Raw genomic sequence first — 71,508 nt, 5'->3', positions numbered from 1 at the left:
GACATAAAGATGGTAAACCATTTGCCCTTCACCACCCAGCTGGTAAGCAGGAGAGCACGCTCTTTGGTTCTCAGAACTGGCCCTTTGAACTCCTAAACTAGACCGAATACCAGCTGGTCTTGGATGCTGTGCTTGGGGGGAGGGGGACCGGTGTGTGAGTTGGGTCTACTTGGCTTAAGGAACCTAAAGGAGAAAAAATTCGGACCTGTGACACTGTGTTTTAAGGAGGTGGCCACCCTGGAGATGATGTCGCCTTTTTGGATGAGACTGTGTCACATGGCCACCTCTTGCTGCAAGGGGGACTAGTAAACCCTGTGTCTTGCCTGTCTCTATAGAGTAAAGTCAGTGATGGAGGAGGGAACTGCAGATGTCTGTGGAATGACCAAGCGACACTGTCTGCTATATCTCCCACCAAAATTCTGTCCCTCTAACAAACCAATCCACTTAGTGTTCCCCCAAAATGCATACAATTTCAGCTTCTATCTCACTGCGCACACTGGCTCCCTCTGCCTGGAGCGCCTTCCCTCCCTGCTCCATCTGGGAAACCCCCACTTACCGTCCAAGATTCAGCTCCGTGGCGCCTTCCTTTATCTGGGTTAGACGCAACTCCCTTCTGTTAACTAAAAGATTCTCTGATCTATTTCTATAGCCTAGAGTCTAGCAATTTACCTAACATGAAACAGCTGCCCACTAACTGCTCCTCGGGTACATAAATGAAGGATACTAGTATCACCTCATAGTCATCCTGAGGTTAAAAATGAGGTAACTTATGAAAAACAGTATACATTTTTATTAATAACTGACACATATTAGCAATTTCTGCTAGCATTCTTTGAGTACTTATTATTTTAAACATTGCACATGCCTAACTCATCCATTCCTAACAAAAACCCTATCAGTGGGTCAATTAGTTAGCATAAGCTAGGTTTTGCTGAAGTAACAAACAAGCACAGATCTCAATGATTAAACACCAAAGATTTATTTCTCACTCAGGCTAAACATCCTTCGTGAATTGAGGGAAATATTTATTCATTTTAATCACTCAGGAACCCAGCAGACATCTAAGGTTCCATCCTGTAGGGGCAACATTCAGGGCACACAGCCTCCTTGGCTCACGTGGCAGAGGGAGAGAGTGTGGAAAACCCACAGCTCTAAGGCTTCTGTCAGGAGCAATGCACACCACTTCCACCTCCACTTCCACTTCGTTGCTCAAGGCAAGTCCCTCGGCATGCCCAGGTTTAAGAGAGCGTGTGTAACCGAAGGAGCTGGTGAGTGCTGGTAACACACACCACATAGATCCTATTAGCACCTTTAATTAACAGATGAAGAAACTAAAGCAGAGGATGGAGGTAATTTGCCTGAGATCGCACGGCTGGTAAGTGGTTGATCTGGGATTCAAACCTGGTTTTGTGCATTAGAGCCGAGGTCAGCGGACTTTCTGTGAAGGGTCATCCAGGGACTATGCGAGTCTTTGCAGGCCATACAGTCTCTGTTGCAACCACTCACCCTACTGTGGTAATACAAAAGCAGCCATTGACAATGTGTAAACGAGAGGGCACAGAGCTACTCCAATGAAACTTTATTTGTAAAAACACTGGGAGGATCAGATTTGGCTGGTGGGCCATGGCTTGGTGGGCCCTAAGTGAGAATCCTTGCTCATGATCTCAGGGTTACCCTGAGCTCTGAAGACTGTGAAATGAACAAATGTAAGCCATCACGACCCTTTTCTAGCAAATGTCTGCTACATTACCTCCTTAGCCGGCCAGCATCAAGTGACTCCCTAGACTTACTGGGTCACTGAGCTGTCATCCAGCCAAGGTTGAGGGTCACCAGTTTCTCTTCGGGGCTGGCTAATTATTACTACACATGTTTAAAGGGAATGACAAGCAGGTGATTTTCTTACTGAAAATGAGAACAGGACCCATACCATGGACCCAGCCAACCCCCATGAGCAGTGTGAGGTCACCTCTAATGGCACGTTCACCGATGACAATTGTTCTGCTGGCCTGTGCTAACCAGCAGTTGAAATCAATGGGAGGCTCTGGGCACCGAAGCAGGATTTTTCTGGGCCACCTACCCCGACCTTGTTTTTCCAGCTGACACTCTGCCTGTGTCAGCTAATTCCTGCTTTGGAAAACGCATTCCAGGGCTAATAAAGACTTGAAAGTCACACTCTTTTCTCACCCTGTTATTAAAACCCAAATGGCTTTGCTTGGTCCTAATGTGGCCAGGAGACTTCCCGGCTAGCTTAGAAATGGCCCGGATGTCACGGAATCTGGGCATCCAACTGGAAAGGCAAGGCCTCAGGTTGATTTGTGGATTTGTTGTTTCTAAATGACTCAGGTGCTGCAATGCTAGGCAGAGTCAGGCACAGTAACAGAATACGGAAACCGATTCTGCTGAAAGGCACGTGTGTCTGAAGCTCTGCAAGGCGGCAGTCGTCACCGCTGGGAACCCGGGCCACCCACGTCACCTCACTGAGCCTCAGTGTCCACGTTTGTGAAATGACAACTGTGAGACCGATTGCACACTGTTGCTGTGAGAATGGAAGCACAGCGTGAGTGGCCAGGACGCCCTCCCCAGTGGCAGCGAGCATGGGAAGCAGGAAGGCCCTGCGTCTGGCCGAGCCAGAAATAGCTGAGAACTGGCTCTGGAAAACTGGCAGATTCAAACCCAAACTGGGCACCCTGGTGCTAATTGGAAACTAATCGGGAGAAGCAAGAACCAGTCAGAAAAATGCGGAGAATGAGCTCGTGGAAGCTCCCCACCCCGAGCTTTGTTCAGTCTGGGGTGGCAGCTAGTGCTCCCAGGCCGTGCTCAGCTGCCCTGAGGGAGGACGGCTGCGGGGGGCAGGGGGCGAGCACCGAGGGCGGGGTGCCTCATCGCAGCGTCTGTCTTTACCTCCACCATCAGTTCTCACAATGCTGCCCTTAGGTTCCCAGAGAGGGAGGGCAGCCCGGGCCATCCATCGGAGGCCTGGGGAGACTTGCAGATGCCCCCAACAGGACAGGACACTGAGGTACAGGGAATGGCCGGTCGTCACCCTGGACCCCAGCTCTTCTGAGATGGAGCTGCAGGCAGGGGGCCAGACTAGAAGATTTGGAAGCACGGGATGGAGCTCACCTAGACTCCGCACACCCCTTCCAGACAAGAAAACTGAGGTCCAGAGAGAGTCGATGACTTGCAAAGGGTCGTAGCCAGGCTGGGAACTGAACTCAGATCTCTTCCTATTGACCGTCCACCTCGAAACCCCTTTAGAAATTCGTGAGCACCACAGGCGGGTAGGAGAGGGTGGGGCTGGGTTGGAACAGAAGGGCACAGTGTAAGGGTAAGGAGGCAGATTGCTAAAATTCTGAACGGGATCAAAGGAAAAAACCTTTCCCCACCATGATGACACACACTGGAACAAGAAAGCCTCTCCCAGCCTCACCCTCAGAGTGTATTCCAATCAAGTGTCCCCATCCAGAGGGAAGGGCTAAGGGTAGATCAAGAAGACTGACCACAAACACTATTTTTGCCCTATTTGCTTTTGTGGAAGGCTTTCGAATCCTGGTCCTGTCACTTCCTCTCTGTGTGTCCCTGGGCAAGTCACTTCCCCTTTCTGCGCTCCAATTTTCCCACCTGCAAAACTGGAGTGGTCGTAGAATTGAGGCTCTTGCAAGCCACCAAACATCAGGCAAATGTAAGCTCTGACCACGAGGCTTTTGTTTCTTTGTAAAGCAGGTGGAGGCAGAGAATTCCCCATCGGTGGTGGGTGTCTGTGTTCCTTACAGAAGGCCAGAGAAAAATGCCGGGCAGCCACCTGCAGAGCCCGGACCCCCTTTCTGCTTTAGTAACCTCCCTGTTGACTGTCCGGGGGTGATGAACTCTCCACCGAAATCCGCTGTAAATTGCATTCCAGGCCGACTCACCATTCATTAGCATGTGATCTTGTTTATCCTGCCCCAGCCTGGAATTTGGACTCTTACAAAACCCCAGCTATAGAAGAACAGGTTGGACCAAAACTGCTGAGTGAGTGAAGGAAGCCAGCCTGGAGGTGGGGGTGTTTATTAAACAAACACAGGCCAGGGCCCACCCATCGGGCCTCAGCCCCAAAGGCCCGGCTGACCTTCCTGCTGGCACTGAGTTAAGAGTCTGAGGTTTGAGCTGACCCCACAAAGGACTGCTCACAAATTCAGATAATCGTTAGTCCCACCCCAAAGTCAGGTCCTCCCTACCAATGATGGCGGCATCACCTCTAATGATTTGCTGGGCACCTTCAGTGGGGCGGGGATTGCGTCACCCTCACAATAGCTCTAGGAAGGTTTTACTGTACGGAGTGGAGGTGGGGCTTCTGATCCACTGAGTCGCTTGCCAAGGTCACAGAGCCCGGAGGGTGGGGTAGCCAGGGCAGCTGCTGCTTGCATCTGCTGGCACACTTCCCGCCTCTTCCTTTCTTGGGGTAACAAGCCCAGCTGCCAGTCCACCTGGGCTGGGCACAAGACCCAGGCCAATCCAGTCATAAGACCACATCCTCCTGGCAGAGTGTGAGGGGAGCACTTGGCCAAGCTGGGCCAAGCTGATGCAGTTTTAAGCACTTTACATCTATGAACACACAGGTGTCTGAACAATCCAATGATACAGTTATAAACAATCTAGGCTCCATTTGACAGATGAACAAACTGAAACACAGCAAAGCTAAGGAACTTGTTCCAGATCACACGGCGGAAGGGTTAGGGTTCAAACGAAGCAGTCTGGCTCCAAAACGCAGACTCTCAACCCCTAGGCTAGCCTGAGCCTGAACACACCTGGCAGTGAACTTTGGCTGGCTTCTTCTCTTTTGTTGTTTGTGAGGCCTCCAGGACCTCATCCACCGGGGCTCTGGTTGTCATTCTAAACAACCTCATCGGGTCGATCTGCCTCTCAGGGCTTTTGAACCACTGTGTCTCCTGCAGGATCAAGTCCACGTACTTGGCTTACCATGGGACTCTTCTGCTTCCACTCCGTGGCTCCAAACACACACACACACACACACACACACACACACCACCACCACCACCACCACCACCCTGAAGACAGACCAAACCACCTACTGTTTCTGCAAAATGTTAACTATCTTTCTAGGGCAGCACTGGTGATACATATAATAGAAGCCACATAGGTCACTTAAAATTTTCTCGTAGCCACATTAAAAAAGTCAAAAGAAAATAGTGGAAATACTTCTAGTAGCATCTTTAACATATTTGAAACATTTAAGCACCTAATCAATATCAAATACGCTATTAATGAGTTTCCGATTTTTATTCTCATTTGCACAGTCCGGCGTGTAACTCACACGTGCGGCACGTGTCAGTTTGTACTAGACACGCATTTCTCACGGCCACCGACCTGCACGGCGCAGCTTTAAAATAAGGCTCCCCAGGCGCTGAGGACCCGGCGCTTGCAGGAGATGGGTGCTTGCGGGCACCCCGGGCAGGGCCGCGTGAGGGACCGGAGGCAACGGGCCAGGCACACAGTTCCCTCCCCCGCCGAGCCCCACGAGGCTGCGCCTGTGCCTGTCAGGAAAAGGCCCCTCGTCTAGGGACTTCGGCCCCGTTTGCCCTTGAGGCTGAAGCCGGATGCCCCTGCTCCGTGCCCAGCCTGCACCACTGTCCCCGGGGCCCGCGGAGGCTGAGGAGAGATCTCTGATCACACGCACGTCCAGCCGGGTTTCCACGCTTCGGGTCTCCTCCCACCTGCGAGAACCAGGCGCCCCTGGCCGGCCTCCTCATGCCACCATCTTCCCCGGGGGCAGTCACGGGGAAGGAGCAGCCGTCCCCTTCCACGCCTCCTCCAGGAAGCCTGCGCCATCCTCTGTCCCAGGGAGGCCACGACGGACAGGTGACAGCCAGACAACCACCGTCCCAACAACCTGCCATCAATAATGGAAGAGCCCCAGACGTTATCCTGGAGTCAGCTGCGTTTCCCAACCCTTCGACGTGCTCAGCAGAACTAAGGGGCCCCATTTAACAGTCACCACCCCCCTGGAAAGGCAGTCAGGGTTGGAAATGACAATTTTCCCCCGTTGGGTACATTCAGTGGTGATTATCACGATGTTAATTATTCACTCAGTCAGCCACGGAAGAGAGGCAAAATACAAACGGTGCGATTAAGAAACGCAACTGGTGTCAGCACGCGAGCCACCTTCCGTCCCGCACCTCCCGAGGCCCGAGGCTCGGCAGCAGTCCGCCTCCCAACCCCGCACCTGCCGTCCCAGTGTCTGCGCTCCCTCCCCTAGGCCCATCCTGGATAGTCATTAATTCCATTTCCTCTACCGAACAACTCATCAAATAAATGGAAATTAAAACAGCAAAGAAATACCAATTTTACCAATTCTGACAAAACATAAAATTACAACACTGTCCAGTATGTGAACCCTTTGACAACACTTGGTAGTTGCGAGAGCTATTAAAACAAAAAAGGTTCCTACCCTTTCACCTGGAATTTATCAGACAGAAATAATTCCTGGAAGGAGAACCTGTTGCGTGCAGGTTCATTGTGGGGATATTTCTATAGCTCCAGATCAGTAACCTCAAGACCAAATGACAGGGGACCGTGCAGGAAAACACACAGCACCTCGACGCAGTGTAATAGATGCGGTCATTAAAAATGACAGGGAGGTGATGTAGCGACACCCAAAGTGCTTGTAATTTGATGTTCGGGTGACAAAGACAGAATACCAAACTGTCTCTCTGAAACTTCTCCCAGGCCCGCATAGCCCGTGTCAACCAGATCCTGACCAGCCTGGTCAGGCCTCATGGCTGCGGAACACCGCAGTGTTAGAGCACAGCCACTCACGCCCGCACGTCCCCCTCCGGCCCTAGATGACATTTTTTGGTGGGTAGGCCCTCTGTTTGACCTCTCCCTGGCTCTTAACAACTGCTTAATAAGCTGTTTACTGAATGAAAGAATCAGGGACAATAATTCTGGCTGCTGTTTGTTGAGCACCTACTAGGTGGCAGGCATTGCGATTGGCATTTCCCATGTATTATTTCACATCATTTTTTCTGAAGTAACCTTATGAAGTTAACACTATTATGGTCCGCTTTGTACAGACGAGAACCTGGAGCTCAGAGAAGTGGTCACATACCCAAGACCATGCATTTGATAAAGAGGGGAGATGGGATTTGAATTCAGCTCTGACATCTGAGCCAGTGTTCTGTTAATTTCAAGATACAAGTGTGTGTGTGTGCGCGCGCGTGTGTGTGTCTACCTATGACAATATAGATAATAGGAAGAAATCAAGGAAAACTAAAAATGGGTGATTGTCTTGGCTGATGACCAGTGGGATGGTGGGTGACTTTTCTGTCTCTTATACAATTTCTTTCAATGTTAGGATAGGTGGGCTGAAAAGAGAGGAATCTGCCTAAGATTCCAAGCCCTCCTGGGGCTGAGCCCAGGCAGCCTGAATATGTTAAAGGGAAGCAAATCATGTTGGCCAGTTAACTTCTTTCCTGTTTACCTGTCAGGGCCCAGGGAACATTCAGTTCCGGAAAGACGTCATGTGCAAGACCTGGGCCTGTGGCTCGTGCCAGGAGCAGAGTGTCTGTTGCAATGAGGTGTGCCGCTGACCAAGCCTCCTGGCCCACCTGGGTGCAAGTGTGTGCTCACCGCTCCACACTGCTCTCACTGCCTTTGCTGAGAGCTGCAGCTGATGTTTCGGGGTGCATCTCATCGTGGGGGGCAGGTAGGGGGTGCTGGGACACATGGATGACAGAAGCATAGGCCGTGGCCACCATATCCACGCAAGTCCTAAGATTACAAAGCTGATGTTATCTCTGAGTTGAGTTGCTAGAATTCAAAGAAGATATTCATCACACTGTTTGAAGCTGTGTTTCATTACTGTGCCACCCCGCCTGTGTGTTAGGAGTTAATGTTTTAATAAATCCTGTAATTATCTTGTGAATAGCGTAATTATATTGCTTTGTAAATTTTTTTTCAGTGTTGAAAGCATGAATTTGGTAAATGCAAATGTTTAAAATGTATCTCCATTTTCCTAAATTTTGCTTCAATGTGTCTTCATTTTAAAAAACACATACTCCAAGAACTGAAAAAAAATAATGAAGTGGCCCAGGGTTCATTTATTCCCTGAGAAATCCAGACCCCTGGTGTCTGAGCTTATGCGAGACAGAGACGAACTCATAGCTCTTGGCACATTTTGGAGTGTTCATTGTGCTTTCAAATGGATGCTAGTCTTCACATCAAAATAAAATAAATAGGGAAAAGAAAATAGATGAAAAGAAGCAAAATCTAGGTTTTTTAAAAGGGCAGCATGGAACTTCCATTTTATTTTATTACTTTATTTTATTTTTTTAATCTTCACCTGGGGATATTTTTTCCATTGCTTTTCAGAGAAAGTGGGAGGGGGAGAGAGAGAGAGAGAAACATCGATGTGAGGGAGACACATCGATTGGTTGCCTCCTCCACGAGCCCCGACTGGGGCCGGGAATTGAGCCTGCAACTGAGGCGCGTGCCCCCGGCCAGGGTCAAACCTGGGACCCTTCAGCCTGCAGGCCGACGCTCTAACCGCTGAGCCAGGCCGGCCAGGGCTGGAACTCCCATTTTAAAATGGAGATCAATTTCAGTCATTTTTATGTTTCTTCCTTAAACATCTCTAATGACAAAGGAATAAAAAAGGTGTAAGTTTGCAAAGACAAAGAGCATAGGAGCTTGGACATGTCAATTTTATGAAAAAGGAGAGTGGATGAGTGAGTAATAGCCAACTTTGCCAACTAGAGAAAGCTTTAACCTAAGCCTTCAAGAGAGAAGCCAGAAGATACTAGAACATCTCGGGAAATGGAGATACCAGGTAGCTGGGAGGTGGGGCGAGGAGGAGAGCTGGAAGTAGAAGGAATGGCTGAAGAAGCAGAAGATGGCAAAGGCCACCACCACCATTACCACTGCCACTATCACCAACGCCACCATCACCACCACCATCACCACTGCCACCATCACCACCACCATCACCATCGCCACCACCACCGCCACCGCCACCACCACCGCCACCACCACCACCACCATCACCACCGCCACCGCCACCGCCACCACCACCACCATCACCAACGCCACCATCACCACCATCACCACCATCACCACCACCACCACCATCATCACCACCATCACCACCACCACCATCATCACCACCATCACCACCATCACCACCATCACCACCACCACCATCATCACCACCATCACCACCACCACCACCATCACCACCATCACCACCATCGCCATCATCACCACCATCGCCACCATCGCCATCATCGCCACCATCACCATCACCGCCACCACCACCGCCACCACCACCGCCACCATCACCACCGCCACCATCACCACCATCACCACCACCATCACCATCATCACCACCATCACCACCCCCACCATCACCACCGCCACCACCACCACCATCACCAACACCACTGCCTGCCCCCCCCATCCTGGCGAATCCAGACAAATGTCCCTCCTTTATCACAACAAAAGCTTGGATGCTTTTCTTTGGGGGAAGGTGACCTGGAAAGACACTATCACCTCTCAGGATAGGATCAAAAGACTTTCTTTCGCAGGGGTCTTACATGAAAGTCTCCACCTTGAATGCGGAGATCCACACCGGGCGCCAGGAAACAGCCCTCGGGCGGGAGGCTGGAGGCTCCTTTCTAAGGAAGCTGAGCAGCCCGACAGCAAAACCAGTTCACTACTTTTCTACACGGGCCTCACTCATGAGCTTCCAAACAGCTCTCAGCTCTTAAATATGAACACCAGCCAACACCACTCATGGCCGCAACAACCCACACAGAAAACAGGGGGCCCAGCAGTGACAGAGGTGACACTGCGGCACCAGAAAACTGCCAACGAACCAGAAGAACCACAGGACTAGCCTCAGAAAGAGAGGAGTGGCTATTCCATCCCTCAGATAAGAGCCTATAAAAGTGGAAGGCCAGAGGACAAGAGCGAGCCGCGGTGAAGAGGGAATAAAATAGAGCTGGGCCTCTGCCCACCCAAAGCCTGGGAAGGGTAAGCTCTGGCTGCAGGGCATCTTGTCCCTGTCGCTCTGTAGCCAAGATGCTTTTGAAAGCCCGTGGCTCTGGCTACAGGTTGTAGCCAAATGGCTTTGGCTGTGCACTGAGTCTCCACAGCAATCCTAGCTATGAATTATTCTCATTTATACACGGAATCTCAGAAAGGGACAGTATGAGGTCAAAGCACATGAAACATCCGGTTCTGTAGATCATTGTAATTTCCATGTCAGCCTAATATATGGTCTAAGGTCACACTGCGGCTTTTTTAGCCAAAGATATAAAATGTTAAAAGAGAAGATGTCATCCCCTGGGGTCTCCAGTGTGCTGATTTTTTTTGTGTTTTCCCCCCATGTATTATCCTTGAATCTAAAAGGGGAAAAAAAATGTATATTTTTGTAGTGGTTACTCATGCCCTCTTCCTAGGGTGGCTGTGGTCAATGTGTAGCAAAACTATAGTGTTAATGGTGCGAAAGAGAGAGAGAGAGAGTGTGTGTGTGTGGTTTGGGTAAAGAAATGAAATGACTGTATGTCCCAAGGTCACCAGGAGACAGAGTGTGCGTGTTGGTGGGAGTGTGGGCTGGAAACAGCCATTGCTCGACCTTTCCATGAGGCTGACTGTGCGGAGGTGCCGAGCATTGAGGAAGGACCTTCATTTTCGATGACTGCCCTTGTGAACTGCCGGCTGGACTCCTCCCTCCCACTGACTCGGATGAAAGCTTTGAGTGGTGAAAACTCAGCTATAATTTCCTTGGTCACTCATCTTATATAACAACAAATCCTCCCCAGACAATTACAGTCCCAGGAATAGTCTCATTTCCATAATTAAAAATTTCCAGTCTGGGTGATTGAAGAAACTCCATATTTTATTTAAAGTGAAGGTGCATCTCCTCCCCGCAGTTGGGGCCTGCTTAGGGCTGGGGGGCCACAGCTAGGCCTCCTCTGGCTCCTTCAGGCGCTTCGAGGGCGGGCTGGGGAGAGCTGGCCTCCCTGCACTTGTGGTCCCTGCCCTTGGTTTCCTCTGGGTTTGAGGTTTAAGCCTGGCTCTTTCTCTGCTGGTTACTCAGTGGGTTCTTGGAAACCCTTATCACTGGGGGTGGGGGATCCATCTGCAATTTCTGTAAGGCAGGGAATTTCTCTGCGGGCTGTCACCTCTTACAGTCTCATCACTGGGGTCATTGCCGCTGGTGGCCTTTCTGCTTAAAGTCAGCCAGCTGTCTCTTCTGCACACTCACATATCCAAGGAAAATGCCCAGCAGACGCCAGAGTGCTGGCCGCTCCCAGCTCAGCCCAGCCTCCCCTCCCCTCCTCCTCAGCCCAGCCTCTTGTCGCCTGGAGACCTGTAGCAGGTGGTCAAACACCCGTCCCGTGTGTTCCCCAAACTCCAGGGACACAGACCACAGACTTAGAATGAGAAGGAAGTCCTCCCCTCCCCTGCCTTGAGGAAGGGGGGTGGGGATGGGGAATGGCACTGGAACTTTCCCCAAGGCCATCTTTCCTCCAGCCTCTGCAGCCTCAACACTTCAAGCCCCTAGTGGGTGTGGGGCTCAGGGCTGCAAAGCTGGATTCCACCCCCCAGCTTGGTAAGTTCTGCGCTGGTAGAGGGGCTCCTCACCCTGCAGTGGGTGGAGAGCGTGGCACCTACTGTTTATCTTCAGCACGGTGAGATCTCTGCAGCGTTATTACGCAAAGGGCCCCATTGCCGTGTATTATTCGTAAGTGCGCTACATGTGCAGGAACATGCTGGGCAGGTGGTTAGAGTGGAAGAGGGGCTCGTACGTGGGTCTGTCTGCCTGTTGGGGCGTGTGAGCTGGGTGTGTGCGAATAGAGATATGCCTGGGTGAGTGGCTGTGGAAATGATCTCTGTCCCCAGGGCGCGCGCACACACATGTGTGCGTGTACAAGCGTGTACCTGTGGTCTCATCCGTCGCCGCCAAACCATCAGTTTCCCTGTGGCTCCCCGTCTGCTCCAATACAGAGCTCCCTCCACAGCCGCATGCGTCCCAGGTAAGCTGTGGGAAGCTGAGGGCACCTGCGACCGGAGCCAGGGCCCTGGCCAGCCTGGGGGTGGACACCCTTGTGCCAGGGCCTGCTGTGATCACAGGGCCTCGGTAGAGTAAGGTATTGCCCCCCTCCCTAACGAGGGCCCTAGAACAATGGTTCCATTTGCCTTCAAGCAAAAAGTCCTCTCCTGGTTTCGCCTCTTAGCTGAGTGGGGGGCGGGGAGAGTGAGAGAGATTCCTGCCCAGATTATCGCATTTGTGAATCGAGGTTATTTCCCCTCCTCTGTGCACATGACCCCATGCGCAGGCCACGTGAGTCTTAAACCGGCATGTGACCGGCTCCTTCTCAGGTCTGTGCTGTCACAGGGCAGTCAGGGCGACTGCACCGAAGTGTGTGTGTGTGGTGTGTGTGTGGTGTACGTGTGTGTGTGGTGTGTGTGTGGTGTACGTGTGTGTGTGGTGTGTGTGTGTGTGCGTGTGTGAGTGTGTGTGGTGTGTGTGTGTGTGTGGTGTGTGTGTGGTGTACATGTGTGTGTGGGGGGGTGTGTGTGTGCATGTGTGCGTGTGTGTGGTGTGTGTGTGTGGTGTGTGTGTGGTGTGCGTGTGTGGTGTGTGTGTGTGCGTGCGTGTGTGGTGTGTGTGTGTGCGTGTGGTGTGTGTGGTGTGTGTGGTGTGCGTGTGTGGTGTGCGTGTGTGGTGTGTGTGTGCGTGTGTGGTGTGTGTGTGTGCGTGTGGTGTGCGTGTGTGGTGTGTGTGTGGTGTGTGTGTGTGGTGTGTGTGGGGTGTGTGTGTGTGGGGTGTGTGTGTGGGGTGTGTGTGGGGTGTGTGTGGGGTGTGTGTGTGTGTGTGGTGTGTGTGTGGTGTGCGTGTGTGTGGTGTGTGTGTGCGTGTGGTGTGTGTGTGTGGTGTGTGTGGGGTGTGTGTGTGTGTGGTGTGTGTGTGTGCGTGTGTGTGCGTGTGTGGTGTATGTATGGTGTGTGTGTGTGCGTGTGGTGTGTGTGTGTGTGGTGTGTGTGGGGGGTGTGTGTGTGGGGGGTGTGTGTGTGTGGGGTGTGTGTGGGGTGTGTGGGGTGTGTGTGTGTGGGGGGGTGTGTGTGGGGGGTGTGTGTGTGTGGGGTGTGTGTGGGGTGTGTGTGGGGTGTGTGGGGTGTGTGGGATGTGTGTGTGTGTGTGGTGTGTGTGTGGTGTGCGTGTGCGTGTGCGTGCGTGTTCAGGCCCTCAGTGATGTGCGGTCCCTGGAACACCTTCCTGGAGCGCCGGGGGCCCATTTCCGTGACAACGTGCAGAGCAGCCAGGGAGCTGGGGCGGCGCCGCAGAGGCCACGCAGGGCAGGCGCACTGCGCACAGGCGGGGAAGCCCCAGCCCGGGTGCGGGGCGGGCGCTGCCTGTAAAGAGCTTCTGTTCATCCTGCAGCATGTTTAGGGCAAATCCAGCCTCCTGCGGACGGGCATTTGCATTTCTACTGCCCTTTTCCCAGAGGACCAGGGTCTGCCCTGGCACCCTGGGCATACAGCACTCCTCTTAGCACAGCAGGAGGGGCTGACTGGGGACAGGGTTTGAGGAGGTCACTGCAGAAATAGGGAGCGAACGCAGTAAGTCTCACTCCCCACTTGGGGATTACACAGTAAACTTGCTTAGAGCCTGGTCTTGAGGGGAGTAAGACACTGATGTTCCTTCTAGGAAAGACGCAGCACGGCCAATGTCAACCATTCACAGATCTTACAGCCCCAGGGCCCCTGCAGGTCTCCGCCCCTTACAGATGTGCACACTGAGCCCCTTCACTCACTCATTCATTCATTAGGGACATATTTACCGACGACCTTCCATGTGCTGGGGACTGGGCTCTGCAAACACAACAGTGTGTGTCAGGCAGGGTCCCTGCCCTCATAGAGCTGGCATTTCAGTGGGGTATTGGCCACGAACAAGATTAGTGAGTGAGATATAGCATGTCAGATGGTGACCGATGCTATGGATTAAAATACTGCAAGGTGCAGGGCATAGCGGGCAGTGGGGGATGGGTGGAGGGGTGTTACCCCTTATAAAGGACTCCTCGCTGATAAGATGACCTGTGAGTAGAGTCTGGAAAGTCGGAGGGAGCACACCATGGAGCTGTCAGCAGAAAGAGGGCTCACGGCCAAGGGAATGCAAGTGCAAAGGGCATGGGGCAGGGGCCTGCTAGTATGTCAAAGGGCTGCAGGAAGGCCAGAGAGGCTGGGGCAGAGTGGGCCAGTGGAGTTGCCATTTACTAAGACAGGATGTTTATTTTGGACATGTTAATTGGATCTCTTCTTTTTGTTACACATCTATGCAAAGGCATTGAGTAGGGAGGGGATGTGTGAGTCTGGACTTCAGGGGAGAGGTCCAGGGTGGAGTCATCAATGTGTTAATGCTATGAGCTGCCGCAAGGTGGTTGAGGTTCCCCCGGGAATGAGTAGATAGAAAGCAGAGGGAAGGGAGCAATCACTAGTTTAGGGCATATTAGCACTGAAACGTCAGGAAGCTGAGGGAATGAACCAGCAAAGGAGACTCGGACAGTGGGTGGTGTCCCTGGCGCCAGGCGAAGAAAGCATTTCAGGAAGGAAAGAATGATGAACTGTGACAAGTACCACTGACCATCAAAATGGGAGCAGTGGATTTAGCAATAGGGAGGCCATCCTGGGATTGGAGAGGGGGCATCGCCAAGAATGGGGCAGACCAACAATAGCTCCAAACACAGCCTCCCCGTGGACAGTAAGCGTACTCGCCAAGCATCTGCTTCATTCATTCATTCCAACAGGTGTTTACTGAACACCTATGATGCTAAAAGCAAAGATAACATTTATAAGCACATACCAGGCACTGGGTTTCCCACAAATATCTCATGTAATACTCACTTCCCCCCTAAGAGATCGGCACAGTTGGGTTTTTTCAAATGTTGGAGTTCTCCAAAACCTGGAGTATTTTTTTTAAAATTGTTATTAAAAAATACCTCACATAAAATTTACCATTGTAACCATTTTTAAGTATACAGTTAAGTGGTGTTACGTATATTGATTGTTGTGCAACAGATCCCCAGAAGTTTTCAGCTTACAAAACTGAAACTCTGTCCCCGTTAAACAATAACTCCCCAGTTCCTCCTCCCCCAAGCCCGTGGCAACCACCATTCTACTTTCTGTTTCTATGAATTTGACTACTCTAGGAACCTCTTGTAAGTGGAATCGTACAGTATTTGTCTTTTTGTGACAGGCTTATTTCACTGAGCACAAAGTCCTCAAGGTTCATCCATGTTATAGAATGGGTCAGAATTCCCTTCTTTTCGTGGCTGACTAATATTCCACTGTATGTATACACCACATTTTGTTTATCCATTCACTCGTCAATACACACTTGGATTGCTGCCACCTCTTGGCTATTGTGAGCAATGCTGCTATGAACACGACTGTGCAATATCTCTTCGAGCTCCTGCTTTCAGTTATTTCGGATATAAATAGGAAGTCTGGATTCTCTACAAGTCCCCTATTAGCACAGTGATGCCTGGGGGAGGGTGGGCCCATCTTAATGGAGACGGTCTAGCAGGGCACACAGACACTGAACATCAACTCCAGATATTCCGAGCACATAAAGACCACGGTGTTAGGGGACATGGGTGGGAGAGCCTACTGACCTGGAAGAGGAACAGAAGATGAAGATTTAGACCCTGCCCTCGAGATGCCCACGGAGGATAAAAAAGGAGGCAACCTTATTAACCGATGGGACTTACACTGAACTTATAACCTTCAGGTGGGAAGTCTCACGCTTCAAGGTACCCAGAGTGGGTTGCGTAAATCTTTTAGATCTTCAATAACAAAATGAGAATGCCGGTGGAGGCGACGATGGTGGTAAGCTCGCTGCGCGTTTACCTGCGTGAGACGCTGCACTAAGAGCTCGGCACACTCCACCTTCCCGAATCCCTGCCACCGCCTTGCAAGGCAGGTGAGAAAACCGAGGCTGAGGGAGGCAAGCTTATTTGTCCGAGGGGTGCAGCTGGTGGCAGCCCCGGGGTTCAGGCCCGTGCTCTCGGAAGCCATCGCCCACCCGCCCCTGGCCCCGTCCTCAGGTCGCCGCACCCTTCGCCCCTCTGGTGAGCCGGGGGAACCGGGCTTACGGAAAGGCCACGTGGGCCACGCCCCGTCCCCAGCAGATCGGAGCCTTGCTCCTGGGCACAGGCACCAGCAGCTTTCAACACTCCGATTGCCTCATTTTCCTTTCCCAGCACGTGACCTGCGGCCCCATAACGCAGTGAGCGGAGGCGGGGTCAGGGGCTGAGACGTGGAAGGGGACAGCAGGCCTCACCTCTGGCCGGACTGCCATGTCGCCTCCCCACTGCTCCCTCTGCGTCCCCTGGCAATCTCTGTGCCATGGAGCAGTCTGGGTGGTCTTCCACAGTGTAGGTTGGATCGTGTCACTCCCACAGCTACAATCTGTCCTTTCCCACTGCTCTTAGAATAAAAATGACATGCCCTACCCTGGCCAACAAGGTCCCGCTCACTGGGCCTCTGCCCTGTCTCCCGCGTAATCTCTGCCCACTCGCTCCACGCGGCCTGGATCCTTCTCTGCGCTATACTCTCTGATCAGATGTCCCTCCTCCAGATAGGCCTTCCCAGGCTTCTTAGGGGAGCAGCTCCAGGCCCCATCCCCCACCGACAGGAGCCACTGTGTTCTGTGCTTCAGGCTGGGGTTCCAGGAGTCCACGCAGATGCCAGTGGGAGGCCTGAATACCGTGGCCATGGAAGAGAGGTGGTCCCCAGCGGCGGTGGGTGCCAGGGCCATTAGGAACACACAGGCAGAGTGTCGGGATGAGTGATCGGGGTGTTACTTGTGTTCTGCGCTCCTGTACGCACCCTTCCTTTCTCCAGTGCAGTAGGCAGCCCCGTGCCTTAAACAGCAGAGATAGGCCACCTCCCTGGCTTGTGCATTTCAAAGGCCTGAGCCTGAGGTTACTATGCTGCAGGGAATAGAGAAACGGCCAAGTGCCTTTGAGTGCAATAGACAGGCGAGACCCCTCTCCACTGGGTAGGGGGTGGAGGCTGGCATGTCAATGGAGGTGGCTGGGTGACACATTAACTTAGGGAGGCCAGAGCCTGGCATAGCAGGACAGGATGCCTTCCCTCAGGGAACCAGGCAGGAGGGACAGGGAGAGATGAATAGTAGCCAAGGCTGGAAGGTTGGACTGAGGACCTATTTCAGGTTGTAGTTGGGGACCCATCCCACATTGTGGGCTGGGTAAAAAAGAAGAGTGGCCTCACCTCATGAATTTCCAGCCACCTCAGCAAGAATGTGGACTCAGGGTCAGGTTTCATCAGACTTCAAGGAGATCGAGTAATGTAACCTTTCTCACAGTCAGGTTTATGGAGGGGGACTCATATTGCTATTCACAGGGCATCGGAGTTACACCGAGGTTGTCATCAGGAAATTTCTGGTTGCAAGAATACGTTTTTATGCAGAAAAGTTCACACAAATGGACAGAAGTTGGTCATCAAAGGGCAGGGCATGTCACAGACGCGGCTATAGGAGGTATGCTGGGAATCAGGGAGCCGAGACAGCTCCAGGTCTCTCCGGGCTCCATGCTCGGACCTGCTTCTGAGGACAGGCTCAGCCCTCAGCCGTCCTGCAGCCTCTCTCTTCCCGCCCCGAGCTCTGGGCCAGCTCTCCACCTCCCGGGCAGGCAGGAGCACGAAACGATACTCAGGTCGCCTCCCATCTAGGGGACTTTGCTGCTACATCTGCCAGTGGAGAAACGGGACATGAATCGCAGCAGTGTGGACGAACTCTACATCACATCCGTCCCCCTGGCTCCCTGCTGAATCTATCCGATGAACCCTTATTATTGACGAGAGGCCCCAAATAGACTTAAAATAATGACAGGCTTGATGACAGATATGCTCACAGGATCTCAGTGGAGGCCATCCCAAGATTTGAAATCCATGTTCGATCCATCTCTTAAATTCCTCATCTCTTGTGCTAGTTCCAGGAGACACTTTGTTTCAGGATTAGTAGAATTCATTTGGAATTTCCCACTGGAATTTCAGTATACAGTCCACGTACTGTATTTACGTGGACAAAGTAATACAGTCTCTTCTACAAGTATCTTACCATTGCCTTCAATATATATACAATGAAAAATATTTTATTTTTTCCAATTCCTTTTTCTTGGAAAATTGGAGTGTCTCTCCACCAGTAGCACGCCATACCACGACAAACACGGTGGTGCCCTGAAACTCGGTCTCCCCATCTGTACAACGTTTAGGGGATGCCAACCAAGCCTACCCCGCAGGGTGATGTGAGAATGAAACGAAGTGCGTGGGGAACTAAGTGTCCAACCAATGTCAGTCCGTCTTCTTATAACAGTGCGGCTGGGCCGAGCCCCGTCCAGTTGATTCAGGGCCTGGACAGCTTGGTTTAAATTCTCCAAAGCGTTCATCGTGTTGCTGTGGAGAACTTCCTAGTAGGATCAGGAAATCTTCTGCAATCTGGTTCAGTCAGCTTGGCCAGGGGAGAGGGGTCACAAGGCACAAACAGGGCCGCCTAGGCCAACCATGTGGCTGGCTAGTGGGGAGGGAGCTTGCCAAGATGCTGGACAGGCAGGTTTGCAATGACGTGCGTGTCTTGAGTCAACAACGAGAGGATTCCAGAGTCCCAGAGCTGGAAGGCAATTGAGGTATCCGGCTGGGCCACTCCAAGTTCACATGGGTAGAAACAGAGGCTCTAAGATACACAGTGGCCTAGTAGAGGTCACAGTGAGTTGGAGGCAGAAGCTGTTTGTTCCCCTCTCTCTTGCCCCATCCAACGAGGCAGGAAGCCTACTCGGTTTGCAGGGGAGTCATCCTGACCTTCCCACTCCCGGAGCCTGAGAGTTCAGCGGTTGTCCCAGCCTCAACCCGTCAACAGGCTGGCGTCCCAGGCTGCAGGAAGTACTCGGCTCCGGGCCCTCTGCTGCCCAGCGCTGCCCAGCCCTGGCCGCCTGAACAACCAGATTCCACCCATTCCTCCAGCCACGCGGTCTGATCGTCTGATTGCCACTTGCTTTTTTTCTCTGCACCTTTGCTGGGTGAGCAGTTCCCTTTACCTGGAATGCCCTCTCCTCCTCCCTGCTCAGCTGAGTTCCACACACCCAGCTGCAGACCACCGCCTCCTCCGGGAGGCCTGCCTCACGCACACCCTACCTCCCAACTTCTGTCTTTTCCTCTCTCTGAACCCAGCAGACCACTGCCTGCTCCATCCGTGGGGCACATGATTATGGACTGCCTGCTAATTTATATGTTCTCCCTTGAGATTAGAAACTTTGTCTTAAACATTTTGCATCAACAGAGTGCCCAGTGCTGTGCTGGGTGCTTTGAAGGGGCTCAGTAAACATTTGTTGGAAAAGAGAGTGGATGAACTAGTGAACGACAGCAGCGACTGTGAGTTGGGACCTACTCTGCCCCTCAGAATCCCATGAGTTGGACCTTCCTGGCCCAGGGATTCCTGGGAAAGGTGGGAAGGCCTGGTTTGCACCAGTGACAGCAGCCTGTCATGGAGGATCGCTGGAGTGGGTCAGGCCAGAAGGTCCACAGTGACCACTGCCGTTAAGTCTCACAAAGCCCCTGCGATCACTCCCGTTTCACCAGAGAGGAAATGGAGGCTCAGGGGCAGAACTTATTTGCTGGGAGTCCCAAGGGCAACCTGAACCTCGCTGGGGAATCAGACTGGGGTGAGGCTGACGCCACAGCTCATGACCTCCCCATATACCTTGTACACAGGCCATGCGCAGCCTGGACTTGACCTCCAGGAGCACCTCGGGGGCCTGGTGGGCTGTGGTCAGAGGCCAGCTCCAAGGAGACCACTGAAACCCAGAGTGCCACGTGCCCACCAGGACAGAGGCTCAACAGGGGTTCGTGGGAGCATAAAGGAGAGGCCCAAACTAAAGAAGGCAAGTCACCCCTTTGCTGCAGAGCCAAGCCTCTGGTCCCTCAGACCTTCCAATGTCCCTGTAAGACAGGTAGAACGAGACTCATTAAACCTGACTTACAGGATGACAAACTGACTCAGGGAGGCAGGTGATGGGCTCAAGGACACTCAGAGCCCAGCTGGGGAACCTCCGCTCCCAGCCGCCCCTCTGACTAACCACCTCTCCTTCCACTGGCCAGCAGGGCCATCGGTCCCAGAGGGCCAGCTCTGGTTTCCAAGCACACCCTTCATTATGTGGCTGCCCAGCCTCTGCTCGGGCCGTACCCCTGCCTGAATGCCCTTTCCGCACCCTGCACTTTCCAAGGCCCTGGCTTCAGGGCCCGGCCCAGATCTCACGTCCTCTCCAAACTTCTCCAGGTCCCTCCGATCTGAACCAATCTCTCCATCCGCCCTGAAGAGCCTCTCCCTAGATCCTACTCTGACTTAATACTTCTTTAAGTAATGCAAGTGCCTGGCCCGATGCCCGGCTCACCTGAGAGGCTCAGGCCCTATTCTCTGGAATGAAATGGTGTTCGACAGATTCCGGCAGAATGAAGTGTGAAGGAGTGAGTGGCTAGGTGGTCGGGTCTCCTGCCCACCTTTCACTGTGGTTGAGAAGATTCATCTCAGTGAGGTGACCTCCAAAGGTCCCAGCACAGAGCTGGGCACAGAGCAGGCATCTGCAGCGAGCTCCCTGCATTGGTCGGAAGCAATGCTATCTCCTAAGCCAGCCGGCCCCCACAGCTCGGCTTCCTGAGCAGGACAAATGCCAGCATGAAGGGCCCAGTCGGCCCGGCGCCAGGGAGCTGCCCACTGAGCTCCAGAAAGGAGCAAAGTCTGCACCCCGCCCACATCCCTCTGGCCTGCCAGCTCAGTGCTGTCTACACCGCCCACCCACAGGCCTGCCAGGGCCTACAGTTTGGGGAAGAAAAAGAAGGACTGATGGAAAATCAGGTTCAACCAGATGGCCAAGCTGTTCTTTTAATCAGCACTTGTGGGGCCCTGGGGCTGAGGTCAGGAGGTGTGGCTGCCAAGCAGGCCAGGGTGGCTCGTGGGTAAGGGCACAGGGCCTGGTTCTGGGTTCAAATACTGGCCTGTGGATACCAGCTATTGTGACCTTGGGCAAGGCTGCTGCCTCTCAGGCTCAAATTCCTCACCTGTGAAATGCAATGACAATCAATTGCCATGTTAATCTGCAGACAGATACTGACTTGGGACAGGTTTTTCCCTTGTACTTCACAACAAAAAAAGTAATGACAGTGAAAATGTACCTCTCTCCCCCTCTCCCTCTCCCTCTCTGTATACAGTCATGGGTAGGTGGGCGCATTGATATAGATATCGCCATAACAGGCCTCCAACTGCACTCCCTTGAGAAGGACCGGCCTTTATTCTAAGATTATACCCTTCTTCTGCGTTTATTTTTGTGGCCGAAAGGGCCTTTGTACTTCCATTCCCTCTACCTAGAACCTTAACCCACCCACCCACCCAAAGACTCAGCCCCTCGCCAGCTTCAGAACTTACTGCAATGTCTGCTTCTGGATGACACCTTCCCTGACCACCTGTTTAAAGTACAACCCATCCCCATGTGCCCTGTCCCCTCCTGACCTGGTTCGCCACCATAGCACTTACACCGTTGGACCCGCTGTTTATTTCTGGTTCGGGCCCACTGCCCGAGTTTCCCGGGAGGACACGATTCTTTGTCTGTCTTGTTCACAGATGCACCCCAGAGCCTAAAATAATGCCTGACACATAGTTGGCCCTCAATGAATATTTGCCCAGTGACTAAATAATTGCGTGGATATTTCTTTTTTAATGCCTTTCCTTGGCGAAATGAACTGTGAGCAACTCACTCGCTTTTCAGCTCCCAAAACTGGGTTTTGGAAAGGAGATTTTACTGATCTATGAAATCCTTAAACCACTGAGTAAATGTATGTACATTTTGGTAAAACTCACTAAATGGTAATATGATTCCTTCTGTCTCCTGTCACCGCCCCCACCCCCGGCCTTATCTGTTCTTGCCAGCGCTGTCCCAGAGCCCCTCAGAACTCACTGGGACCCTCTGTCCTCTCCATTTGCCTGATTCACTTATTTTCTTTAAAATCCCAATTGCAGACCTGGCTTGGGAGGGCCAGCCAGGCTGCAGACAGGTGTGAGGAAGGGCAGCCCGCCTGGGAAACTAGGAGCCTGCATCCTGCATCGGCAAAGCCTGGCCAAGAGTCGCTGCTTTTATGATTCCTGGTCACAACTGGAATGAATGAAACCTTGTTCGTTTGCTTGCTTCTGGGCTCTGCGCCTGCTGTTAGGGACCCCGATGCTCAATGCTGAGGATGGCTATGGCTCTGGAAGGGGTGGCACCAAGCAGGATAGAGAAGCTGATGGCTGTGGAAACCCACTGGCCTGAGGAAGAGCGGGGTCAGCTTTAGAACCCTGGGTCGGAGCCAGAGGAAGCGTGGAGCCCGAATAGATTGACCCACTGCAGTCCAGAGAGGTTCTGGGGCTGATTCAACATCTTACTTGGAAAGAGTATTCCCTGACCAGGACAAGAGGGCCTCGCCCTGGGCCCTGAACTTCAGAGGACCCCTCTGCCTCTCCTCCTCACAACTGAGGAAGGAGTCTTGGGGGACAAGGGGATGTGCCCAGCTGGAGCCCATGCACCTGCCCTCCAGGTGCCATTCCAGGTTCTCAGGACGCCGGGATTCCCTGTTAAATGTCCAAGTCTACTTCCCAGGCCCGCGCTCACTTCTCACCAATTCCATTTTTCCTAGGGTGGCCCGAGTGGCCAGTGGTGTGGTTTGTTTGGGGGGGCTGATGTGCGGGCTGGGCGGCTGGGTATCCGCCCGAGGCCCCTTACGGAGCAGGAAACAGTGGAGAATGGAGCACAGCTGTGCATCCAGGTGTCAGACTCGGAGCTGGGCCTAATTCCAGGTCATTAGGAAGCTCTGTTTGTCTGGCTAAGAGATAAAACATATTTTATTTTAAAGTTTATTACCCTGATTTGTAAGTTTTGAAATATTTAGACTATGGTTTACGACGCCGGCCAGGGTGAGCCTGCTGCCCGGACACACCCTGCTGCACGGAGCAGCCCCCCGCAGGGTCTGGTCACGGAGAGGAGACCTGCAGGCGAGGGGAGGGGCGTGGGGAAGGGCGTGAGCATGGGGTCCTCCTAGCACAGGGGCTCTGAGGAACCTCGGGCTCACGGGGCTTTGGCAAGGCCACACACCCAGGAACTGATGACCGAAGGGTTTTCCCCTTTCCCAAATTTTGAAATAACAAAAGAAGGGGACAGGGGAGGCTGGAAGCAATAGTCCTGGGAGAGGTGGGGAGGCCACAGGGCGGGTGATAGGAATGGAGGGGAGAGGCGGCTCTGAGGACTATTGGGGGGTGGGGTGGGGAGGTGCTGAAATTGTGATCGTTAACGTAGAACTGAATGAAGGGACACACTCAGGCGAGGGGACCCAAAAAGTCGCTAACTATGCCAGCCCCCACCCCCACCACCACCTTGCAGAGTTGTGTCTAAGAGGCAAATCCCAAGATGGCCCTTGGGGGTTCCGGGTGCTGAGGTCCCGAGCCTGCCTGCCCTTCCTTTATTGGTGGAGACAGCCAATCGCGGATCCAAACACTCCCTGGGCACTGGGCACTCACCAGTGTCTTGGCAGCCAATGACAAGTCCATTCAAAACCAAAGACATGGCAGCGGAGTGCTAAGTTTGGGGGAACACAGACCAAGCAGCCGGGCCCTGGGGCCTGCTCCCTAGACCCCTGAGTTGGCACTGATCAGGGGAAAGAAATTCTCTTGGGAGGTGACAGAAGTTGCTCTAAAAAATTGGGGGCTATGGCTGTCATCTCCTCAGCAGGAAAGGGAGGGTGATTAGCTTTAGAAAAGCTCCTGACCAATGCTTTTGCCTAAAGCCGTTTCAGGAAATCAAGGAGTCCACCTTCGTGGGCCAAGCACTGTTCTGTGTTCTGGGAACAACACAGACAGAAGTTCCTTCCCTCTTAGATTTCTGGGTAGAGGAGACGCCCCGAACCTCACAATAAACAAGCAGCCTACACATAGGACGCCGGCAGTTTCCTTTGTTTTTCTGGGTACCTGTCGCCCAGGTGCTTCTCCTTCCAGCATTGGGGGAATTAAAGATGGAAGCATGGCGGCCTCAGAGGTCAAATGGCCAAAGATCAGTCGAGTGACAAACAAGACACAGGTGTCCCAGTTCACAGGCTGAGGTGGCACACCTCCATCACCTGACCACAGGACCACCTGTTCTATGCTCCAGGCCGATCTGGTCGCTCATGGGCAGACATGAGTATGTGTCGCGGTGAAGATGTCATTGAGTGTACGGGGCTTGATAGGTGACAAAGCACTTTCATGTCTGTTATCTCAGCCCAGACAGCAGGAGTTGCTAGATTTAGCAAATAAAGTTACAGGGCACCCAGTCAAATTTATATGCAATATTTGGAACATACTTTATACCAAAAAAAAAAATTAAAAAAAAGTCTTTATTGAAAATTTAAATTTAACTGAGTGTCTTAGTCCATCCGGGCTGCTATAACAAAATACCATGGGTGAGGTGGCTTAGAAACAGACATTTATTTCTCACAGTTCTGGAGGCTGGGCGTCCAAGGTCAAGGCACCAGCCAATGCTTTTCGATGGTGCTCACATGGTGGACGGGGTAAGGGAGCTCCCTGGGGCCTCTTCTATAAGGGCACTAATCCCACTCAGGAGGGCTCCATCATGGTGACCCAAGCACCCCCAAAGGCCCCACCTCCCAGTACCATCACATTGGGGGCTAGGATTTAACACAGGAGTTGGGGGGACACGAACATTCAGTCTGTAGCACTGGGCATTCTGCATTTTATCTGACAGCCCTAAGTCTACAGCCCCCAGATGCAGGCACTATCAGTGACCCCATTTGATCTTCGAGGCTCAGAAAGTAAACTGCCTGAGGTCAACAGACCAAAGGGGTGACAGGGTGACAAAACCTGGCTCAGCTCCTTTACTCGTCCCCAAGTCACCCCTGGGTGGCACCTTCAAGGCATCAAGGGTGTGCTAGGGTGGAGTGTGAGGATCTCGGGGCTGGGAGGGAGGGAGAGGGGAAAGGGAGGAGTGGAGGGACCACGCGGTCTTCACAGCTCTCAGCTGCTGCAGGTTTTAGGTTTTAGGTTTTAGGTTTAAGTTCACTGTACGGGGCCTCAGCACCCAGCCGGCAGGGCTGGGACGCAGGCAGCCATCTGGAGCTGTGTGCTGAGTCACAGGGCCTGACACAAACAAGGACATCATGAGGACAGGGCGGGGGGGGGGGGGGGGAACAGCCTCCCGGAGCCCTCGGTGGGCTCCGGAAATGGAAACTGCTCCCTCCGGAGCGTCTGCCTGAAGGTCCAAGGTCACCCCAGGACTGCCACACGGTTCCTACTAAGCGCCGCCTGACCGCACAGCTCTGGTCCCCGAGAAAGTCAGAAAGTCAGGTGGGGAAGCGGGAGTCTCTGTTTTCATGGGAATTTTAATTTTATTATTATTTTTAAATCCTGGCTCACCCTCTTACTACCCGTCACGCTTTGGGCAGTTTGCTTAAACTTTTTCACCCTGTTTCCTCTTTGGTAACATGGACCCTTATTTCATTGAGATAGTGTGTTTAAATGAAATCACTTTTTTTTCACTCCTCACTGAAGGATATGTTTTTATTGATTTTTTAAATTTTTTTTTTTGAGAGCGAGACAGAAATCAATGCGAGAGAGAAACACTGATTTGTTACCTCCCATACTCACCCTGACGGGGGATCGAACCTGTAGCCTTTCGGTGTACGGACCACACTCCAACAAACTGAGCTACCCAGCCAAGGCGGCAATCATGTTTTTTAAAAGTATCCTGCATAGTGCTAGCACCCAGTAGGTGGTCAACACATGGTAGGTCTTACCAAAAAGACAGAAAAAGATCTTTGCATCAGGTTGGTGTGGGGATTAAACGAGATACCACGTCTTCACTCTGAAGAGCACACGAGACTAGGTTCGCTGAGGTTTCAGCTAGTGCCAGAGATTGCTGTCTCCGTCCCGCCCCGGATCCCGAGATGACGGCTCTGGTCCCCCTGGGCTGGCGGGTGAGGCTAAAGACACGCGAGACGGCTGCTTACGTGGCCTGTTCGTTACTCTCCACAAAGAGCCCCTGGCAGTACTGTGCGCGTTGCTGGCTCAGCCCCCGCAGAGGTCCAGAGAAAGCAGAATGAAGATGAATACTCCTAATTTTCTGAGTTGCTTTGAGCAATCATTGTGTGTCAGGTGCCAAGCTAAGCACTTCACACGTACTGAACTCTCAGAGCAGCTCTTATAGGTCAGTACTATACTCATCCCATTTCACAGGTGGTAAAACTAAGGCTCGGAAGGATGAAGTTAGTTGTCTAAATGCACGGAGCTAGCAGGTAGTAGAGTTGAGGCCGTCATAGGTCTGATTCTTCCAAAGGTCCTGACTGTCCTACTCCCAGACTGTATACTGCGGACAAGCTCCCAGAGGGAGAAACCTCGGCTGGAGATTTCAACTTGTTCATGCACAAAGGCGTATAAACAGCACGGGGCAGCGAGATGATCGAATGCCAGAGGGGAAGCCAATGATCAGAGTTTCAGCAGGTCCGGGGGGTCCGGTGGGGCCAGCGGACTGGCCTGAGTCACGCTTTGAAGAGCAGGAGGACTATCCCGTCGGCAAAATCTGGCTGGAGATGGCTGCCATCGGTGCCACCCCTCTGTCCTGCTGAAGGGACTCCCGGCCTCGGTCCATCACCCCGAGAGGATCGCCGCCTACCGTGCGCTGGGCCTGGGCAGCAGCTCTGGGAGGTGGACCTGCTGCTGGGAAGGAAGGCGGTTTCTGCAGGTCCCACGGGCATGGCCTGTCCTGCCCAGTGGCCTCAGCCCTGGCTCTCCTGGGTAAGGAGGTGATGACATTCCCTTTGCCTTCAGAGGACTCCATTGAGAAGGCCACACGCTAAGGGTCACGAAAGCAGACTCAGAGATGGGAGAGCTTTCCTTCAAGTCAGTCCGGCGAGATCTACCAAGAGGGTTAAAATATGCCCGCCCTTTGACCCCACGGTTTCACCACTGGGAACGAACCTTAGGGAGACGGGCACGGGTGTGCGGCACTGGGGGTGTGCGGGGTGGTCGCTGCAGCATCACAGACGCAAGAATCAGAGGCACCCCAACTCTTAAATAACAGGGGCCTGGTTAGAAATGACGAGATCACACCATGGGGTACTAGGCTGCCGTGAAAAGTCACTGTGGTCACATCATATTAAGTGCAAAAATCAAGCTGCAAAACATCAGTATACTATGATCCCAGCTTGCAAGTGCATGAATCTAATTCATTCGCCTGTGACACGGTTCACGTGCTGTGTGCCAGGCAATATTCTGGACCCTGGGGGCTGGGGGGATTGTGGGGTGAATTGTCTGGGGAAGTCAGGCAAGGAACGTCTAGACTCGGGACTAACCAAGGTGATTTCCGAGAGTAGTGCAAGGCCGTGGGGATAGACAAGATGGGCCAGTCTAGAGGAGTGACGGGGAGGGACCGTCACTTGCATGTTGAAAGCGCCCAGTCATGATGATCCGGGGAAGAGCATTTCAGGCAGAGGGCCTAAGGCTTTGAGAGGTGGTGCGGCTGGTGTATTAGGAACAGAATAAGGGAAGAGCGCTGAAGCCCAGGGCAGGAGAGGGGAAGAGGCCGGCGGCCCGAGACGCAGGGCCTGCGCGCTAGGGCGAGCGTGTGAAGGCGCAGGGTCTGTTCAAGCCCCACGGCGGGTACCGGTCCAGGGCAGGCGATGACTATATTCACATGGATGGTATATTTATGTAACCAGAGGAAACACACCAACAGAGTAATCGAGATCATCAATGGGTGGTGGAGTAATGAACAGTTTTCATTTGCTTCTGTGTGCTTTTCTGTAACCCCCAAACTTCTAGTCATTAGGAATAAGCAATAATTTCTATTTTTTAAAAAGTCACCGGAGAGCAAATGGCCACCATTTCCGTGGAACTCCAGTGTGAGCCATCTTTGGCCTACAGAGTCTCACTGGATTCCTGCAGTAACCCGGGGAGGTAACTCAGACCGTTTTAATCAGCTCCATTTCATCGATTAGAGACTGAGGTGGGAATGAGCATAGACTCTGGCAGAAAAGGCAAGACTGGCACCAGAATCGAGCTTCTCCAGCCCCTGCCCAGGTGTCCAGATTTGGCTGCACAGCCAGCCTATAGGGGGTCAGCCTTAGATGTACCCAGAAATCCAGACTCCCTGCTAAGAGGACCGGACCGTAGGGTGACTTCCTGCTTGGGGGAGGGGGGGGAGGGATGGACAGACAGCCCCCAACTGCTGAGGATGCACAAGAGCCAAGTGTAGGAAGAGAGGTCGTCCCCACATGGCAGAGCTCAAGAAGCATTGGCTGAATTACAATGAAATAACCTGCTCTCAGGAAAAGGCCACCCTGGGGAGGTGGTTTAGCTGACTTGACGATTCCCCTTTGGGCCCCGAGTTCTCCGTAGAATGGAGATCAGGTCTGTGCTCACCCCCCTCCCTGAAGCACAATGGTTGAGGGTGGGCTTGGGAGCCAGGCTACCTGGGCTCGGATCTGCCTCTGCCCTGTTCTAGCTGTGACCTTGGAGAATGGCTTGACCTCCGCGTCCCTCAGCATGCTCATCTGCAAAGTGGGAGTGCTAATCCTTGCCTCCGAGGGTCACCGTTGGAAAGAGACGAATGAAGGAGGTGCTGGTGAAGAGGTCCTGGGGCGCAGTAGGTGCTCCTGAAGTGCCAGCTGTTACCAGCCTTAGCTTTGCGGCTGCAGAAAGGATTAAGCGAGAGGCTTTCAGAAGCTCGTGGGGAACCCAGCACAGGGGCTCAGTGAGCACTGCCCTCGCTGCCCTTTCTCCGCCATGGCCACCATTCTTCCTACCCCGGGCTCTGCACAGGAAACACACATAAACGCACTGTACATGTTTTATTTGGACCCCCTTACCCACCAGGAGGCTCCTTTGCCAAGTTAAACAGTAGCTCTGCTCTCTGTCTATTCAAGGTCACATGAAGAATTTCCTGGCATTTTCCAGGGCCTCTGTCTCTAATTCATTTAAGGAGCCACCTTTGAAATCTCAGGCTTGGCACTGGCTTAATGACACGAACGGAGCCTGCTCTGGTGAGCAGCCTGCGGTCACTGTTCCTCTGACCTCCACCCCTGTTTTCCAACTTCGGTTCTTTGAAGAGAACCAATAATTTTGCAACAGCTGCACGCCGCTTGGTCTGGTCTCTCTCTCATTATTTTCTTTAACTTTTTCGCATTTAAAACTTAAATAACATTTATTCAAAAGGGAAACAGGCTCATCACCATTAGTGGAAAGCCAACAGCACCTGCCATAAATAGAAGCTACCCATGAAAAGAAATGCTATGAAAATAAAGCAATATTATTGAATTCTACAGGAATTCAATAATTCCTGCAGAATCCAAGAGACTCCAGCGAGAGGCCTGTTTGATTTCCATTTAGAAGGGAGATTTGGAAAGGTGTCCACATTTCAGGGAGGTGTTAAAGATCTGCTAGTGCCAAAGTGAGTTTCTTTTGGTGTAATAAGAAGTATTGAAAGAGAGTTTAAAGAGGAAAGACTCTCTAACGGCATGACTCAGTGTTTTTATTTCCTTTCCTGTTCACCTTCTAGAACTTTCTCCTGTCTGCCAGGGGCATAGGGGCCTTTTTATGTGATTCAGTGTTTTATGGAGAAAAGCTAAGGAAGGAACAGCCTCCCCTCTGCCTCTCACCTATTAGGGCATTTTAGGAAGATTCTAGAGAAACAGTCTCTGATGATGTCCAGGCCCTAAAAAATCCTTCTCTGAGGTTTTCCCAAACAGGTGACGGCAGCACCTGGGTGTTTCCTCGCCTCCTGATGGAGCAGAAGTAAAACCCACCCAAGGGTGGCCTCAGAACGGTCCGCTGCTGATCTCCACAAGGAGCAACGCGTGGGGCTCGTCACATGTCCACAAAGAAACACGTTTCCTGGGTGGATCGAACCAGGCAGGTGGCTGTGCTCGCGCTGAAAAGGAAAGGAGCGGCCTGGAGCCGAGGAAGAAGCGACCCCACGACACACCAACGTCAAGCTCTGCTCCTCAATCAGCAGGAGTTCCCTCCTCAGAGAGCCTGGGAGGAGCCACAGAGCGTGACCCCCAAACAACGCCCGCTCGCAGGGTTTCTCCCCGCCGCCCCTTCTGCTTCCAACCCACGCCTCCAGCCCTGGCTGCAGGGCTGTCCTCCCCCGAGCCCCCTGCTTCTGACGAGCCGGCCCCCTGGCACACAGTGGGCATGGAGGACGCCCTGAATGAAAGGACATGCCTTATGCCGGGCCGCCTCTGCAGCTCATTCAACATACTTCTTTATTTATTTATTTATTTGTTCACAAATAAGATTTTTTATTCATCACCATTAAATGTCTGAATTTTAAACAGATTCTTGGACTGGGGCCTCATATCCATCAGCTCGTTCAACCTTAGCACCTGTCTCCTCCCCAGCAGCTTTTCCAGAACTGCTACCTTCACCATGAAGCTCCATGAGTTCCCCAATCCAAAGTTGGGCTTCTTCAGCATCTTGACTTTTCCAACAAAGACATCATGGCGCGGATAGACTGGCAGCCTTTTCTATGTCTTTTCCAATGCTGTTTGGAGTCAATTTATTGGCCATGTCTTTCAAGTCATTTGTCTGCACCTCTCGGGTCAGGATTTCCATCATCTTCTTCGGGATTTGGTGGACCTGTTGATGCCGAGCATAAGAGGTCTTCCGAATCCGATTCTTGCGTTTTTAAGTAAAACCAACACAGCATAGACGAAGCAAATCGCCATCGGTAGTCTTGACGTCAACGTGAGCTTCAATCATGGTCTGCCATTTTTTGACCATGGAGCACATTTAGTCACAGGTAAGATCCATGCCATGGAAACTGGTAGGGCAGTTTTTGCCCTGAACATCCTCAGTAATTAGCTTGAATTTTCTACATGCAACCTCATCATTCTGCATATCAGCGAGGCTCACTTCAAGAACACAACCCTTGAGACCATCACATGCGATTTTGGTTCCTTGAGTTCTCGTGACTAGTGCTTTCCCAATATTTCTTATATCGAACACAGCTGGTGCTTTCACATCACACCGACCTTTCTTAGAAAATGGATCAACCACTTTCTTCTTGGCTCCCTTTTTGCCGCCTTTGGTAAGGCATTTGTTCTTCCCACTGCCGTGGTGCTGCTCAGGGACCCAAAAGGGCAACATACTTCTTTTAAAAAATATTACGGAATTTATTGGGATTACATTGGTCATTAAAATGTCCATATTACCCAAAGCAATCTGTAGATTCAATGCAATTCCTATAAAAAATACCAATGGCATATTTCACTGAACTAGAACAAACATTCCCCCTAAATTATATGGAACCACAGAAGACTCCGAATAGCCTCAGCAATCTTGAGAAAGAAGAACAAAGTTTGGAGGTATCGTGCTACCTGATATCAAACTATACTACGAGGCCATAGTAATCAGAACAGTGTGGTACTGGCATAAAAACAGACATAGGTCAATGGAACAGAAGAGAGAGCCCAGAACAAAACCCACGTCTTTACAGTCAATTAATATTTGACAAAGGAGGCAAGAACATGCAATGGGGTAAAGACAGTTTCTTCAATAAATGGTGTTGGGAAAATTCAACATATTTCTTGAGTGTCAGGGACACATGGTGCTGGAAGGCTTCCTACCAGGCACTGGTGGGTGACCATTGTCCCGGTTTGCTGGGGACTCTCCTGGTGTTAGCACTGGAATTCTGTGCATGTCCCAGGAACCCCCCGCCCCACTCTGGCCACCAAGGCAAGTTGGGACCGTTGGTCACCCTACTCGGTTAGGCTCCAGATGCTCCGTCGCCATGGGACTTCCCAGCAGAGGGGGAGAGGGTGACATTAAACAAACCATCCCACAAAGAAGGGAGTAATTACAAACCAGGACAAGGGCCAATGAGGAGCCAGTCCTGTGAGTGTTGTGTCTGTGACGGGAAAAGGCATGGTCCTGGCCCTGGAGGAGGGACACAGCTTGCTAGGAGGAGGGACACAGCTTATTCGATAAAAATTGGAGAGTGCACAGAATTGGGAATCTGCCTCTCAATTCCCGGTTCCCACTGCACCGTTTATGTCAGTTGGGGTTTCAAGCATCAGAAACGCACCCTGGTGAAGTCAACAGATGCATATTGAAAGGGCACTAGGAGGAAAAGCCGACGGTCTGGGCCTTCCCGGGAGAGGAGAGGGGAGCCGACAACGCCAGACCGAAAGAGCCGGCCTTGTTGCGTTCCCAGTAGAAAAGCCCACACGAGCCATTCTCTGCCCTTGGGTTTCTCTGCCCAGTGTGCTAATCCCAGGAAGAAAGAATCTGATGGGCAAGCTTGGGTCTCATGCCAGCCCCTCGGCTAGGCTCGGGGGGGACCATGATTAGAAATTCCACCAAAATTGCCGCTGCGGGGCGCAGGGGCGGGGTGGTTGCTGATGGGGAAGGGAAGGGCCAGGGTGCTGGGCAGGTGGAGGCCTCAGCTGCCTGGTGTCACCTCTTCAACCAGCAGCCAGGCATTGCCTTCCCAGGGCCTCTTGCTCTGCGTCCCTGCCTTCAAAGTAGCTCTCTGCTTGCCTTCCGTCCCGAATATTCTGTTACCATGGACAGCCCCATGCTGACAGCTGCCTTCTCAGGCGCATGTGTCTTATCCAGCCACCAGGACTGTTATCGCCTTGGAGCATGTGCTGTGCCCTTAGGCAAGCTGGTACAGTGCCTGGCACAGAGGAGAAAGCCTTTAAGTGTTGCCGAGCGCTTTCTAGAGAGTTTTAAGGAGCACACAGCCATGAGGACCCCCGGCCCGCTGCCTTCCAGCCGAACTTGCCTTCTCCTGCGTCTCCAGCGCTCAGCCTGCCTCGCTTTCTTCCACGCCTGCTGCCTGTTTTACTAAGCTCATGACGCAGGGGTTCTCGACCAGGGCCGATTTTGTTCTCCAGGGGACGCTGGGTGGTGTCTAGAGAGTTTTCTGGTTGTCACACGGGAGAGGAAGCTGCTACCAGCATCTTGTGGTGGAGGCCAGAGATGTTGGTAAACATCCTATACTGCACAGGGCAGCCCCACAACAGAGAAGCCTCGGCTGGGCCTGAATCTCCCTCATGGCAAGGCCCACGTCTCTGCTCAAAAGTTCTCCCCTCCAGGAAGCCTTCCCTGACCAGCCAGCACCTTCGCGACCCCTACTGTATTTTCTTTGGGACATTTCACCGCCACCTAACATGACCATGCCTGTTTACCCAGCTGCTCATTTGGTGCCCTATGCGAGGGGGCTGTGGGCCTTGTTCTCTGCGGGCTGCCCGGCATGCAGAGCAGCACCTGGCAGATTGTGGGCTGCTCCATAAAAACACATCACACGAATGTTTAATAGAGGAGGGAGGCCTCAGTGCTCAAATAGCAGGCGTCAGATGCTCAGCTGTGAGGCCCAGCTCCTCTCGGGCGGCCCCTCTATGCATGTGTGTGTTTATTTCACAGCCAGCAGGCAGTCAGCCCCTCTGGCTGCTGACTGTGCGGCCTTTGGCAAATTTCTTCAGCCTCCCGGGACTCAGTTTCTGCATCTGTAAAGTGGGGCTATTATTATGAGCCCCTTCCTGGCAGCGATGTGGTGTGGATGAAACAAATTAATCGACAGGCACAAAGCACATAAGAAAATTCCTGACTCAGAAGAGCCTCAGTGAATGTCACCATCACCACCACCACCACCACCATCATCATCATCATCATCAGGATTTGGCTGGGGTAGGCAGTGACAATGACAGAATGGGCTCTGGGGTCCTATCAGGCGCTTAGAGGATTAAGACACTTGCGAGGCCAAAGCTGTCCCCATTCGGATTTGCCAGCTCCTGCTCCATCCCTGAAATAAACCAGCCGAGCCTTTACCCGTCTCCTGTTTTGATAAGGCGGCTAGTAGAGAGCATGGATTTCATGTGGCAGATGGTGCTGTCCCTGAATTATGACACCAAAGAAGGAAATGAAAGCGCTCCACTGCAGCAGATACGGCCAGGAGGGGTCGAGGGCAGGGGGGCAGAAGGAGGGCAAGCAGGTGTTTTATCAACCGGGCCATGGCTGTTCTTGACGGTAGCTGGAGCCCAAGAATAATATAACTTTATAGCCCCTCCATTTTATATAGGCGAATGCAGCATGGAAAGGGAAAGTGACCCCTAGGGCACAGGGCCGGTTAATAGTGCAGCGCCCACTCTCTTGATTCCTTAAACAGAATTGTTTTTGCTGCCCCGGGCCACGGCCACTGGGAGACTGTCCCAGCGCATCCTGACTTTAGGTTCTTCTGCTCAGCAGAGGACTCCCCAGGACATGCGTCCAGTGCCTCTTCTCAGCACTCCAGGGAGAGTATAAGCCAGAGCCCTGGAGCCATCCTGTCTGGGTCCCCATCCCAGTAACCAGGGCAAGTTTCTTACCCTCTTGGAACCTCAGTTTCCTTATCTGTAAAATGGGAATAACAACAGGCCCTACCTCACAGGGGCCCTGTGAGAATCTGATGAGTTGCCATCACAGAAAGTCTTTAGCCCTGGGCTTGGCACATAGCAAACGCTCAATAAAAATGTTAGTTCTTAATGAGGCTCCAGAATTGACTTTGGGGTCTGACAGTCCCTGGGCCGTGAGCCCTCAGAGGCCAGTCTGTCGTGCAGCCTTTGTTCTCGATGCCTTGATGACAACTGACACCTGCTGGGGGCTCGGTAAAAGGTGGTGGCTGATGACTGGCCCCCTTAGGGACACCCATTTCTCAGCGGGCACCAGGAAGCCCCAGGGAATTTGGCCAGCAATGCATGTGACCCTCTGTGACTAGTTTAGGCTGACTTCTCAATGGACAGAGCAAGCCTCCTGCGCACGGTGCACCAGCCTCCGCCGCGTGATGCGAGCTGCGTGCTGTCTTCCCGGCTCCTCTCCGCAGCCCAGCCCTCCCCCAACTGGGCTGTGGGTTATTTGCATTTAAATTGGTTTTCTCTCATTATAGAAATCTCTTAGGTCAGCTGGAGTTTCCATTTTCCTCCTGAGCAGTGTGGAAGCTCCATTTCTCAGTCAAGGGTCCCTCATGCCTCGGTCCCTCCTGCCGACGGGGAGAGGCGGTCACGCATTCTCCGTCGCGGTGACCAGGAAGCCTGAGAAAGTCACCCCATCAGAACAAGCTCAGAGTGTGTGTCACAGGGGAAGGTGGGGGTGGGGGAAGGGCTGGAGGATGGGGAAGAGCTCTCAGTTAGAGCGCATCATAAACCACAGTCACACATGTGAACACACACGCGCACGTGCATGCGTGCACACACTAGCTAACCTGTTCATAGCACTAATTGTGCGCAGGGATTTTTCTAAGAGATATAAAGGGTGTCCCCCCAAAATGTACACACACTTTCTCCTGATAGCTCAATTGATGTTTCTTTCTTTTCAGATTTAACCCATTGGGACACCCTATACATGCTAATGACAGCACTTTCCTCATGGTGTCTCATGAAGTTAAATGAATTAGTAATTAGTGAATAATATTTTCCAGGTGAGAAAACTGAGGCACAGAGAGATGAAACCACCTGCCCAAGGTCACTGCTAACACACCGCAGAGCCAGACTTGAACCCAGGCAGGGCGGCGCCACAGCCTGCTAGTCACCCGACGCTACAGCCAGGCCTGGCCACACTCCTGTGTTTTCTAGTCTAGTTCGTTTTTCAGAAAGTGCTGGTCAAGACCCACGAGCATGATTTTCTGGCCCGCGTATGGGCTGTGAACCGTGGTCTGTGACGAGTGAATTGAACCCTGGATGGAAGTGCCCGAGTCTGCCTGGGGGAATCAGGGGTGGCAAAGCCGGGCAGAGGTGCTGGTGGAGGAGCTGGCGGATGCCTAGGAGTTTTCCAGGTGGATAAAGGGGGGCAGAGGATTGCACGAAGGCGGACTAATGGGCGCCCCAGCTCGCGTGGGGGGGCTCAGCCGTGACGGGCCTGAGCAGGCCATGAGGCGTGGCGCTGGGAGGCCGGCAAGGCCAGGCCGTGACAGGCCTCGAATGCCATGCACACGGCTCTGTCCTGAGGGCAGGGGGCACCAAGGAGGGGGTGAGCGGGGGGGGGGGACAGAGACTGTCAGGCAGATCACTCTAGTTCTAGTGTGGGGGGCTGCCTGGAGAGGGAGGCAAGGACACAGTCTAATCAATCGGCATAATCAATAGGTATAAGAGCTAGAATCGACTGGGTACAACCAGCAGGGTTAGGTGTTCTGTCCCTGCACAGAGACCCTCCCGCCGCTCGCTGTCCCCCGGAGCTGCTCTGCCCGGAGAGGGCGTCTTATCTAACTCCGCCAGACGCCACAGGCCTGCGGTGGCCCTGGGGTGCGATGGGCCGGAGGGGCGGGGGGAGGGGGCCCTAAGGCAGCAGCGTCTGAGGAGGCGAGGAGCCCAGTGTAGGGGACACAGGGGGGCCAGTAACCTGGTCTTGGCTCTCAACCGAGGCCCGGGCTGAGGGGGCTGTGCTCAGGTTCTGGTTTAGCTCAACCGGATCAGCATGATCCCTCCTCCAGTCTAGCAGCAGGGGTGGGCAAACGTTTGCTGGAAGGGCCCAGAGAGAAAGTATTTCAGACTTTGTAAGCCCTGAAGTCTGTGTCACAATTACTCCATTGTGGTGCAGAAGCAGCCACAGATAATAGATATGGAAATGGGCGTGGCTATGCTCCAGTAAAACTTTATTGACCAAAACAAGCCATGGGCCAGATTTGGCCCAAGGGCTGTCATGTGCTGACCCCTCTCTGCACAGTGAGGCGCTCCAGGTGACGGGTAGACTGCCAGCTAGGTGTGCCAGGTGGGTAAGTGAGAGGAAGGCTCACATGTGAGGCTAACACCTCATCAGATTCAGAAAGAATCTCTCCTTGAGTGATGCCCACCTGGTTATAAAAAGTCTCATCTGAAACTGCAGAGTAATTCCAAAGTCTAGTCCCCGGAGCCTGGCTCTGGCAGGATGGAGACAGAATGCTTAGTTTCTGTTATAGTCGCACTGGAGGCCCTGGTCTGACAGGCAACCATTGGTGACAAATGCCACACAACAGGAACACAAGCTCACCTTTACTGAACACTGGCTTTACACCAGGCACCCGGTCAAGAGCTTTACTCGAGTGATCTCATTTCATCCTGACAAAAACCCCAGTGAGGCAGGTTATGTACTATTAAGTATGCCCATTTGGCAGGTGAGGAGACTGAGTTACAAAGAGGTTCAATATGCCTGTGGCTTGGAATCAGGCAGTCCAATCCCAGGCCCTGGGCCCTCAACCACTCTCCAAAACTGATATGACAGGCCACATGGGTGCCTGCAGTTGTTAAAGCAAACCCACGAGTCAGCACTAAAACACTTGGCAATCTTGTCCCCTGGCCTGAGTGTCACTGTTATTGGAGACAAGCAGTCTGGAGGAGATAAACCACTTGCTTCAAAACCAAACCAAACCAAAATCAACAGGCACATGTGTCTGGGACCTCTGTCATTGAGCAAAGTGGTGTCAGAAGTGGGCTCAGATGACATGAATATATTGATATGTGAAGGCATTGCATTTGACGGGATAGGGACAGAAAATGAGAGGCAACAGCTGATCTCCATATGTTCACTCTGCAAATGTCCACCACGGGCTCTGCGGACCCCATCCCTGCCCCCCAGGAGGGCACCAGCCTGGAGGGAACCAGACACAGAGCAGACAATTGAATGCCCAGGACGTCATGCGCGGTGGGATAAATTTAGGGCGCATTTTGGACACAGAGCTGGGACATCTGCCTTAGCCTGGGCAGAGGCACCTGGAGCCCAGCCCAGATGACCTGGGGGGAAGAGTGATGGTGAGGGATAGTTCAAAGGTGGGGACAGCATCTTCCAAGGCAAGGGGGGTTGAGGTCATGCTGAAGTGAGGAGACCATGTAGAAGGAAGACAGTTGGAGGGGCTGGGTCCTAAGTGTTGGTCCCCAGCACTCGGCCTGGACTATTCTGGGCTGGAGGCCGCCTTGTTCTCAGATCCTCTCTGCAATTAGAACAGCCTCTGAATTCTAGATGAAATGCAAGGCGCTCGCCAAGAATGTGGTGATGCCAAGAGCAGTCTGCTGATGGTGAGCATCTTGAAATAGTAAAAACAAATAATAGCACATCACTCTATCACGCCGCCCGCTCCACCTGCACTTGCAGAGGCTTTGCCTGGCTTACACTCGCTGGAAGCTTACAAGTCGGAAGAGATGAATGTTGCCATCTCCCCGATGTATTATAAGATGAACAACTTCCACGTTGAGGGCCCTCACAGTGGGCAGCAGCAGGCTAATTGCTTTCTATGTAATATCCTATTTAACAGAGGAGCAAGCTGAGGCCCAGAGAGATGTTGTCACTTGCTCAAGGTCAAGGAAAAGAATGGAGCCAGGACTCAGACCCACATCTCCCTGACATCTGAGCCCAGTGTCCTCCCACTGGGCCTCTCTGCTTTGACATCACACAATTTAAAGATTATAGATTGTTGAGAACATTTTCATTTATTAGTATGTTTGCCCCTCCATAGGACTGTCTAAATTTAGCAGGTAAAGAACCTTGGCTCAGAGAGGTAAAGTGTTTTCCCCAAGGTCACACAGCTTTTGAAGGGATCAACTGAAGACTTGCACCAAGTTCATACTATTCCTGAAGCCAGAGCTCTAGTTCCTTTACCACAGCCCCAAGCCCACAGTAAGGAAGCGCATAACTAACATTCCAGCCGTATGATTCTTTTAAAAAAAAAAAACAACACACAAAACTCTGCCCAGCTGGGCATGGCTCAGGGGGTGAGCATCAACCTAGGATCCAGGAGATTGCGGTTCGATTCCCAGTCAGGGCACGTGCCTGGGTTGCGGGCTCCATTCCCAGTCAGGGGCGTGCAGGAGGCAGCCGATCAACGACTCTCTCGTCATTGATGTTTCTCTCTCTCTCCCTCTCCCTTCCTCTCTCTGAAATCAATAAAGATATTTAAAAAAAAAAAAACACAACAAAACTCATGTCTCTTAATCTCCACATTGGCAGGTATTCATCAAGCAATCAAAAGACAAATACCTAGGAGAGCAGAACATGCAGATCGCAGCCAAAATGACATCATACGGAGCAGTTGTGCCAAGAAAATCTAATTTCCTCTCACAGAGTGGCAGGCCGGCAGATAGGGCTGAAGGCACTGGCGGTGTTGGTGTCCCGATTCTGAAGGACAAGTAAGATCCGCTCCACAGAAACCACTGGGGGGCTGGTCACACCACACCCACCCACAGAGGGACACACACAGACACAGACACACTTAGACACCAACATATACACAGGCACACAGAGACACAAAGGCAGACATTCATGGGAAGATGTATACCGAAAACCATGCACATGCGCGCGCGCACACACATACACACACACACACACAAATACACCCACCCCCCAGAGAGAACTTTGTGGGCAGGGGTCATGTCTGTTTCCACCTAAGTCAGTCCCTAAGGCTTAACAATGTCTGCCCGGCACATAGTAGGTGCTCAGCAAATACTTGTGATATGAATCAAACAAGTCTGTATCCTTAGTGTCTGCCAGGGACCTGGCAGAAAGTGCGTGCTCCGCTATAGTCAAAGTTCTCAAAAAGTCACTCAGGGAAGTGTCGCCGCAACCACCGACCAGGTTCTGACTGTGCGACGAGCCACCCCGACCCGCTCCATCCTCTCCACGAGGTAAGCATCCGTTTGCAGGTGAGGAAACTGGCATCCAAAGAAATCAAGCGGTTCACCCAAGGTTGCCCAGCTTCCCGGGTGGCAATCAAAACCAGGACTCTGATTGCTAAACACACTCTCAAACCCTGACAACCACAGACTTCCTGAATAAATATTTTCCTCTAGTGACACAGCTCAACTGACAACTTCCACAGTCAGCTCTGCCTTACTGGTGTGGAGTAGCTCTTTACAACAAATTGCCATGTTGTCTTCAATCCTGGGTTGACGTCTCAGCATTCAGCATCTGTCTGGAGCACCTTCCATATAACCTTCCGTATGTTCCATTTTAAACATACGACAGTCAAAAAGCTCCTGCTGCCTTAATATGTCCAGCCAACATACATACCTATCTACCCATCCTTCCATTTACCCACCCATCCATCCATCTATCACCCATCCATCCATCATCCATCCATCCATCCATCCCCCATTCATCCATCATCCATCCATCCATCCTCCATCCATCCACCCATCCATCCCCCATTCATCCATCATCCATCCCCCATTCATCCATCATCCATCCCCCATTCATCCATCATCCATCCATCCATCATCCATCCATCCATCACCCATTCATCCATCACCCATCCATCCTTCCATCCCCCATTCATCCATCATCCATCCATCCATCCATCCTTCCATCCCCCATTCATCCATCATCCATCCATCCATCCATCACCCATCCATCCATCATCCATGCATCCATCCATCCACTCACCCATCCATCCATCCATCCATCATCCATCCATCCATCCATCCATCCATCCATCCATCCCCTATTCATCCATCATCCATCCATCATCCATCCATCCATCCATCCATCCCTCCATCCATCCATCCATCATCCATCACCCATCTATCCATCATCCATCCATCCACCCATCCACCCAACCATCCATCCATCCACCATCCATCCATCCATCCATCCATCATCCATCACCCATCTATCCATCATCCATCCATCCATCCATCCATCCATCCATCATCCATCCATCCATCCATCCATCCATCATCCATCCATCCACCCATCCACCCAACCATCCATCCATCCACCATCCATCCATCCATCCATCCATCCATCCATCCATCCATCATCTATCCATTCATCCATCACCTGATGTTTTTTTCTTCTGTGTTTGTGTAAACCACACAGTGTCATCCTAAACCAACACTGTTTGTTTGTTTTTTTCTTGCATTGGTACAATTCCTGGGTTTAAAACTCAATCAACCTGTAGGCCAATCAAGCTATTTTGCATAATAACTGCACTTGGCAGTGATTGACGGTGCATGGTTCAGCACCTTGCAAATCCTGAAAGGTTCCTACACTTGCACCATCCCTGCTCCTGCCCACCTCAGATCTGCTTGAACCCCCCAGCCCCCAGCTTCCTGAAAAAAGAAGGTATTATGAAGGGTCTTTGCCTCTGCCTGGGGGAGGCAGAAATGGGTAAAGGCCCAGGGCACAGAGACGGTAATTATCCTTCCCTATGAAGGAAAAAAAAAATGTCCAAAGATAGTGGCCACCTGGCAGCAGGGGCCAGAGCAGGCGGCAGTGACTCATCCGCATGCCAGGCAGCCACTGCCCCTGCAAGCAGCCTGTGCCGCGCACAGCTCTGCCAGGCAAACGAGCAGAACAGAGGCATCTGCGAGTGAGGGAGGCTCTATTTCTGATCGCTTAAACGCTCGGATGACACAGGTGGCTTTTAAGACTTTTTTTAAAATCACTCTCTGGCTTCCAATTTGTGAGTCTATCCACTGGGATGGCCCCGGGTGAACAGAGTAGATTAAAAGGAAAATAGTAGCCAAGCAACCCAGATTTTCCCTGTCCTTGCCACCTCGAGTCCCTCTCCCCCGCAGCATCCGTGTGAAATTCCACCATTACCAGTTCATTTCATGGGATTGAACGTGGCGCTCTGGTGGGGCGCTTCTTTAGAATGGCAACTTCCCCTTGTTGGAGCGAGGGGGGGTGGAAAGGGGGGGGTGCCAACACGGTCAAGGGACCAGGCACGTCACAGAAATCACCTCCCTGAGCACTCACAGTCCCTGCTCACTCCATTTCAGAGACAACGAAAGGGACATTCAGAGAGGGGACGCGACCTACTCAGAATCTGCAGGAAGGCCCAGAGTCAAATGCAGGTCTCCTTGGCTCCCGCTCCTGTTCCCTCCCCAATGTGTTGTCGTCCTGCAAAAATGCCACCAGACACACCACTCTTTGTCCATGTTGGGGATTACAAATAAATGCCATCTCCAGCGCCAATCCAATACCCTGGTTGAATCAGGAAAAATGTGATATTTTCTGATCTTTTCCCCAAAAAGCAGAAATTTAGGGCGCGACGTGCATCTTGCTGGCAGGAGGAGCAGCTTGAAGACCAAAGCCACGGTTCAGGACGTGGAGCCGGAAACAGGCCTGGGGCCCTGATGGGACAGCCGGGCCCAGCAGCAGGCTGGAGCGCCCCTCGCCGGCGAGCCCCGACGTCCGCATTGGCATCCGGGTCACGGTCAGCAGCGCCTGATGCTCATCGGCTGCTGAACTGTCCTATTGACCACGGTCCACAGTGACCATTGGACAGGACCGGGCTCCGAGGCTGCCTCTCTCACATACCTCTCCCGTGGGCTTTCCTGCTCCAGAACCTTCCGTGGGGTTTGGAACAAGAGAACCGAGAGCTTCCTCCCCGTGGAACCCGAACTCGCAACTGGACTTCAGACTAAACGAAGTCTCGCCAGCTCTCCTACCCTCTGCTCTCGGGCTGCCATCCCGCCATCATGGTAACCGGTACCATCGGAGGTGTGGCGTTGTCACGAACTCTGGGCTCCCCCTGTCCCTACCTCCACTCAGACATCGGATGGCCCTGCCCTCTAGTTTCCCGGGAATGTGTCCCCTGCAGGCCACCTGCACCTCCCCACTGCAGCCCCCCGATCCTTGCCTGGTGGCTGCCTCGGGTGCCTCCCTGACACGCTGACTCCAGTGCATCCCCCACCCTGGCTCAGAGAGAACATTGTAGAGCAAAGTCAGCGACATCACCGCACACTTACAGCCCTCCCACGGGTCTACATTTCCTGAAGATAAAACCCAAATGCCTGGGCCTGACATCTAGACCTTTGGTTACCAGATCCCTGCTCACTCGCCGCCTCATCTGCAGAAACCTCCACGACACCACCTGCACTCCCTTCCAACAGATGCGGTGCCCTCCACACCTCCGCGCCTCCGCCTCCAGGCAGGCTCCTCTCCCTGCCCCTGCTGCTCACCTGCCCCCCACCCTCCAGGCTCAGCTCTCGCCTCCCAGGCCCGCCCCTTCCGCGGTTGCCCAGATGGGGTGCCTCGTGGGCTCCACACCCTCCAGTGTCCCTTATCACATGGGGTCAGGAGTCCTTGGCTTTTGACTTCCTAAGACGAGAGTCTCAGGAGGTTGGCAAGAGCTCACGGCTTAGCCAAAACATTTGGAAAACAAGGGTAAAGCAGGGTGCACCCCACTTCCCGGCAGAACAGACAAACGCTCCCCGGGGGATGGAAAAGGGAGGGGGGTGACGAGACTGTTGATGCCACTGGGAAGGAGGCCTGCGTGCTCAGGGCCAGGCGTGGGACAGAGGCGAAATCCCCGGAGAAAGACTCTGTGGGATCTTGGAGCAGAAGGGAAGAGGGAGCCCCGGGCGGAAGGAAGGCCCAAAAGAGCCGAGTGGTCTAGGCGATCGGGGGCCGCATATCTCAGGGGCCTTCCCACAGCCTGTGCGGCACAGGAAGTAACCCAATGGCTCCTGTGAGCCCCAGGCGGTCACAGAGTGGCAGAGTGAGCCGGCCTGAGACAGGTTGAGCTAGGAACAGGGACAGCTCCATGGACCTGTGTTGAACGATGACTCAGCATGATAAATGCCACTGAAGGGGGCGTCAAAAACCAGGTGGCCTTCCTCCCATCGCCCTCGCACCCCAATCCCAGATGCAGTGTTTGCGGAAAGGGAGGGGCTGGCCAACCGAGACCGGGTGCTACCCGCCCGGCTGAGCGGAGGCTGATTCATAGATCTGCGCCTCTGAGGCTGGGCGTGAGCTGTGTGATTTACTCCCACCGAGGTGGTGGTGGGCAGTGAGAGGTTGGAAAGGGCGCCGCTAAGCTCTGCCCGCAGCCTGTCGAGCACCAGGCCCTTGCCCAATGTTTTGCCTTAAGTGACCCATTGGTCTTTCAGGGAAGCGACGCACCCGGAGGGGTGCAGGTAAGGAACTCGCCCAAAGACACCCAGCCAGGGGGCGGTGTGGCCAGGATGGGAACACAGCTCTGCTGTGGGGGTCGGCGCACACCACAGCCCTCTGACATCACTCTCACCGATGGCCCCCGGGGCGAGAGCCAGGAGTGGAACAGGCCCGATGCCTTCTTGTTCCAGAGAAATAGTCCCGCTGTTGGCCCAGGAAGACCCTCCCAGTGAAATCGTAAAAGCTGCGGCGTTGGCTACGGCAGGGACAACATGCTCCTCTGACTCCTTACTGCTAGACTCTCCCTACAGCATTGGGGTGCCCACCTGCCCGGGAATCTCCCAGCTTCCCTTGCTGTAGGGGGTGGCCAATAAGTGGAAGTCACTGGGTGGAGCTTCTGGTAGTTTTTTTGAAAGTGCTGCTCATCTGAGAGGTGCAGCCTCTCCCCTTCCGTGCCTGGAATGTGGGCATGAGCGCCGGAGCTGCAGCAGCATTTTGTGACCTTGCAATGACACGGATGACGGAAACCACACCCTGAAGAGAGCAGAACTCAAAGATAGGAGGCATCTTGGCTCCTTGGAGGGGATGGCCGGGGAGCCACCATGTCAGCCCTTGACTATTTACAGCAAGACTCTTTCACGGGAGAGAAAAGTAAATTCTTATCTCGTTTAAGCCACCATTATCTGGGTCTTCTGTTACAGATAGCTGATACTAAGCCTAAGTGATATGCTTGCATTCTTAGTTAGGTATTTAAGCAGGATTTAGAGATTTCATTTTTAAATTGCCAGGACCCTAGCCTCTCAGAGGAAGATTTTCCCTTGTGCCCTCTTAGTGAAGGAGTTATTAGAGGACAGGGCGACTAAGGTTTCCTGAGCACCTACTTGACCCCATGCCTGTCCTCGACTCGCTATCTGCACTCGCCTCCCAGTGCATTTGTAAGATGGGATTGCCATCCCATGATACAGATGAGGAAACGGGAGCCCAAACTATCCCTGCCCAGGGGACACAGCCAGGGTTTCCACCCACGCCCGACTGACCCCACAGCCCATGCTTTTTCTCTCGTTTTCCCACTGCCTCTCGGGGCGAGAACTCTGGGTCCCAGTCCCAGCAGAAGGTGGGGCCAGCCGACCACTGGGCGCCCAGCCCTCACCCAAATCTTCCAAGCGCAGCCACCGCTGAAGGCTTCCCCACTGCAGGGTGACCAAAGCGGACCGCCTAGCTGGTCCTCTCCCTGCCTCACTGCCGTCCCCTCGCCAGCCATCTGGCCCTCATCTCCGTGATTCTCCCACTGTCCCTCCTCAAGGACCCTCTTAAAGGGATAGAGTCCCCTCTTGATGTCAGCAAAGGACTCTGTTCTTAAACCAATGCACCCCCGGCCTTTACCGGGCGAGCCTGACAAAGAAAATGCCAACGCAGCAAGGATTTCTGGTAGCAACACAAGCCTGTTTCTAACCTTGGATTACAGCGCCCACAAGGATCACCTGTTCCAAGTAAGCACATCCCCCCTCCCCACCCCTGGCAGAAACCCGATCGGAGCCGCCTGACGCCTCGGCAGGCCCCAGATACCTCCACCGAAACTGGCTCTATCCTGTTTGAACCCCTGTGTGTCCCAGGAGAGGCTGGAAATACACTCTTTCTAGGAGCCGGTGGAAAATTAACCCACATTAGGAGAGAGCGAGGTGATGCTGAATCGGGGACAGGAAGGTCCATTCGAAAGAACAAAAAATGTTCTTTGTAACCAGGACAAGGCGAAACATGCCTTCTCTCTATTGGTCCAAATCTATGCCAGCCTCCCACTGGCATCATGGGTGTGCTGAGAACAAGCTATGGATTTCTATAGAGACTGTCACCATGGCACTAGGGGCCTTCTTCTGCTATTTCGAGAGGAAAAATAATCCAAAGGTCAAGGGAAGAAAAATCTAGCAGAGGGCTTTCCAAACTATAAATATTTATGAATGCCTCAGCGTGTGCGGGGCGGTGCGTTGAGGCTGACCCGCACAGCAAGGCTGGCGGCTGCCCGGCCATGGCCCGAGCTCTGCCTCGCGCCAGCCTCGCAAGGGCCGCAGCGTATTCCCCATGTCGCCCGCTGGGGAAGAAAGTGCGGCTGAGGTCGCCGGGCCGAGCGCACGCAGGAGCCGGGATGGGGATTTGGGAACGGAGCAGGCTGGATCCCCCTCGGAATTACGGGGCACACACAGGGGCATTCTGAATATAAAGTCCTTCGAGGTCTGTTCGTGGAGATGCAGAGTGAGTTAGGGAGTCGGCGGGGGTGGTGAGGCAGCCGGGACTGGCGCGGGCAAGGAAGGAAATAGTGTCACCAGCCCCATGGGGACTGCAGGTGAGGAGGGGACCCTGGGCTCACGGCAGGTGGGAGTCGGGCACAGTGGGTGGAGAAGAGGGCAATGGAGAGTCGCAGGCACAGGCTTGCCTGTTGACCATGCCCGGATCCTTCACCCCGCCCCCAAGAGGTGCCCAGCGCCATCCACGCAGCCGAGAGTGGAAGGGGGTGCTTCCCTGTGGGAACTGGCCATTACTGCGCCAACTCTGGGTAATGACCCCCTTGCCCAGTGGCTTTCACTAACAAGCTTCTTTCTCGCTTATGAATCTGAGAACAAATGTGCCCCTGCTGGGTCGCCTGGTCTTGGCTCCAGGCCACTGGTCAAATCAGGTCTGCGCCATGCGCTCCTCATCTCTGGGGAGCTGGAGAGGTGACCCTCCCATCGTCCATAACGGGCACAGAAGCTGAACCACAGGAGCACATTCAGGGCCTCTGCCCCCCTCGCGCCAGCCCACATCCCATTGGGCAGCGATCGCAACAAAGGCACTGTGGGGGGCACTGAAATCCGGAGAGGTAAAGGGTGTGGCGCAAATCCTTCTGTGGGAGTAAAAAATTAGAAGCTATGTTACAATCTACTACAGTCCCCAAAGGAAAATTAAAATGCTGATATTAAAAGAGAAGTAGAGGTCGGTTAGAAACAACAGAGGTGGCCCCGGCTGGGCGGCTCAGTTGGTCGGGCATCGTCCTGTGCCCTGAAAGGTTGCTGGTTCGATTCCTGATCAGGGCACGTGCCTGGGTTTTGGGCTCAATCCCTGGTGGGGGGCGTGCAGGAAGCAGCTGATCAACGTTTCGCTCGCATGTTGGTATTTCTCTCTCTCCCTCTCCCTTCCTCTCTAAATAAATAAATAAACACAAGCAAGGCCCTCCACGGCCATCTGACACTCAGACAAGCTGGAGACGTGGGGGGTGATGAAGCACACTGGCTGGACTCCTTACTGTCCCCGGGTCAAGACTCAGAGAGTGCTGGCCGGTGAGATGGCAGAGGCTGGAGGGGCAGGTCTCCAGCGGTGACTTCGGGACTCTGAGCTCAACAGTGTCCTAGTCCTGACATTTATGAAAGTCATGATGACCAAATTCAGGGAAATTACAAGCTTAAGGGTCATAGCCCAACTCTGGGTCCTGAAACATTTGGAACCCAAAAATATTATGAATGGTGTGTATGGGAAAGTGAATCCAATCACACAGTCTTTACAGAGGAAGCTGTAGGTCCTGCCCACGGGGCCTCAAAACTTCACCACACAGGCTGGGCTTTCACTCAGTTCTATGTTTCTAAGGACAGCCCCTCCCTGGGCCTCGACTGCCTAGTCTGCAAAATGGGGCTAAGAACACCTGCCTTGGAGAGATGGGATGCAGGCTCCAGGCAACACTCCATGGGCACCGAGCCTGGAATCTGCAAGGTGCTCTGTGCACACTGACGCCTGAGCAGCCCTGTTGTCATAGCAACAGGTGCGCCCATCACCTTGGGGTCCCAGCTGACGCAAAGGTCAGGCTGCGTTGGGTGTGCCCGACAGGAAAGCTGACAGAGCAAGTGCTCACTCTAGAAGGCGTCTTGCTTAAAGGGGGACTTTGATCAAGGGGAGCGTGTGCAGTGACAGCCACAGGAAAGGGAAGGGAACTCAGCGTGCTTTCTAACAAGAATGCCGGAGGAACCCGGGACCTTGAGGAGGGACAAATCACAATGCAAATATTTGCCAGGGTGGTGTTGAAAAGAATGACTTCTATTTTGAGCACATCGAAGGCTGCTGGGTACAAATGTCAAGCACTTTGGGGCTTGCGCTCCGTGTGGCGAGGACTCTGACCCGTCGCAGCTGCCTGCGTTTGGAATGTGCTGCCTTGTTCTGGTGCCTGGCTCAGACACACCCCAGGCAGATCCTGGCTTAGCTGGTGTGTTTGCCCTGTGGGACCTTGGGCAAAACTTCCACTTCTCTGGGCCTCAGCTCGGATCAGAGTCTTGATCACATAAAATGCTACGGAAGGAGTGACGGATGACAAAGTCTCTCTGGTTATGACCGCCAATAAGAATCATCCCCCCCCAACCAAGGAGGAGACAGAAGCCATACGAGACAGAAAGTTGACCCCCTTCGCACCAGGGGAGGTGAGAGATGTGAGGGTCATTGTTTATCACCTGCCTCGGGAAGGGGGAGGCTAAGGACCCTGCTGGCCTGTTCGGCTGCCCCTCCAGGACCCAGCACTAGGCCTGACACAATGACAGCCTTTGATCAATATTGGAAAGAAAGAAGGAGGGAGAGAGGGAGGAACGAGGGAGAACATTCTACATGCTAAACGGGATCTAACTTTCCCAGGTGCTTGACAAAGTGAGACTTACCATCCCTTATTTTCTGGATAAGCTGAAATGAGCAAATTGCCTTTTGCAGTTTATGTCACCTTGGGCAAGTTACGTAACCTCTCTGTGCCTCAGTTCCCTCATCTGAAAAATGCAGCTGATGATATCTAGTTCACAGCTTTGTTACACGAGGACTTCAGCGCATAATAAACTGACTAAATGTGAGCGATCGTTCGCATGTTGTAAGGGGCAGCTTTGGGACCAAAGCCCCCATCTCCTTGATTGGACAATTCTTTCTACCACGCCATGCACCTCTATAAAGAAATATTTAAGTGGTTCTGTCACTGTAGTCAATGCCTGACATATAAATTAATTTTCAGCTATCTTCCTCTCCAAACTCCAGGCCTGAGCACAATACTGATAAGCCGCAGATGTATAAGTTGCTCTAAGCTGGTTTTTTTAGAAGTGAAAGTGCAGCACAGGGCAGAGGGGAGATAAACTCTCGCAAAATCTCGCCAAAGCAATAAATGCAGATCGTGGGATTTGTGATGATGACAACCCATTGGTGTTCATAAATATTTGATCACGTCAGCCTCCAGGAGGGTGGCCTGGAACCTTCCGGCAGGGTGTAGTTTGGGCTGTGCAAGGAATGCACGTGCAGGAGTGAAACTGACCCCATACCCAGGCATCCCTCCCGCCCGACATATCTGCCACCAGACCTGGAGCACGGGGCGGGTCAGCCAAAAGGACCAAGGGACGAGAGGAGGAGGGACGCTGCTCACACCCGCCACCTCCCCGTCTAGAGTGCCCCAAATGGCCCATAGTTCCCTTGGTACTGAACTGAGATGACGCCACTAACAAGGGCCAAAAGCCACTGAGCCCACCAGGGAAGAGGCAGGACAGTGCGCACCAATCCCTAGCCCCAGGCTGTCTCCCAGCCACCGTCAGGGGCAGTCTGGGAGGAGCTCAGTTCTCTGGCTGAGTGACCAGCACACACGAGCCTCTCTAAGCAGATCCGGGTACACTCCAACCACATCTGCCTGAGCTGGGGACACTGAGCGCGGGGAGGCCGGGCTATGGCTTCCTGGAGACCCCAGGAGAGGGCCCATTGCTGCTATTCAAAGTTTCACTTAAGAGGAAGTGCCTGGTCTGAGTCCTAGATCTGCCCCTTGTAGCTCTGGGGTGTGAGCGAATCGCTGAGCCTCTCTGGGCCTCAGTTTCCTTATCATGGTAGTGAAGCTGATGCAAGTACCCAGCCCTTGCATTTTTGAGGGGACACAGTGACATCAGCCAGGCAAATACTTTGCACAGTGTTCGGCCCACACTCAGCGCTTAATAAATATGTGCTCCTTTGCCTGCTATGTGGGCCAAGGTCACCTTTGTTTGACCCAAATGGAACAATGAAATAGTCCGGTGTCCAACTGTTTCTTAGAGACTGAGACTTTGGAGCCCAGATAAGCAACTTCCTCCAGGTCATACCGTTAGTTGGTGGCGGAGCAGAGCCTCCCCTCCCCTCCCCCACTCCTTCCCCTCCCCCATTCCCCTTCTCACTGCACTATCCAGTGCACATGTATGTGTCCCCATCATGCCAGGTGGCCACAGCTCCAGATTTGAAGCCACATGCAGGACAAGGGGATGGTCCACACGGCCCGGTCTCAGTGGCCTCGCAGTTCATCCTGGGCAGCTCCGCTGAGCTGAGAAGCCTTGACAATTAGCATCCTCCGACGACTGGTTAGTGTCCAGGGGAAATCAGCAGAGCAGCCTCCCCGAGATTTCCGTTTGCCCTTAAAATTCCCAAGCCTCCTGCTATCTGCTCACACTCCCTCCATTTCAAAGGAGAGCCGAAGGCCGTCCCAGTCCCTGCCGCCCTGCCTCTGGGCTCTTTCTGTGACAGTTAAAGCAAATGCTTGGGGCACAGGGCTTCCCCCCCCCCACACACACACACAGAAGAGGAAAGGAAGGGGGTGGTTGTAAAAATCGTGCCCCAGGCACTGAGCTGGGTGCTAAAGCTTGAAGGTCACCTGTGTTGTTATAAATGTTATTTTTTCCATGAGCCTGAAATGAATTGTTGTCCAGACAAAACAGTGTTTGGCCTAAAAACAAAACACCTAAACCTGTAAGCCATGATGGGGGCGGGGGGGGGGGGGGGAAGCAGGAGGCCCAGGCTTTGGACCCTGACAGACCTGGGTTCAGGTCCCAGGTCTGCCACGCCCTGGCCCTGAGACCCTGAACACATCCCCAGACCTCAGTCCTCTCATCTAGAAACCAGGGACAATCCCACCCACCTCACGGGCTCTTTTGGACATAAAATGAGATGACGGATGAAAAGTCCCTGACACAGGAGCTGTACAATCAGTAAGAGTTTTCCTTAAGCACAGCCGTCACTGTGGGGTGCTTCCCCCAAGGGCACTACAGGCAGAATCCCAGGACAGTTCTGCTAAGAGGAGTCTGGAAAAATCGCCGACCCTTTAAGCCCATTTTCCAGATGAGGAGCCTGAGGCCCAGAGAAGCAGATTAGCATGGAAGTGGAGAGAAACCTGAAAATGTCACCAATGTCACCTGAGTTCTGCTGAAAGGGCTAGCGAGGGATGGACAGTTGGATCTGGGTTTTTGAACCTACTGCAGGGACGAAGAACAGTCAGGTTCAACACAGAACAGAGGCTTCTACACAACGGTGCCCAGCTGGTAACCACATGTGTGCACTCGAGACCCCCCACCTGCCAGTCTCAGCAGAGAGGGTCCAACAGTTTGGGAAAATGTCATTTTATTTTTCCCTAAATGGCTGACAACAGAAACCTGACGGGGTGATAGTTACCACTGACTCCTACACACACATTTTACACACGTGTTTCCCAAGCTTACACCGCCCAAGGACACAGAACTCATTCTCCAGAAGCATTTTCCAGAGGCTCAGAGGGGAGCAGGGGGCTCTCACGGGTCCAGGTCTATCGTCCAGGCCCCTGTGGTCTCACTCTGACTTGCCTTTCCATTGGCTGCTCATCTGAAGATCAAGTGTCCCGGCGGCTTCTTAGACCTGGGATGCCTCTGAAAGACACACCCTGAGCTTGGAGAGCCACATCCGTGCCTGGGAAAGAAAAGGGTCCCCACTGCTAAAATCAGTTGCATTTTCATGGCCCTGAACCTGACTTCGCTGGGTCCCTGTCAGGGCTGCCAGGTAAAATATAGGGCACCCCCGTCGATGTCCCATGTTTATACTAAAAGGTTACTAGCTGTTTATCTGAAATTCAAATTTAATTGTGTGTCCAATACTTATATTTGGTAAATCTGGCAGCCTCATGGCCGGAGCAAGGAGATTAACTGTTCCCTCCATCCCGAGGAGCTGATCTCATCCAAGAGAGATGCTGCGTTGTTCCGTCGGTCTTGCTCACTTGCTGAGGGAGCCTGCCGGGTGGCTGAGCTGGTCATTGCCCCTGCCAGTTACCCAGGCTGGTTGGGAGGGACTTTTCTGGAAGCTGTTTGGCACAGATCTCACAGAAGACAAAGGGCTAAGAGCAGAGAAGAGACACTAATGGAGCTTAAGCTTTAGGGTTCCTCTCTGGCACAGGCCCCAGCCAAGGCCCCAGTCCATAGCTGTAAACATTTAGATGCTCTTTCTTTTATTTCTTTGCTTTTAAAGACTTGATCTTTTTAGAGCAGTTTTAGGTTTACAACAAAAAACCGATAGTTCATTTCTTTTTAGCACTGAATAATATTCCATTGTCCAGGTGTATCACAGTTTATTTATCCATTCACCTACTGAAGAATATCTGGTTGCTTCCAAGTTCCGACAATTATAAATAAAGCTGCTACAGCATGGCCAGTGTTGCTTAGTGGTTGAGCGTTAACGCATGAACCAAGAGGTCACTGATTCAATTCCCCATCAGGGCACATGCCCGGGTTTCAGGCTCAATCCCCAGTAGGGGGCGCGCAGGAGGCTGTCGATCGATGGTCCTTTCTCATCAATGTTTCTATCTCTCTATCCCTCGCCCATCCTCTCTCTTTAAAAATCAATTTTAAAAAAACATATTAAAAAACAAAATAAAGCTGCTATAAACATCTGTGTGCAGGTTTTTCTGTGGATATAAATTTTCAGCTACTTGGGGGTAAATACTGAGGAGCACAATTGCTCAACTGCATAGTAAGAGTGTGTTTTTCTATAGGAAATCATCAAATCTTCCAAAGTGGCTGCACCATTTTGCATCCCACCTCCAACGTATAAGCGTTCCTGTTGCTCCACATCCCTGTCAGCATTTAGTGTTGTCTGTGGTCAGATTTGGGCCATTCTAACAGGTATGTAGTGGTATCTCACCGTTGTTTTAATTTGCATTTTCTTGCTGACATATGATGTAGAGCATCTTTTCATATGATTATTGCCACTTGTCTATCTTCTTGGGTGAGATGTCCGTTAAGGTCTTTGGCCCTTTTTTAAAATTGGTTGTTTATTTTCTTATTGAGTTTTAAGAGTTCTTTGTATATTTTAGGTAATCTTTTATCAGATGTGTCTCTTTCCAGTATGTTCTCCCAGTCTGTGGCTTGTCCTCTCTCTTGATATTGTCTTTTGCAGAGCAGAATCTTTATTTCATAAAGTCCCGGTTATCGATTATGTCTTTCATGGGCATGTCTTTGGCGTTGTAGATAAAAAGACATCATCATAGCCAAGTTCATCTAGCTTTTCTCCTATGTTATCTTCTAGAAGTTTTGTGGTTTTGTGTTTTGCGTTTAGGTCTGCAGTCCATTTTGAGTTAATTTATGTGAAGGGCTAAAGGTCAGTGTCTAGATTAATTTTTTGCATCTGGATGTCCAGTTTCCAGCACCATTTTTTGAAAACTATCTTTCTATCATTATCTTTTCTTTGCTCCTTTGTCAACGATCAGTGAACTGTATTTATGCAGGTCTGTTTCTGGGCTCTCTTCTGGTCCACTGATCTATTTGTCTCTTCTGCTAACACGCCATTATCTTGGTGACTACAGCTTTACAGTGGGTCTTGAAGTTGGGTGGTATCGATCCCCTAACTTGTTCGTGTTTTTTAAAATATTATATTGATTATTCTGGTCTTTGCCTGCCCATATAAACCTCAGAATCAATTTGTCGATATCCATAAAATTACTTGTAGGGATTTGGATAGGGTTGCATTAACTCTATAGATCAAGTGAGGGAGAACTGGCATTTGGACGATATTGAGCCTTCCTATCCACGGGCATTTATTTAGGTCTTCTTCAGTTTCGTTCATCAGAGTGTTGTGGTGTTCTTTGTGCAGATCTCGCATATATTTTGCTAGATTTATACTTAAGTGTTTCATTTTGGGAGGTGTCATCCCCCACACTTGCTTGTCATAGCGTTGACAAGTTGTACGAAACCTCGGGCTCTGGAAAAAGATGTCTCCTTTCAAATGCAGGCTCTGCTGCCTGCAGCACTGCCATCCTGAGGGTCTTCTTTGGTCTCGCTAAGCCTCAGTTCCCTCATCTATAAAATGGGTATGATGACAGTATCTAATTCACAGGCTGTGGTGAAGATTAAATGCCCCTCAAAGTGCTCCACCAGCCGCTCAACATGTCTTCACTGAGGACTGTCTCAGGTCCCCTGGAGAAGCAAAGGCCTCGAAGGGGCCCGAGCGACTTGCCCTCTGTTTTAGGAACACCATCCATTCTGACACAAGTGACCTTTCATCGCCCAGCATCAGAAAGACGTTGTCATGTTAGCTGCAAACAGCTCTTTCCAAAAAGGGGGAAGTCCCGTGACGGCAGCGAGGGTGGGGCTGTGCGTCGGCATCGGGAAGGCTGCTGGAGGAGCTGAACTCGCTAGTGACTAGGTTCATGTCACACAGTAGGTCTTCACCATCTCAGGGGTGCCTGCCAAGGGCAAGTCAGGCCTCTCTCCACCCAAAGGGCTAATTTCATTGCACCAGCAGATGAGCTGTGGGACGTGCACCCCCGGGCAGCAGGAGGTGGTGTCCAGGGCCTGGGCGAAGGTCGGGATTAAAAAGAGACTGGGAAGGACCTCCCGTGTTTTGTTCTCAGAGGCTCACCTCACATCTTGTCATCGTGGCCGCTTTTGCGGTGCTGCTAAGGCAGAAGCAGCTGGCATTGCCATGGCAACCAGGCAGCATCAACTTCCAGCTCGCCCCGAATTTCCTATAACAACGGCAGAGCCACCGAAAACATGTTTGGCAAGTGAGCACCACGGACAGAAAATTACACCAGGGAACAGCGGGGGCCGAAAGGGAGGGGCGCGCGTTTCCTCCCTCCGGGGTAACCGAGCTCGCAGGGAGAGACAGGTGACCCACCCAAATTCAGGCCCAGGAGGAGGAAATGGCACTGAGACTTGCCTGTGCCGAGCTACAGGCCAGATGACTTCCTGCAGTTGATGCTGGATGAGGGGCTGAGGGGGTGAGGGAGCTGCGGCTCCCACTGGCCCGTGGGCGGAAGCTCGGCCCCGGGCTGGAGAGGGCTTCCTGGAGGCCAGGGCTGCAGGGGACTTCTGAGATTCAGATTTCCAGAAGGTTCTCAGCCCCTGGGGGTCCAGGAAGACTTCCCTGGAGGGAAGCCATGCTTTCCCTGAAACCAGGGGGTCAATGGGAATAAATAAAGTGACATGGGGGGAGGGGCTGAGACTCAGGGGTCAGCAAGCCAGGCCCCTGGGAGAACTCACCCCACCCACCAGCTGGCTCTGGGGACACAACCCTGCAGAGCCAGGGCCTCCAAGGCCACCGACTCTTGTCAGGAGGGAGGTCCTTCCAGCGTCATCTGAAGGCTGGCTGCTGAGGGCTCCCAGGCCCTCCCCTCCCAGCCTCCCTCTGCCTGGCCGCCGGCCTCCATCTCCTGGGAAGCAGGGTCCATCCAGGCCTGATTTATTAGTCTCGTCCTGGAATCATCCCAGATGCCGTCCCTGGTCTCATTTACTGACCTGCCTCAGGGCCAGGGAAGGAAATTCATTAGGCTGGGCAGAGCTGCCGGCCAGGCCCATCTGTCTGGGCATCTGTCTCCTCTCTCCTCCCTCCCCATCTATCCCTTCCACCTGCAAAGGGAGGAGCTCTGTGCTGTGACCCTGCTCAGGATCACCAAGGCAATGACACCGCAGAGCCAGCGTCCGTCCCCGGGGAGGATCCCAACCGGGGAGGAAGAGGCAGGATTTCTCCAGGGGCCCCACAGCCCAGGCCTCCTGCCCTGACCCAGCTTCCATCTGAGGACGGGAACCCTCCTGACGGCAGGCACGCCAGTCCTGCCTGCGTTTACGCAAAAGGAATCTTCCAGAGCAGGTTGTTGGGGAGTCAGATTTCTGCCAGGCTGCTGCCTTTAAAGCGGGAGGCGGGAGGGGGCTTCGGAAGCCTCCGCATCCCAACATGGGGAAAACAAGATGCTGAGGGGCAGGGGAGCAAAGCTTTCTATGTTAATACAGATTAAATGCATTTTAAAAGTATATAAATTTATAACTAGCACATCTACGTTATACTTGACATGAAGCTTTCATAGGTGTTTACATTTTTAAAAGACCATCGAGGTGATGAGAAGCGCTAAGTGACAGCTCTAAGTAAGCAGCAGATCTGGTGAAAATGCTCGAGTCTAGGCCACGCTGCTTTCGCAGGAACAGGGCAGTGGCCGCACTGCCGCGGTGAGCTTTCCTCGAGGTGCAGCCGACCTTGGCTAAGCCCGTTTCCTGCAGGGAAGCTGCGGCCCGGGAACCTGCTCAGCCAGCACCTGCTCTCCTGGGCCTGCGTGGAGACGGCTCCAACCAGAGACGGTGTGTGTGCAGTGACCCCGGGGGCTTAAGCAAACATGGCCTCATGCTTCCGTAAATATTTAGCCTCTGTGACTGGCTGGCAGAGGGGCGAGGCCCGAGGACCTCTGTCCCTGACAGCTGACACCACAGGAAACAGCTGGGGCGATGGGGGCAGGGAGGCAGAGCTTGGGTCCCTTCCCCTCCCCATGGTGACCTCTTCTGATCTAAGAAGATGCTGAGACCCTCAGAGGCTGCAAGGAATAAATGGAGCAGTGTTTGCAGCTTTGTCAGTTTTAGTAATATCCTGGCATCTCTATCTTTCTTTCTATCTATCTATCTCCCTCTCACACACACTCATGTGCAATGCAAATATAGACTCTCAGCTATGGTACAAACAGCTCACCTCTGCCTTGGGAGCATCATATCCGACATAAGAGGGTCCTCCTCCCACATGTCCCCTCTGCTGACAGCTTCCCAGCTCAGAGAGGAGGCCCAGGAGCTGGGCCTGAGCCAGGTCTGCAGGGAGGAAGACACCCCACCCCTGGTCAGCTCTCTGCTGCCCACGTCCCACAAGGAGATCAGGGCCTGGGGGAATCAGAGGGAGACCGCCCCACTGTCCCAGAGGTTTGTGGAAGGGGCCAAGGTCACATCAGGCCCTCCCTACCCCACCCAAGTCTTCAGCACGTGGTTCGTATTAGGTACCCCGTCTGCTGCTGCGACACAAAGCCAACTGACCTGATGGCTGTCATCACAAGGTCAAGGCAGAGAAGGGGAACCAGACATCATTTGGGGCAGTGAAGCCAAGCAGACCTGCATTCGAATGCTGCCTCTGCCACTTTATAGCTGTGCACCTTGAGCAGGTCACTTCCCCTCTGAGCCTCAGTTTCCTCGTCTGTGAAGTGGGCGTGATGATCACACCCAGCTCAAAGAATAGCATGAGGACTAAACTAGACAATGTTCATGAACACCTGGCCCAGCTCGCTTCACTCTGTGCACGTCTCCCTCAGCCTTGTTGTTACGGATACTTTGGGCCAGGTCATTCTTTGCTGTGTGTGCATAATTGGGGACTGTCCAACGGCGCACATCACAGAAAACAAACGGGCCTCTGTGCCCGTGGGCTCGGTGAGTCCCCACCCGATGCGACGGAGGAAGCGGGTCACGGAGCACATACAAATGACGCCATTTATACACCGGCTCACACCAGGCAAAACCAGCTCCGCATTGTTCAGGAATCTGTGCAGGTCAGAGGGTGTCAAGAAAAGCACGGGAGTCATTCACAGGGAATTCAAGATAAGGTGCCATAGAATCTTTTTTTTTTTAAGTGAAAATAGTTGATACTTGATTTTATAACTCACTTGAAAAGAAGCCGAAATTTGTGACTGTCTCTGTCTTTTTTATTGTTAAAGTCGAGGAGGCAGGTGAAACTGTCAGTGGGCTAGAGGAGGCCTCGCTTCCTCCCTTTTCCTGAGACTGGGGGTGGAGCAGCCGTCTGTGCTGGGCCCCGTGAGCCCCGAAACCAGCCGCGCGGTTACACCCACCTCAGAGCCCGCAGAGTGGGGCTCCGCGAGGCGCAGGGTCCCTGGGACTCGGGTGAGGTCTGGGTGACTCCAAAGCCAGCAAGAACCCCCCCCCCCGGTGCACTTGAGAACAGAAAACGGGCAGGTGACTGAGTGTGGTGGGAGGGCGGCAATGGGGATGCGCGGGCCATGCCGAGGAGCTCGGGTTTCACCCACGGTGCCCTGGGAAGGTTTAAGGGGGTTTTTAAGTAAAAGCCAACAGGTTTTTAAGCAGGGGAGTGAGGAGGCCAGAGCTGCATTTTGTAAAAATGTCCCCAACTGCCGTCAAGAGTAGCCTGGAGAGGAGGAGGGATGGAGACCAGCAGGGAGGCTGCGGGCAGGCAGTGCGGGCGCAGGGAAGCTATGGCTTCACGGGGCACTTCAGGGGAGCCGCGGGATTCAGTGCGGGATGGAACTGGGGCTCGATGAAGAAGAGGTAAAGGAGAACCCTAGTTTCCAGCTTCAACAGTTGAGTAGAAAGCGGTGAAATTTGAAATAACTGAAGGCAACGCCCACACATGGTGGAGAAAGGAACCACCATGAACCACATTAAGAGTCACCCCTGCCCCCTACCAGGAGCTGTGCCCTTGGCACACTCGCGCACCTCAATGCCCATTTCCCTGCAGGTAACTACTTTCCCAGGGGCTCCCTCCGCCCTTCCCAAACCCCGACACCCCATGGGCCTGCTGGGGCCTTGGGTGAGCCCAGATGAGGCTGCCAAGCTGAGACCCCCAGTGCATTCCTTTCTCTTACCTTTTGTTAAGTCCTCTAGTCTCCTACCTTGTGCCAGGTTGGAGAGAATCCCCCAAATCTGTACTAGCCCAAGAGCTACAAAAAATTGCAGTGATCTGGGGAAGGTGAGAAAGGAGAAGAGATTTCCGGCTGGAAGGAACCCTTAGAGATCTTCCTGCCATTATAGAGGGGGGTAAACTGAGGCCTGGAGAGGCTGAAGGGCTTGCCCCAGGATCCACTTAGAGGTAGAACTTGGGAGTAAATGCCACACCCAGGCCCCCTGCCCAGTTCTTTCTCCAGACCTCCTCTGGGGGAGTCACGGACACTAGTGGAGGCAGCAGGACATACACAACGTGCCTTTTCAGTTGCGTACAAGGTTGGCCTGGAGCAGGGCACACGGGCGTCCCACAGGCTGGATGGGGTTTGCTTGTTTGTACACAATAGGCAGCATGAACTACTTGATACACTTTATGGATCAGATATGTCGTATAAAAATCTAAATTTCTTAATTTCTTTTTGAAAAATCAGAAAACGTGGGTACCCCAGATTTGCATTCCTACATGGCAACAAGCTGTTGGAGTTGACCTGGTGCTGTTCCCTTTGGCTGGTCCAACGCTCTGTACTTTGCCACAGTCTCCACCCCTCTCTATTGTCTCCTGGACACTCCAGCCTGGTGTCCCCTGCACCTGACCATCCTACTTGAGCTACTGTGTTTTGAACGCATGGCCTACTCCCTCATTTACATGACCTGCCCTGTCTTGTAGGCATGAGTTTACGATTCTGGCCCTAGAGTATCTCCTTTAAAGAACTGTTTTAGGAAATAAAGCCGTATGCATGCCCTAACCCATATATTACCTGCTGTTGTGCAATCTTGAGTCATTTCTCTCAAACCCTCTTGGCAAATGTTTCCCTCTGAAATCTTCCTCCCCACATCCATCTGGAAATGGAAAATCCTGCCTGCAGTCGTAATTGGGCCCTTTCCCCATTTTCCCTCCTTTTCTTTGTTTGGATTGTGCCAAGGGTTACAGTTTTCATTTTTCCACGTTCTCTCCTTTCCCCACCCCAACCCCCCTACTTGCCCATCAAGTGCCTCTCCTCCTCTCCCCCCTGCAGAGGCCCAGCCCTGTGCCCTGGGTGGCTCGCCCTCTTCTCTGCATCTGGGGGGCCAGAGGATCCAAGGACAGGCAGCATTGCCAAGTGCACTATTTCCCTGCGGGGCAGGGTGGGGCAGATTTCTTGAGTTCCTCGGAGCAGGAAAGACAATCATGAACACACACACACCCAGCTCCCCTGGGTTGCTCTTTACCTGCTTCCGCTCCACTTTTAGAGATAAATAAATGAGATGTCCTGCCTGAGATATTTGCCAGCCACAAGGCCCTTCCTCTCTTATGGACTAGGTCCTTCCATCACTGGGTGCAGGACACTTGACCACAAAGGGCCTTGTTACTACTAACCATTTTCTGGGTCTAGATCTTGTGACTCCAAATGAACAGTGAGATCCTCAAGGGCAACCTGTAACATTCATTCATCCATCCATCCATCCATCCATCCATCCATCCATCCGACCATCCATCCATCCATCTAATCAAGCATCTATCCATCCATCCATCCATCCATCCATCCATCCGACCATCCATCCATCCCTCTAATCAAGCATCTATCCTGTGCCACACACTCCAGTAGGAGCTACAGATGAAATGAAAGGCAACATCAGATGGGACCTCTGCCCTCACTGCCTCTAACAGTGCAGTCTGGCGGGGGAGACATGTAAACAGACAATTACAAATAAATGCAAAAGATCAGCCATGACAAGCGCCTTGGAGGATAAATCAGAGGTGCTACGCAGGCCTGTGACAGGGAGCTCGGTCCTGGTGTGAGGAACAGGAGAAGCCCAGCGTGGTGTCAGCAGCGAGCCCGCGGGGGTGCGGTGCAGACGAGCAGGCAGGACAGGGCTGGCTGTGTCCAGGAGCCCTTCCTTTCTTTGTGTATTTGCAAAGGAAGACACTGGCTTGTGCTGAGCAGCATTATGCCGCTGAGCTAGCACTTCAAACGCTTCTTTGTTCATTCATTTATACAAGCATGCTCAATAATGTATATGCATTTTCCTGTGACGTCATTTTCTCTTACATAATACAAAATGTATATTTATAGACCATACACGTCTATCTACGTATAAATACACAGACATGTGCACCCATGTACAGCACGCGTGCACAAAGCTGCTTTCTTTTCCGACACTCAGCTCTACGTAAGGCAGGCAGTCCACTGAACTGCAGTCATCACAGCCACCTTCATAACTATATAACTGTCACATCTTATATTGTTCTATTATATACTTGGTAAGGACATCACTCTTTAGTGGGTGCTTCTTCACCAGGAAAATCATATCCATTTTCTCTACTCCTCACAACAGTCCCACTGGATAGTTTTGTTTCCCCATTTCACAGATGTGGAGACTGAGCCTTGAGATACGACAGAAGAGGAGGGGCTGCAGGGAGCAGCACCAGAGCCCAGGTCTGTGTGATCTGACCTCCATGCTGCCTCCTTTCTAGAATTCTGGGCCCCGGAGAGACCTGAGAGAGTGGTGAGACAGCTGACGGAGTTGGCCTCCTACCCCTGCCCGAGAGTTTGCCTCTAGTTAAAGAAAGGGCCATTCAGGCAACGGGACCGTGACCATGGCTGCACAGACCAGCTGGGCTCTGGGGACTCAATGGAGCTGCCCACCCATCAGCAGCCCCGGAACAAAAGATCCACTGACCTAGCAGCCAGAGGTGACCCCAGAGGTCACTGGCCCCTGGCCAAGGAGAAGCAGCAAAGATCGGTGACCCCTTTTCCTGTGGACCACACAGGGAGGGTGAGAGAGGCTTGAGCTCAGATGGACAACCTTAAGGCCCACTGGGAGCTGGTCCCAGGCCTCTGGGGTCATATGTGACCAGCTCAGGCTGTGTGTGGGATATTTGCTGGGCACTTTCACAAGCATCTTTCCACCAAGCCTCATAGAGACCCCTTGAGAACAGTACTATTGATAACCTCAGTTAAAGGGGAACAAAGGGAGGCTCAGAGAGGAACAGAGGGAGGCTCCATTTAACATTCATTCATATTTATTCATTTGTTCAATAAACATTTACGGCACGTCTACATGGACCAGGCACTGTTCTAGGCACTTGAAATACAAAGATAAACAAAACAGACAAAATCCTGCCCTCATGAAGCTGACATTCGAGTGCCACTGTGTCAGTTGCTCCTGAAACAAAGGCAACTGAGACCCAGTTCTTGCCTTTGGGGCACTGTAGCCAGTGGGAGAAGCACACAGACAGAAAAGTGTGCTTTGATAGGGCTTAGCAGAGGGCATGTGAGAACAAAAGGTGGGCATCGGGGAAGGCTTCCTGGAGGAGGTGTTAGCCAGCATGAGCCCTACAGGATCGGGAACAGTAAAGTCATTCCGGGTAAAACTCACAGCAGGGAATGGAGCCCAACTCGGGACTCTTTTGGCTGTTGTACTTGGAGACCCAGACAAAGCCGCCCAGACTGGACTTGCCCCACCAAGTACAGCTCAAGAAAAGGCACAGAGGCAGGAGGCGGGTCTTTGGTTCGGGGAACCCTACCCCTGGCCATGAAGGTCAAGGCTAGACAAGGCTGAAGAGGAGAATGGACTCAGATGGCTTTTAGGAAGCTCTGGCGAGTTTTAAGCAGAAAAGTAGCCTGAGGCCATAGATGGTTTCAAAGATCCCTCTGGGGCTGAGGAGAGACTGCAGTGGAGGTGGCGAGGGGGAGGCGGGGAGGAAGCCCCAGGAGGAAGCCCCGCAGGCATTCGGGCAACAGCAGTGGGGCTGGGAGGGGCTCCTCCATGTCCAGGGCTCTGAAAACTGTTTTTTTAATTTATCTTTGCAGAGGCACAATTATCTTTGCTCATTAAAAACCAAGAAGAAAAAGAAAGGGAGGGAGGGAGGGAGGGAGGGAGGGAGGGAGGGAGGGAGGGAGGGAGGGAGGGAATAGAAGGTGGGGAGAAACATCTAGAAGCAAAGTCAAGCCCAATATTTTCTTTTTAAAACACTTTATGATGAAATATGTCATGCAGTTAATATGAAATTATGAAGCATAAGGAAACAGACACCTGTAACCTGCCACTCCGTGGAAGAGCGGGACCTGCCAAGGCGATGGAAGCTAAGGTGGGGTCCTCTGTGATGCTCTCCCCAGCCCCCGGTACACCCCCACCCACCGGGGGTCGACCACGCCCTGAATTTCATTTTGGTCGCTTTCCCTTGCCTTTATTTTTTGTGTTTACCAAATATGAACGTGCCCCTAAACAATACAGGGCTTGATTTGCTTCCCAGCTTTATTAAAAACGCATCTTGGATGGTTCCGCTACTTGCATTTCAGATTCAGTGTCGTGTGTCTCAGGCTCGGCCTGCGGAGGCGCGGGCGGGGTGCACCCCCTCGCACGCACGTGGTGTATGCACTGTGTGCGCACGCCCCGACCTTTCTGCCCGCTCTCCTGCTGGGGGCCAGCTGGGGGCCGCCTCAAACATGCTGTGGCGGCATTTGTGTGTGTGCCTCCTGGAGCACATGTGCGCGAGTCTCTAGGAAACTGGGAGGAACTGCTGGGTGGCAGGGCCCGGGGCTCTTTCCACTTCTGTCCCCAGCAGGGCCCAGCAGCCCCCAGGTCGGCCTCCCTGCAGCGCGCGGGGAGCTCGGGGCGGCAGCCTTGCGCAGGCAGGCCCAGGCCAGCCCCGGTGACTTCCTAGGACTCACCTGCCAGCGAGACCAGCGGTCCTCCGGCTGGCTCCTAATTAGGTCACGAGAGAGTGTCGCGCTCTCACTCCGCGTTTGTTCCATTCCTGGGGCCTAGTCGGGCCCTGTTCACAAGCCACTCACCCCAGGGAGGCGATAATAATAGCAGCTACTGGGCTGACCGCACACGGGGCATTGACCAAACGCCTTCCATACAACGGACGGCACGAGGGGGTGCTACATTATCCCCATTTCACAGACGGGAAAAGTGAGGCGCGGCAAGTCGAGGGTTTCACCCAGAGGAGCACATGCTAATGAGCGGCGAGGCCAGGCTTCAAAGGCGGCAGCTGGCCCCTGCGCTCTCCACCGCCCGCTGGCCCGTCTTTGACGAGAGGGAGAGGGCCAGCTCCTGCCCAATCCTGACTCTGCCAGCATCCCTTCACGTGCAAGGAGAAGAAACAGAACTTGAATGAGTGAATGAAAGCAAAAAAGGGGACTTACTGGCTGACAAAAATAAATCCAGACAAGACAGGTAGGAAGCGGACCTCGGGGCCCACTGGGTCCGGCAGCCAGCGCGGTCAGAAGCTGCCCATCCCCACCTGCCGCCTCCCAGGCGCTGCCCACATTCTCCTCCGGCAGGCCCTGGCAGACCAGACCGTGTGGCCTGCAGCCCTCGCCTCCCTCTAACAGATCCCAAGACCAGCACCCAAACCCCCCAGAGGGGAAGGGTGGCGACGAGCTCAGCCTAGGCCACCTGTCCTTGCTGGGAGCAACACCAGTGGGGGGGCCGGCGGGGTACAGGGAGGACCACGGCCCAGCCTAGGCCACAAAGGCTGCATCTGATCCCAGGAGGGGCACCCCGCAGACTCGGCCCCTCAGGCCCTCCCCCCAGGCCAGAGGTGGGGTGTGATGAGGCCCAGGGCCATCAGCCGAAAGGGCAGTTTCATGTAGCAATAGGGCCCGTCTGGGCCAGGGCATGGCAGGGGCCTCGGGGACCCCTTCCCCTTGCGCAAGCCTGGGTCCGCACCCGGATGCAACTAGGCCAAAAGACTCTGCCCTTTTAATAGCTTTCTAGTCGGCATTCAGGCGAAGGAGTATTTTGTTGGTATTTTTAGCCAAGACCTCCTCCCATACACCTCACCCGTGGACGGCCGGGACCAGCAGGAGGCTTATTATGAAGGCCGCTGGGGCGCGGCAGACCTCAGGGTGGGGACGGGTCCCCTGCGGGCCTGCTGGTACAGCACTGAAGCCCAGGTGCAGTTCCCCCAGGGCACAGTGAAGACGCCCACAAAGGTGTCCGCCCCATCGAGGCGAGTTGGCTCAGGGCACCAAGAAGGGACCAGGAAGCAGGTCAGGGGACACGGTTTGACATGAGAAAACCCTTCGTGGGCTGGCCTGCGCCTCACTGCCCGTCTTCCCCCTGAGGCCCACCAACCCTCCCCCAGCCCTGGCTCCAGCCTCCCCTGTGGCCCCTGGCAAAGGCCCACGTGTCCCGAGTGAAACCAGGTCAGAGAGCGATCCAGAAGCAGCTCAGAAAGTCAAGCGGACGCAGATCTGAACAGCAGAACAAAGCCAACCTGTCCGCCCAGGAAACCCAATCCGATTACGCCCCGGGCCCCGTGGCCGGAGCAGCCTTGTGACCAAGAAGAAAGGGCGCTTTCATGGGCTGGGCCCTGCCTGCTGGCAAGTGGGCCCAACAAGTGCCCTGCCCTCTCTCCAAGGGGCCCCACAGAACCTGCTGGCCCTTCACCCAGCCTGGGGGGGCGGCGGGCACGGGGGAAGGACTTTATCCGGCTCCAGAGGAGATGGGAGGTAAGAGAGGGACATTAGGAAAAGCCAAACGCAATGAATGGCTTCAAGGTTAAGGCTCTGGAGATAAAAAATAAAGACAGTGTGTGTTTGTCCTGGAAATTGGCTCGCGGACAGATTAAATTTAGGAGTAACCAGGGCAGATACGCAGGGAAGCGCGTTTCCTTAATGAGCCCGTCTTTATTTAACTGCTTCATCATTTACTGGGCCGAAGGACCTGGAGGTGACTCCCAAAGTCAGGACGACAAAGACAGTGACAGACTGAGCCCTGTGGAGCCCCATCAAGGCCAGGCTCCCGCGACATCAGGTGCTTGGGCCTGTCATCCCTGTCATCTCGATGGGGCAAAGAAGGGCGGCACTGACCCCGAGACGGTCCCCAGTGTGGTGCAGCCGCCCTGCTTAGGAACGATTTTTCTTAGCCATTTCATTTTCCTAACAGAGCTGAGGGGGATGGGCACAGTTAATTTCGGGGTGCTTCTACCTCTCACCCTGACACCCCCGCTCCAGCCGGGTCCAGGAGCCCTCCCGCCTCCCTGTCCCCCCCAGGTCCCTCCATGCAGCAACGGGAGCCAGCACGTCCGGCACGGTGTGGAAGTGCAGAGTGGACAGAGCGCAGGGTAGCGACCGCTTTCCAGAAGCTTCTTCCAGCCCAGCGCGGGAGGCAGACGCCCTTCAGATAACCCCACAATTAAATCATCACAAACTACAATAGGAGCAAGCTCGAGGAGGCTCAGGGGCGGGGTGGGAGGCATGGGCGGAGCACAGGCATTTTAGGGCAGCGCTGCTGGGTGGCTGGGTAGAGACATCACGCATCCTCCGAAGCCACAGGACGCCCTGGCCGGCTCGGCTCAGTGCTTAGCGCGGGCCCTGGGCGGAAGGGTCTCGGGTTCGATTCCGGCCGAGGGCATGTACCTCGGCTGCAGGCTTGGTCCCTGCCCTGGTCGGCAGGGAGGCAACCAATTGATGTGTCTCTCACATCCATGTTTCTCTCTCTCCCTCTTTCTCCCTCCCTCCCACTCTCTCTGAAAAAAATATATATATATATCCTCGGGTAAGGATTATAAAAAAAGCCATAGGACCATACGACACAATGTAACAGTGGACTCTGGTTACTAACACTGTGTCAGTACTGACTATACGACACAAGGTAACAGTGGACTCTCGTCACTAACACTGTGTCAGTACTGGCTCGGGAATAGCAGCAAGTGGCCCAAGCCCAGGCCCGCAGGACACTGTCTGCCTGGGGCCGGAGCAGACACAGCCCTTTAGGAGCTTCCTGTGTGCTTTCTGATGGAGGCGACGCCAAACCGGGACATCCGCCTCCTTGAGGCCAAGCCTTTGGATGGCAAATCAAAGACTGGGGCTGAGTCCTAGCTCTGTGACTTCCTGCTGTGGACAAGTCACTCCCTTTCAAATCCCACAGACCAACTCAGGAAAACAGATTCAGCTCCCCACGCCTCAGTTTCCACTTCAGAAAACCGTGGGTGCAAATGCCCACCTCATCTACCTGGGGAGTACTGGGCCTACAGTAGGGGTGCTCCAGGTCAGTGGTTCTCAAAGTGGGGTTCCTGGACCCACCACGTCAGCATCACCCAGACACTTGCTAGAAATGCAAATTCTCGGGTTCCAGCCCAGATCTACTGCATCGTAACTCCAGGGGAGAACATGAGAGGAGCTCAGTAACTGGTGGTTACTACTATTGTTGTTCGTTTCCTTCTTAAACAATCAAGTATCAGGGATTTTGTTCTTCAAACGGGTCCAGTCTCTCTGGCATGAATCCCGCCCACCCTGCCATCGTCCCCCAGATAATGTTCCCACAAGGACCAGTGGCGAGTGAACTGCCAAAGGGCCCTCTGCTACCCATCTGATGGGCGGCTTCCGCCGTCGAGTGAGGCGGAGGATTTCAATTACCCAGGATTACAAAGGAGGGCCTCAGAGGCACCATATGGCCTGGGCCTGGCTGCCCGTCGCCCTGTGGGATCAGAGGCTCTCGTGTGAGATATTAACATAATATTCCTTCCAAAAGTGATTACAGAGTCGCAGGCAGCAGAATGTCATTTGGTGGCCGCAGCCCCACTCCCGTCAGCAGCGATGACTAAACAAGCTAATCGAATCAGCACAGATTTGCACAGGGCCTGGCAGCTGGGCCTGAAGCTCGCCCTGGCGAAGGCGTGACCCGCTGGAGGACTTGACTAATGGGCTCCCAGCGGGCAGCCAGGCCCTGGTGGGCCGCCTGGCAAGTCTATGTGGCGAGGGTGGATGCACCCACAGGCGGCCACAGCCAGGGTCCCAGAGGGACAGGGCCACGTCAGCAAACAGCAAGCAGAGGGGGAGGAGCAGGGAGGGCAGGCACTTGTGCATGAGCCTCACTGTGCGTGCCTGCACATGTGCGCCTGTGTGTACACTGTGTGCATGTGCACACATGGGGGGGTGCCTGTGTGTGTGTAGAGAGAGAAATTGCCACCCCATGCACCCTCCCATAACTTCCTGAGAATATGGGCTCCAGAGGCTGCCTTGGTTCGAGTTACAGTTGTCATTTGCTCTGTGCCCCTGAGCAAGATACTTAACATCTCTGAGCTCAGTGTCCTCATTCATAAAATGGGGAAGGGAGTTTTCTTAACTTTTGAGGTTGTTGTGAAGATTAAATGAAATAATATCATAAAGTTTATCACATAATGCCTGACACGGTGAGTGTTCAGTAAACAGTTACTATTACTACTACTATTATATTGTTCAACAAACTTCACCATGGGCCGCTTACGTGCTAGGTGCCATGCCATGTTAAGGATGACACTGTCCTTGCCTTCAAGGGGTGCATGTATATCATGGTGGGGGTGGCAGATGAGTAACTAGAGAATGACAATATCCCATGAGTGCCACAAAAGCAGAGAGAAGCAGGAGCTGAGATCACAGAGCGGCCGTCCCAGTTGGGGGGACCCGGGGAATCGTCCCGGAGGAGGTGATGCCACACCTGAGTTTGGGAGAGTGAGTTGGGATTACATAGGAGAGAAACAGAGACCCAGAGCCAGGAGGCAGAGCCCCCGGCTGGGCAGGGGAGTCCCCCAAGGGGCAGACAGGCACCTACCACCCAGACCAGTGGGGCAAGCTGCCCGGAGGCTGGAGGCTGCTCAAGTCCAAGACGAAGTCTGAGGAACAGCCATACCTGAGAAGGCTCGGATGAAGGGACCTGTCTACTGGAAAAGTTCGTCCATCAAAGCTTGGCTCCCAGACATATAAGCAATGAAGGAAGCTGGAGTCGCTCTAGGGCAGCAGGAGAGAAGCGGTTTGGAAGGTGCCTGCTCTCCTGGCCCCACCGCCCGCCTCTGGACAGGCCCTTCCCCGGCTCTGGTTCCTTCTACACCAGGGAGGGCCACAGGCTCAGTGTCATCCCCCTTCAGTCACCTCCTTTCAACTTCACAAGGTGCCACAGCCACAGAAGCCTGTGTGATTACTTAGTATACCTGCCTCTAAAACAGCCCCCTTTAAAACCTTAAATCACTAATTTAAACCAAGATGTCTCCCACTACCTCAACTGCAAAAGACAGCTGCACAAACAGAAGGACGCCAGCGCTCTGGTTTTACACTCTGGTCAGGCGCTGCTACGCCCTGGAGACGGGTCTGAGGGCTGGGCCGGGGCTGGGGAGGTCAGCAGGTGCTCTGGGAGGTGTTGCCGACACCCAGCACCTGGGCGCCATCTCCCCGAGGGGAGGCTTTCTCCTGCGGAGTCACAAGGATTGCACAGGAACTACAGGGGACTGCAGCCCTCGCCACTGGTTAACTCGGTGGCATTTAGTCCCAGGTGTGCGCACCCCCCTGCTCTGGCAGACCCCGGTGATCACCTCCTCTGCCTGCCCTGCGCTGGGGAAACACTGGCCGTCATCTCAAAGCCAGTTCCCGTTATAAAACTCTTCAATGCCGTGAACTGATCGACCCTTTAGAACCGGTAGAAGTGACCGGACAGGAACCACCGGCCACTCCACCTGTCCGGTCTGAGCTCCTCCCCATTCACGCCGTGACACACAGACCTGGACGTGACACACAGACCTGGACGACACTCCCGAGGGGCGGTGCCCAGCCCCGGGGCCCCTGGTGTGGTCCAGTGAGTGGGAACCTCAGGGTCTCGCCAGAGATCTCTTAGGTAGGACCGTCCCATGATCCCTCCCATGGCCCCACCTCAGGGACACGGGTTCTCCCTTCACCTACCAGCCCGACGCCACCCCGATGCCCAACTCCATGCCCACCTCTCCCTTCCTGCACCACCGCTCCTGGATTCCTGCCCAAGTCCCTGCTGACTGCTCTCTGGTATTTTCCCAACTCCCCACTCATTAAATCTGTCTTCCTCTCAACAGCTAGTGTGAATTTAGGAAAACTGAATTCCGGCCACGTCTCTTCCTACTATTGACCCTTCAGGACCTGTGGGTCCAAGTTCAAGATCCGTCACTGTATGTACAGGACGGCCCTTGGTAGCCTGGCCCTGGCCCCCCTTTCCATCCCCACCTCACAGCTCTCCTTCCATCACTCACCGGGCTCCCCTAGCACACACCCGGTTGTAGCTCCCCACCGTCAACATGTTTGTACCTCAGGACCTTTACACATGCAACCCCCCTGCATAAAACACCATTTCCATCGTCTCGCCTCTCCCTCCCACTTTCTAGCCTGCATCCGCTTAAGGGCAGGGACCGTGTCTGTCCTGTTCACTGTTTTATCCCAAGCCTCAGCATAAAGGCTGGCTCATAGCAGGGGATCAATAGACACTTCTAAATAATAAATGGACAGTTTGAATAAAGAAGCCCTTAGGTGGAACTCAGTGCCCTTTGGGGATCTCCAGTCACATATGTTCTCTTGCAGGATTTTATTGAAATTCTCCATCTCCCCCACCAGTCCGAGACCTCATCCAGAGTGCAGGGACTAAACTGGGGTGACAGACCCAGGGCCCCAATGTGCTCCACGGCCTGCTTGGTTAGGCTTACCCCATGTTTTCTTTCTTTTTTTAAAACAACATTTCAATTAATTGCCAATATTGGGTGATTTCCAAAAAAATCAAATTCAGGCTTCTTTTGAAAAATATAATCTGCCACACTGGGCAGGATCCCTGCATAAGGACAGGTTGAGAAGCAGCTGCTCCGTCAGCCGGGACACCTGCTATGTGCCCACAGGCCCAGCCCCCTGCGCGCCTTCACTGCCACCTGCCTGGCCACCCCGGTACTTGGCTTTCCGTGCCCCAGGACATGGCGTATTCATTCACGAAACTCCTCTCTGACTGTGTACTCCTTAAGTCTCCGATCCCGCCGGCCTCATACTCGGGGCCACATGAGCCACGCTTCAGCTGAACTGAACCTGCTTTTCTTAGCAAAGAAACAAGATCAATTGCAGGAGCTGAGCGCCCAGGGGAGTTTTAAAAGCACAAACTGTCCAAAATCAGCACAGGTGTCGTCCTAACGAGGACACGGGCTGGGTCCTCTGGGGCAGGGCTTGTGTGTGGGAATCATGGGGGGGGGGAGAGCCTGTTAAAATGCAGATTCCGACCGGTGGGTCGGGGAGGGCCTGGGACTCGGCATTCTAACCAGCTCCCAGGCAGGGCGGTGCTGCTGGCCCCTGGACTCTTCTCACAGCAGGCTGTGGCCTCCATCCCCACAACAAGCAAGAGAGGCCGGAAAGCCCAGGGCCACGGCTCCCACCACCCAGCTGCCCTGGGGGATCATCTTCCAGGACACTCAGGGGTCCTAGGGGTGACCACCTGCCTGGTGTCGCTGTGATAAAGGCAGGTAGCCCTTCGAGAACACCTAACTGCTTGCAAGGGACACACGGGGGGGGGGGGGGGGGGGGGGCAGGGGAAAAGGAGGGGAGGGGAGGAGGGGAGGGGAGGGGGAGGGAGGGAGGGGGAGGGAGGGAGGGAGGGGGAGGGAGGGAGGGGGAGGGAGGGAGGGAGGGGGAGGGGCAGGAGGAAAGGAGGGGAGGGGGAGGGAGGAAAAGGGGAGGGGAAGGGGAGGGAGGGGAGGGGAAAGGGAGGGGAGGAGAGGGGGAGGGGAGGGGAGGAGAGGGGGAGGGGGGGAGGGGAGGGGGGAGCAGCATCTCTCGGGGTCTCAGACTGTGACCCCACCCTGGGATGCTGGAAGCTCCCCAAAATTGAGGGAGCAAGAGACGGCGGCTCAGGTCAGCCTGAGACGCAGCCCAGCGCGCGCCCCGCTCCCCGCGCAGCCCCCGCCCCAGCCCGGTCCCCAGCCGGTTCCTCCCGGCGGCAGGAGGGAAGCGCGTCGGGGCGGGGAGACGCGGGGAGACAGGCGCGGGCCGCGGGGGCGCACCGGCCGGGGGGTCCCCGCTCCCCGGGCTGGGCGGGGAGGGGGCAGCCGCAGGGGGCGCCCGGGGACGCCGTGCAGGTCGGGTGTGTTCTGCAGCTTCGGGCTGGTTCTCC

General features: G+C 53.4%; 1 pseudogene across 1 annotated transcript; it reads right to left on the bottom strand.

Annotated features, from left to right (window-relative positions):
• Positions 1-30,418: 30,418 nt before the first annotated feature.
• On the bottom strand, positions 30,419-33,914 carry LOC308555852 (small ribosomal subunit protein eS1 pseudogene; annotated as a pseudogene). Its single transcript has one exon. The product of its transcript is annotated as a small ribosomal subunit protein eS1 pseudogene (transcript).
• Between the last annotated feature and the right edge of the window lie 37,594 nt (positions 33,915-71,508).

The sequence above is a fragment of the Miniopterus schreibersii genome (genome assembly GCF_964146895.1).
Source record: "Miniopterus schreibersii genome assembly, chromosome: 4".
NCBI classification, from domain to species: Eukaryota; Metazoa; Chordata; class Mammalia; order Chiroptera; family Miniopteridae; genus Miniopterus; species Miniopterus schreibersii.
This window is presented reverse-complemented; position numbering and strand designations above follow the sequence as displayed.